Source organism: Amblyraja radiata, chromosome 14, assembly GCF_010909765.2.
Source record: "Amblyraja radiata isolate CabotCenter1 chromosome 14, sAmbRad1.1.pri, whole genome shotgun sequence".
Taxonomy (NCBI): domain Eukaryota; kingdom Metazoa; phylum Chordata; class Chondrichthyes; order Rajiformes; family Rajidae; genus Amblyraja; species Amblyraja radiata.
In genome coordinates, this window is record NC_045969.1 from 58,707,371 (window position 1) to 58,768,318 (window position 60,948).

General features: G+C 46.5%; 2 protein-coding genes across 10 annotated transcripts in view; both read left to right on the forward strand.

The window, feature by feature from the left end:
- hao2 (hydroxyacid oxidase 2) overlaps positions 1-9,135 on the forward strand; it is a 53,132-nt gene extending 43,997 nt beyond the window's left edge. For all 9 annotated transcript variants that reach the window (XM_033033459.1, XM_033033461.1, XM_033033453.1 and 6 more), the window contains 3 exons: positions 1,237-1,395; positions 6,637-6,706; positions 8,928-9,135. In XM_033033459.1, coding sequence (XP_032889350.1) covers positions 1,237-1,395; positions 6,637-6,706; positions 8,928-8,983 — 285 coding nt within the window. In that variant the 3' untranslated portion in view covers positions 8,984-9,135. The remainder of the gene's footprint in view (positions 1-1,236; positions 1,396-6,636; positions 6,707-8,927) is intronic.
- Positions 9,136-26,179: 17,044 nt separating this feature from the next.
- On the forward strand, positions 26,180-59,354 carry LOC116980846. The gene is made up of 13 exons (XM_033033462.1): positions 26,180-26,273; positions 31,304-31,777; positions 34,323-34,553; positions 36,240-36,311; positions 37,516-37,575; positions 39,820-40,086; positions 41,800-41,903; positions 44,146-45,127; positions 46,515-46,784; positions 52,418-52,789; positions 53,034-53,201; positions 58,263-58,510; positions 59,112-59,354. The coding sequence occupies exons 2-13, from the start codon at positions 31,378-31,380 to the stop codon at positions 59,181-59,183; spliced, it is 3,246 nt and encodes a 1,081-aa protein (XP_032889353.1). The 5' UTR covers positions 26,180-26,273; positions 31,304-31,377; the 3' UTR covers positions 59,184-59,354.
- The last annotated feature ends 1,594 nt before the right edge of the window (positions 59,355-60,948 follow it).

Genomic DNA, 60,948 nt, shown 5'->3' on the forward strand with positions numbered 1-60,948 from the left:
CTTTAGTAAGGCCTTTGACAAGGTTCCTCATGGAAGGTTGGTTAAGAAGGTTAAACTGTTGGGTATAAATGCAGGAATAGCAAGATGGATTCAGCAGTGGCTGAATGGGAGAAGCCAGAGGGTAATGGTGGATGGCTGTTTGTCGGGTTGGAGGCAGGTGACTAGTGGGGTGCCTCAGGGATCTGTGTTGGGTCCTTTGTTGTTTGTCATGTACATCAATGATCTGGATGAAGGGGTGGTAAATTTGATTAGTAAGTATGCAGATGATACCAAGATAGGGGGTGTTGTGGATAATGAAGAGGATTTCCAAAGTCTACAGAGTGATTTAGGCCATTTGGAAAAATGGGCTGAAAGATGGCAGATGGAGTTTAATGCTGATAAATGTGAGGTGTTACACCTTGGCTGGACAAATCAAAATAGGACGTACATGATAAATGGTAGGGAATTGAAGAATACAGTTGAACAGAGGGATCTGGGAATAACCGTGCATAGTTCCTTGAAAGTGGAATCTCATATAGATAGGGTGGTAAAGAAAGCTTTTGGTATGCTAGCCTTTATAAATCAGAGTATTGAGTATAGAAGCTGGGATGTAATGTTAAAATTGTACAAGGCATTGGTGAGACCAAATCTGGAGTATGGTGTACAATTTTGGTCACCCAATTATAGGAAGGATGTCAACAAAATAGAGAGAGTACAGAGGAGATTTACTAGAATGTTGCCTGGGTTTCAACAACTAAGTTACAGAGATAGGTTGAATAAGTTAGGTCTTTATTCTCTGGAGCGCAGAAGGTTAAGGGGGGACTTGATAGAGGTCTTTAAAATTATGAGAGGGATAGACAGAGTTGATGTGATCAAGCTTTTCCCTTTGAGAATAGGGAAGATTCAACAAGAGGACATGACTTCAGAATTAAGGGACAAAAGTTTAGGGGTAACATGAGGGGGAACTTCTTTACTCAGAGAGTGGTAGCGGTGTGGAATGAGCTTCCAGTGGAAGTGGTGGCGGCAGGTTCGTTGGTATCATTTAAGAATAAATTGGATAGGCATATGGATGAGAAGGGAATGGAGGGTTATGGTATGAGTGCAGGCAGGTGGGACTAAGGGAAAAAAGTTGTTCGGCGCGGACTTGTAGGGTCGAGATGGCCTGTTTCTGTGCTGTAATTGTTATATGGTTATATGGTTAAAGCAGGATCTGCGGTTCCTTGTGTCAGCAATTAATGCTGGTTTGAATGTTTACAGATAGATGCCCTATCAGAGATTGTGGAGACGGTACAAGGAAGAATTGAAGTTTACTTGGACGGTGGGATCCGAACTGGAAGTGACGTGCTGAAGGCTTTAGCCCTTGGTGCCAAGTGTGTCTTTATTGGTCGGCCTGTGGTTTGGGGCCTTGCCTACAAGGTAACTCCTTGCTGCTTCATTGAATGGCGGTGCTAGCTCGAAGGGCTGAATGGCCTACCCCTGCACCTATTGTCTATGTCTATTGATGTTCATGACTCTTGCCAACCTCCAACATCTCCACATGGTCCCAGCACGAGCAACGCTGGTTACCTGATGAAGAGCTTTGAAGACAGATGGACAATTGAGTTCAGGTCTCTCTGAAGAATCATGTTCCCTTGACCACTTCCTTCATGCATCACACAAATACCTAACAATCATAAATGATTCAATTCATTGGTTGAAAGATACAGCATGGAAACAAGCCTTCTGTCCCACCGAGTCCACGCCGACCATTGATCACATAGTTGGCTCGGGCACCCTAGTTTTATGTTATCCCATTCTTTCATCCACTCCCTACACACAACCCCACATGCGTTTCCTCAGGGTGTTCTGCTTTCCTCCCACATCCCAAAGATGTGCAGGTTTGTAGGTTAATTAGACTCTGTAAATTGCCCCTAATGTCCCGAAAGCACGATAACATAGAACTATTACATAGTGTCCACTCTCTACACACAATGTGCACAATACTGAGACCAATTAACCTAAAAACCTGCAGGTCGAGAGGAAACTGGAGCACCTCGTGGAAACTCGCGCGGTGACAGGGAAAACGTGCAAACTCCACACAGACAGCCCCCGAGCTTAGGATCGTGTGGCAGCAGCTCTACCAACTGCGTCACTGAGCTGACCAGAAAATGTTTCAAATAACAGGATTTTCAGTATTGAACTGAAATGGATACAGTGAACACTCACTGTCTGTTTCCCAGGACCGAAGATTCATAAACCAGAGGATTGAGCCTTAAGGTGAAGGGGGAGTTTTCAGAGGGACCTCAGGGTCAATGTTTACACTCAGAGGGTAATCCAAATCTGGAATGTGCTGTCAGAAGAAGCCATAGAAGTGGATAAAATTATGACGTTGAAAAGACATTTGTACAGAGATATGGATAGAAAGGGTTTAGAAGTCAAGGGCCAAATGCAGGCAATGGGAGCAGCCCAATGTGCCAACTTGGTCAGCATGGATAAGGTGGGCTGAAGGGCCCGCTTTGTGCTGTACATCTCCGTGGCTACTCTTTCCCATTCACCCTCACATATTGCTCTACTCCACTAGCCCTAAACTCATTGAATGTTCACCATCCCTCTGCCCTTTGGAACATAGAACAGTACAGCACAGGAACAGGTCCTTCAGCCCGAGTCAAACTGATCTCATCTGTGTGCACGTGATCCATATCCTTCCATTCCCTGCATATCCATGTACCTATCCAAAAGCCTCCTATCGTACTGCCTCCACCATTACTCCTGGCATCGAGTACAAGGCACCATCCACACTTTGTATCAAACTTGCCCCACACATCTCCTTTAAACTTTCCCACTCTCACCTTCAAATTATGCCCGGTGCTGTTAGACATTTCCATTGTGGGAAAAAGTTCAGACTGTCTATTCCTCTCATAATTTTATATACTTCAATTAAGTCACCACTCACCCTCAGATGTTACCAGTCTTCCTAAACTTTACTTTACTTTATACTTTAGAGATACAGTGCTGAAACAGCCATTTCGGCCCGAGTCTGCACCAATCAGCGATCACCAGTACACTAGCACCTTCTACACACTAGGGACAATTTACAATTTTTTAAATTAAAGCCAATTAACTTGCACATCCTTGGAATGTGGGAGGAAACCAGAGCACCTGGAGAAAACCAACTTGGTCATGGGGAGAACGTACAAACTCTGTACAGACAGCACCCATAGACAAGATGGAACCGGGACCCTAAAGGGGCTGTCCCACTGCGGCGTAATCCGCGAGTTCAGAAGAGTGTCTTCGACCTTCAAGCTCGAGGGCACTCGCCTGAAAAACCTCGAGCTGGATCGACCGTCAGCGATGAAACCGCGAGCGGGATCGACCGACTGCGCGCACACACGCACACACATGCACACACACACATACACGCACACACATGCACACACGCACACACACACGCACACACACACACACACACACACGCACACACACACACACACACACACATACACACACACACACACACACACACACACACACACACACACACACACACACACACACACACACACAAACACACCGCAAAGGCGGAGGCCAGGGAAAGCGGGGGAGCGCTGACAAATTCACACCCGTGAAGAAGAGGAAGGTAAAAGACGGCGGCACAGTGTGCGATAATGGCCCTGTCTCACGGTGCGAGTCCACCCACGAGTGATCCCGAGTTTAAAACAAATTAAACTCGTGGTAATCGCGTGGAATTAACGTTGTGGGAACGTCGGAACTCGTAACGCTAACGGCAGGTACTCGGGAAACTTGTTAACTCGTGAAAATCTATCAACATGATGAAAGATTTCCACGAGTCAAATTTACTCTTGAAGTAAAAAATGTAAACTTTTAAACTCGTTGTAAGAACGTAGCAGACCGTGAGTTTACCGTAGTGACTCGTGAGTCTACCGTGGGAACTCAGCGGGACAGGCAGCATCTCTGGAGAGAAGGAATGGGTGACGGGATGACGTTTCCAAAATTCTGCTGCGTCTTTGTGTTACTCCAGCACTGTGTGTTCACTTTTTGTCAACCAGCATCTGCCCTTTCTTGTGTATGACATTATTTGTATCCGTGGCAGCTGATTGTCGCTCCCTTCAGTTTCCCAGGGGGTCAGGACGGCACGGTCAAGCTGGGCCGAAGGACCTGTTTCCGTGTTGTACAGCACCATGACTAAGGCCTATCGATTGGGATTGACATGTTTTGTATTTTTCCTTTCTAAAGATGCAGTGTATTTTGGTGACTATTGAACACTGCAGACCAGAAGCGCCTTCAATGCCCAGATGTACCAGACCCACATAAAATCTTTTTTTGCGGCAACTGTTTATAATGCTCTCTGCATTATGAAGTCCTCGACAGTGAGCCCCATGGGTGTGCCCACACAGTCAGTACACCTCTCCTACACGTGTCTCCCGTACTAAGTCACCCCAACCTCCCCCACTCCCCCCCCCTCCCCTCCCCCCCCTCCTTTCCCTCCCAACTCCAGTCCCGTCCCGACCCCCTGGGAAACTGAAGGGAGCGACAATTAACTGCCACGGATACAAATAATGTCATACACAAGAAAGGGCAGATGCTGGTTGACAAAAAGTGAACACACAGTGCTGGAGTAACACAAAGACGCAGCAGAATTTTGGAAACGTCATCCCGTCACCCATTCCTTCTCTCCAGAGATGCTGCCTGTCCCGCTGAGTTCCCACGGTAGACTCACGAGTCACTACGGTAAACGCACGGTCTACTACGTTCTTACAACGAGTTTAAAAGTTTACATTTTTTACTTCAAGAGTAAATTTGACTCGTGGAAATCTTTCATCATGTTGATAGATTTCACGAGTTAACAGGTTTCCCGAGTACCTGCCGTTAGCGTTACGAGTTCCGACGTTCCCGCAACGTTAATTCCACGTGATTACCACGAGTTTAATTTGTTTTAAAATCGGGATCACTCGTGGGTGGACTCGCACCGTGAGACAGGGGTTTAAGTCCTTTAGAAAGCGCGGAGGATGGGGGGGGGAAGACGGGGAGAGAAGGAGGGAGGAGTGAAGACACTTTTATGAAGTCAGACAACGTTTAATAAAGTTTAGCGGGCATTTTACCTACTGGTCGGTTTTCCTGGGTCCTGAAAACTCCAATGAGCCAATTAAAATGCCCGGTCAGCGAAGGAGATTGCCTACGGCTGCCCTCGACTGCCTATAACTACATAGCGACCCCACTCCACAACACTACGCGTTCAAAAGAAACATGCCGACCAATTTTTACTCGCGGAAAATTTTTCAACATGCTGAAAATGTTTCCTCGACCTAGTTGTGGCCGCTAGTGTGCGGGAATTTCCCTTGAGCATGAAGGAGAGTTCCAGTGACCTCATAGGATCTCCTAGGACCACGTGTCGACCATGCTGCAAGTTTGAGTGGAGGGTAAACTCGTCTAAACTCACAGATTAGGTCGCCGCAGTGGGACAGCCCCTTAGCGCTGCGCCACTCTGCCACACTTCTGAACTTCTGATTAGTCCCCACTGCCCCATTCTCAACTTACAAGTGGCACTCTAACCATTCAACTACTCCCTCTCTGTTACTGTGTAGGTGGGAGAGTGAGCCAGATGTGGATTATTGTAGCTAACTCCAGAAATACATCTGGATTACAACATATTCTGCAAAGTAACGGCTGTATAAATTCTTCCATTCCTACTGGAAGTAGTTGTATTAATTTGGGACATTAAAGAATAACGATTGTAGAAACATAGAATCATAGACAATCGGTGCAGGAGTAGAGGCCATTCAGCCCTTCAAGCCTGCACCGCCATTCAATATGATCATGGCTGATCATCATAGAAACATAGAAAACAGGTGCAGGAGTAGGCCATTCGGCCCTTCGACCCTGCACCGCCATTCAATATGATCATGGCTGATCATCCAACTCAGTATCCCATCCCTGCCTTCTCTCCATTCCCCCTGATCCCTTTAGCCACAAGGGCCACATCTAACTCCCTCTTAAATATAGCCAATGAACTGGCCTCAACTACCTTCTGTGGCAGAGAATTCCACAGATTCACCACTCTCTGTGTAAAAAATGATTTTCTCATCTCGGTCCTAAAAGACTTCCTTCTTATCCTTAAACTGTGACCCCTAGTTCTGGACTTCCCCAACATCGGGAATAATCTTCCTGCATCTAGCCTGTCCAATCCCTTAAGAATTTTGTAAGTTTCTATAAGATCCCCCCTCAATCTTCTAAATTCTAGCGTGTACAAGCCGAGTCTATCCAGTCTTTCTTCATATGAAAGTCCTGCCATCCCAGGAATCAGTCTGGTGAACCTTCTCTGTACTCCCTCTATGGCAAGAATGTCTTTCCTCAGATTAGGAGACCAAAACTGTATGCAATACTCCAGATGTGGTCTCACCAAGACCCTGTACAACTGCAATAGAACCTCCCTGCTCCAATACTCAAATCCTTTTGATCATCCACAATCAGTACCCTGTTCCTGCTTATAGGACAATATCAATGACATTTGCATGTACTAAATCAGTCATTCTTTCTATGAGAAACAGAAATAAATTGTACAATTTTTATGTAGAAAATGGAAAATATATTCGTGGCCGATCTGATATTTGAAAAACACCAAGACTTGACAAAAATGATACGTGTTTTTTTTTTCTCGAGGGTGAAGAGGGCGTCAAGGAGATTTTGCAGATACTGAACGATGAATTCCGTTTATCAATGGCTCTGTCTGGTAAGAGATACAGCATGGACACAGGCCCTTCAGCCCACCGAGTCCATGTTGACCATCAATCACCCGTTTACACTAGTTCTATATTATCCAACTTTCTCATCCACTCCCTACACATTAGGGGCAATTTACAGAGGGCCAATTAACCTACAAACCCGCTTGTCTTTGGGATGTGGAAGGAAACCGGAGCACCCGTAGGAAACCCACGTGGTCACCTGGAGAACGTGCAAACTCCATACTGACAGAATCCAAGGACAAGACTGAACTTGGGTCTCTGGTGCTGTGAGGCAGTGGCTCTACCAGCTCCGCCACTATGCCACCCATAATGTTTCAAAATAAAGGATTTACAGTATTGAATTGTGAAATAAATAAGGTGAATGCAGTAGGATTTTTCCCACCATAGGCAGCGTTTTGGGTCAGGACACTTCTTCAGACTTTTTTTCCTTCCGCTCTCCCTATTGCAATCAGTCTGAAGCGGGGTCTCGACCCTAAACATCGCCTATCCATATTCTCCAGAGATGCATTTTGTGTCAATCTTTGGATTAAACCACGATCTACAGTACCTTTTCAATACAGGTATAAAATTGAGCTTTAAAACTTGAAATGATTATCACACCAGCCACATGGGTACAAACCACTTAATTGTCCCCATAACACCAATTGTAAACCAGCACTGTGGCCCATGTGGTAAGATTTTATTTTGGAGAAGTCTGGTCTTACTTCAGACAGAACCTTGTGATGGTGTCTGGTTCTCATAGAATCATAGTCATACAGCTTGGAAACAGGCCCTTTGGCCCAACTTGTCCATGCCAACCAACACATCCCATCTATACTAGTCCCTGTGTTCGTTTGGCCCATATCCTGCAAGCCTATCCTATCCATATACTTGTTTAAATGTTTCTTAAACATTGTGATAGTCCCTGACTCAACTACCTCCTCCGGCAGCTCGTTCCATACACCCACCACCCTTTGTGTAAAACAACTGTATTCACTTGAGTTTAGAAGGATGATGGGGAGATCTTATAGAAACATATAAAATTATAAAAGGACTGTTCAAGTTCAAGTGAGTTTATTGTCATGTATCCCTGATAGGACAATGAAATTCTTGCTTTGCTTCAGCACACAGAACATAGTAGGCATTGACTACAACACAGATCAGTGTGTCCATATACCATAATATAAATATATACACACATTGATAAATAAACTGATAAAGTGCAAATAACAGATAATGGGTTATTAATGTTCAGAGTTTTGTCTGAGCCAGGTTTAATAGCCTGATGGCTGTGGGGAAGTAGCTATTGCTGAACCTGGTCGTTGCAGTCTTCAGGCTCCTGTACCTTCTACCTGAAGGTAGCAGGGCGATGAGTGTGTGACCAGGATGGTATGGGTCTTTGATGATACTGCCAGCCTTTTTGAGGCAGCGACAGCTACTGGACAAGCCAGATGCAGGAAAAATGTTCCCAATGTTGGGCGAGTCCAGAACCAGGGGCCACAGTCTTAGAATAAAGGGGAGGTCATTTTAGACAGAGGTGAGAAAAAAGCTTTTTCACCCAGAGAGTTGTGAATTTATGGAATTCCCTGCCACAGAGGGCAGTGGAGGACAAATCACTGGATGGATTTAAGAGAGAGTTAGATAGAGCTCTAGGGGCTAGTGGAATCAAGGGATATGGGGAGATACCCCTCGAGATACCCCAAGGGATACCCCTCGGGTTACTTGCCTTAGTTTAGCTTAGCTTAGAGATATCGCACAGAAGCAGGCCCTTCAGCCCACTGACATTTCAAATGTTGTTATAGTACCTGGGTCAAATATCTTCTCTGGCAGCTTGCTCCATATACCCACCACCCTTTGTGTAAAAAAGGTTGCCTCTCAGATTCCTATGAAATCTTTCCCCTCTTGCCTTATGTCATCTAGTTCTCGATAACCCACCCTGGGTAATAGACTCTGTGTATTCACACTATCTATTCTCCTCATGATCTTATACACCTCTATAGGGTCACACCTCATCTTCCTGCGCTCCATGGAATAAAGTCCTCGTCTGCCCAACCTCTCCCAATAGCTCAGGGCCTGAAGTCCTGCCAACACCCTGGTAAACCTTTACTGCACCCGATTCAGTTCTCATAGGAAACAACGATCTTTCCTTCCATTTTCAGGATCTTTGCTGTCGGTTTTACATGCAGTTTGGTTTCATCTTATATCCCCAATGTCCTGTCTCCAATACAGGTTGCAGAAATATCTCCGAGATCAACAGGAACCTCATTCAGTTCTCCAAGCTTTAGAAAGATTCCTCAAGTGATATGGAACAGCACAATTGGAAGGGGCCAACATTGCTGGGAGATTAATCCATCTCGAAGGAGAAGACTATATTGGACAAATGTGATCTAAATTGGAAAAACACTGTAGCAAGGCAAATAAACAAATCAGAATATATTGCTTACGTTGGTGTTGCATTGCAGTAGCTATTGAGTTGTAAATGTGTGAGAAATCATTCGTATTTTGTTCACGTATAAGATCATAAGGAATAGGAATAGAATGAGGCCATTCGGCCCATCAAGTCTACTCCACCATTCAATCGTGACTCATCTATCTCTCCCTCCTAACCCCATTTTTCTGCCTTCTCCCCATAACGTCTGACACCTGTACTAATCAGAATCTATCTCTGCCTTAAAAATATCCACTGACTTGGCCTCCACAGCCTTCTGTTGCAAAGAATACCATAGATTCACCACCCTCTGACAAAATAAATTTCTCCTCAACTCCTTCTTAAAAGAACGTCCTTTAATTCCGAGGTGATGACCTCTAGTCCTAGACTCTCTCACAAGTGGAAACATCCTCCCCACAACCATTCTATCCAAGCCTTTCACTATTCTGTATGTTTCAATGAGGTCCCTCCTCATTCTTCTAAACTCCAGCAAGTACAGGCCCAGTGCCGACAAACGCTCATCATAGGTTAACCTACTAATTCCAGGGATCATTCTAGTAAACCTCCTCTGGACCCTCTCCAGAGCCAGCAAATCCTTCCTCAGATATGGTGCCCAAAATTGCTCACGCTATTCCAAATGTGGTCTTACCAGCACCTTGTAGAACCTCAGCATTACATCCCTTGTGTAAACATTCCTTATCTGGATTCTTCGAGCTGCAGCCCACATGAATATCCTTTCTCCCTGCAAATCACCCATTCTTCCCTGGAAAATCTGTCTTCCCAACCATCCTGACCCACCCATTCTTTACCTCAATATGCCCCGTCACCCCTGCTCCTTGGATGATTTATAATTGTGATTTATGATTGGGCACTGTTGTGTGAAAGCATAGGGACATTTTCACAAACTAAATTTTGTTCAACTACTGTTACTGAGAGTAACGTTCTCTTTCGATCAAGCACTTTTCAAAAGAGCATGACTGCCACTTGCTGGCCACATGCAGTACTGCGAGGTCGAACATTTTGCAGACATTGGATAACTGAATTGTGTCAAAAGTGTTTAATTGCCATTTGTACCGGCAACGGAACAATGAAATTCTTACTTGCTGCAGCTTGACAGGCTCGTTAACAAAATAACACACAGATGAATATAGATATTAATCAATAATGCAATCAATTAATAACAGTAACACCAGATAATCATAATGCTAGCTAGGTAACCACGTTAGAGTAACCAACAACATTCATAAGTGATAGGAGCAGAATGAGGCCATTCAGCCATCAAGTCTTCTCCATTCAATTGTGGCTGATCTATCTTTCCCTCTCAACTACATTTTCCTGCCTTCTCCCCATAACCCCTGACATCTGCACTCATCACGAATCTGTCAATCTCTACCTTAAAAATATCCATTGACATTGAAGTCCACAGATTCACCACCCTCTGACTAAAGAAGTCTGTAGTGCAACCAAAGATATAGAATATCAGAGTTGCTGTGGCATCATTCTGCACCTTCTTCAAAGCTTCCACATCTTTCCTGTACCAGGCGACCTGAACTGTGCATGATCCTCCAAATGTGTCCTAACCAAACATATAACATTTGACAGTGGACAGCTTCTGAAGAAGGGCGTTGGCCCGAAACGTTGCCTATTTCCTTCGCTCCATAGATGTTGCCGCACCCGCTGAGTTTCTCCAGCACTTTTTGTCTATCTTCGTTTTCCAGCATCTGCAGTTCCTTCTTAAACATAAAACATTTGACTCAAGGACCATCATGTGGGTTTGGAATCTTGAGCAAAACACAAAGAAGAACTCAGCGGATCAGGCAGCATCTGTGGAGGGAATGGACAGATGAAGTTTCAGGTCAGGACCCTTCTTCAGATTGCTGGAGTAGGGGGGAGAAAGCTGGAGGAGAGGTGGTGGTGGGACGAGGCCTGACGAGTGATAGGTGGATATAAGAGAAGGGGGCATGAACAGGAGACAAAGGGGTGTCAGGTAAGGAGAGAATAGGTGGAGTAAATTGTAAAGCTGGAGGGTGGGATAGAGGTGCAAAAGTCTCAGGGAAAAGGGAAAAGAAAGGAGGGGGAATGAAAGCGAAATTGTGGATTCAGTATGTCTACAGATGAGGGGAAAAGGAGCAGGGTGATGGGGCATGTGTATATATATGTTTGTGTGTGTTTTATATATATACTAGCACAAGTGGGACCCGTTGGGCCCCGTTCCGCCAATGCAATAATCCACCACTCGCCCATAGCCCACAACTGCGCAGGAGCGGCTGATGTTTTTAAATTTTAAAATAGCAATCTTGTAAAATAGAAGATCAATGTAAACGCCTCACTCTCCCTCTTCCATCCCCTATTCCCCTCTTCCATTATACTCCCTCTCTCCACCCTCCACCAACCCTCCTCTGCTTCCTCCCCTCGCCCTGTCCCTCCCCTCCTCCCTCTTCCCCTCCCTTCCTCCATTATCTTGCCATCCCTCTTCCTACCCCTATCCTTCTCAAATCTCCCTCATCCCCCAGCACTCCCTCCCCCTCCACTTCACCCACCCTGTATCTCTCTATCTCTCTTTCTCTCTGTCTCTATGTCTGTCTCTCTCACTCTGTCTCTCTCTTTATGTCTGTCTCTCTCTATGTCTGTCTCTTGTCTCTATCTGTATCTGTCTGTCTATTTCTCTCTCTCTGTCTCCCTCTCTCTGTCTGTCTCTCTCTCTGTCTCTCTCTCTCTCTCTCTGTCTCTCTCTCCCCAGTAGAGGGGGAGGGAGAGGCCGAGATCCGGCCCTGTCCATCTCCGCGGGACTGCAACGCTGCCGCCCCAGACCTCGCTGCAGCCTCAGCGCCGCGGTCATTTGAAATCCCTCACGCCAGGGAGAATTGAAGTTATGCGCACGTGCGTCCATCAGTTACTTTTTGAGGCTGCGTTCTGAGGCCTCCCCCTCGCCATCAGCTGAGATCCCATTGTGATGTCATTGTCGGGTGGCGGAATGTTCACGGCAGCATATGTAAATAAGATCCCATTGTGATTGGTGGACTGTGAGATGCCATTGTGACGTCAGAGCTGGAAAATGCCAGCAAACTCTGACAGCACGATCATAGTTATTCTTCTCAAAGTGGGGTTTATACAACTTTTCATTGTCAATAGCTTGTGAAATATATCATCAATCTGAACAAAACTTGATAAAAAAAGACCACGGGCCAAAGATGGTGCAAATATTTTAGCGCTATTGTGTTCCGTTTTGGCGTAGTTCCAGGAACACATAAGGATAGATAGATAGACAGACAGATAGACAGACAGATAGATAGATAGACAGACAGATAGACAGACAGATAGATAGATCCCTCCTGTTGAGTCCCTGTCACATGGAGGCCTGGTCCCCCAATGCAACCCGTTCCCCAACACAATATTCCACCACTCACCCATTCCCCAACAAGGGAGGTCTTGTCCCCCAATGCAACCCATTCTTCCATCGCAATATTCGACCACTCACCCATAGCCCCCACTGGAGGCCTGGTCTCCCAACGCAACCCGTTCCCCAACGCAATATTCCACTACTCACACATTCCCCCAACGCCCGCCAGTCCCCCAACGCGGGGAGGAGGGGGGGTGTCACACGGCATCAGCGTTCCGGAGCCAATCATCCCCATCACCTGTTCCCCCAACGTAAACCCGTTCGCCTGAAGCAATATTCCACCACTCACCCATAGCCCCAACTGCACAGGCACGGATCATTTCCCCTCATCCCCCACCTCTCCCTCACCCTCCTCTTCACCCTCCCACTTCTCTCCCTTCACCTCCTTCTTCCTCCTTTACCTCTCCATCCCTCTCCTTTCCCCTATCCTCAGTCACTTCCTACTCTCAGTCACTCCATTCCACCCTCCATAACCCCTCTCCCCTCCCTACCCCCTTGACCCGTCGGGTCCCGTTTCCCCAACACAACCTGTTTCCGCAACTCACCCGTTCCCCCAACGCAACCCATTCCCCCAATGCAATCAATCCTTCCCAAGTGGGGGGGGGGCAGTCGCTGCTTCCCAGAGCCAATGAATGGTCTTGACTTTTGGTTCTGCGTTGGCGCTCCCTTGAGCCAATCAATCTTTCCCACGTGGGGAAAATCTCACTCTTAGGCTGTGGGCCAAGGAGCTTTATTCCAGTGTTTCGTGACCCAAGTCACAGAACGACATGAAATTTTCACATATTGTGTAAAAATATTATATAAATCACCCCTGAAACTCGTCATGAACAAGACTTGCACATTTTTATTAAATTAGAGAAAAACCGATTTCGGGTATTTTTAATCCAATCAAAGCACGTTTAACATTGAGTTGTCTGCAGGTTCGTTTTTATCATTTAAAAATAAATTGGATAGTTATATGGATGGGAAAGGAATGGAGGGTTATGGTCTGAGCGCAGGTATATGGGACTAGGGGAGATTATGTGTTCGGCACGGACTAGAGGGGTCGAGATGGCCTGTTTCCGTGCTGTAATTGTTATATGGTTATATGGTTATATATATATTTATAGGTATAATAATATATAGTTTAAATGGACTGCCCATCGTGTAATATGGGCATTGGCCACTAGATGGCGCTTACTTTCCCTATCTCATTTTCTAATTAGTTTAATTAATTAATGTGCAACTTTCGGCAATGACGAGTTATGACTTCCTTCTCAATTATATTTAATCTAAATCTGTGGAAAATCTCATGTAATTCTGTGACTTGGGTCACGAAAACTGATTTCTAGACACATTTTTGATGCTCGGCCCACAGCCCATCTCTCCTTACTCCCCTTGAAGCTGCTGATCACATTGTCTCTGTCACCTCTCCATCCCTCTCCTTTTTCCTACCCTTAGTCACTCAATCCCTCACCTCTCCCCTTTCGCACTCCCCCACTAAAGACAATGTTTAAATAACATTTCTTCGCCGATCCCCCACTCCGTCAACTCTCAGAGTTTCTGTATTGGCAGCAGAAATCACATTGTGATGACATTTTCTGTTGTCGGAATCTTCACGGCAGCTAGTGTAAATGAGATCCCATTGTGATTGACCGACTGTGAGATGTCATTGTGACATCATCACTGGAAGCTGTCAGAAAAGTCTCACTCTTACAGTCAGTTATTATTCTCAAAGTTGGCTTTTCTTAAACTTTAAATATCAATAACGTGAAATATAACATCAAATGTGCAGAAACATGAGAAGAACTACCACGGGAAAATGTAGAGTAGTGGGCCTGTCCCACGTAGGTGATTTTTCAGGTGACTGCCGGCGATTGTCAAGTTGGCGGCAGTCGCCTGAAAAACTGGCTACTGGAACGGCGACTGTCAGAGTGGAACACGCACACATCGCTTCCTTCACTAGCCCGGTATACAGGCGGGGGACAGGGGTGGTGTGGGGGAGGGGAGGAGTGGGGTTTGGGGGAGGGGGGTGTGCACTCCGCTCACCCTGCACCTTCAGCTTTCGGCCTTACACAGCAGATGCCGGTCCCACTCCGACTTCACTCAGAGGCTTCCGGTTCAACTCAGCTGCTTCCGGCTGGTCGTGCTGGTCACCGCACAAGCAGCCTGCGAGCCGCTGACTCTCCGTAAGCCATTGACTCTCCGCAAACTGCTCTACACACTGCGCCCCTTCAGCTTTTTGTTCTCCTCGCTGCGTTATTGACAGCGGGTTCCAGAAGGGGCGGTTTTTAAGATATTTAAACCTTCATAACTTCTGGACTATTTCACCAATCGGAACAAAACTTATTTGACTTGCAGCAGAAAAATCGTAGCGTTATGAGGGATCGTTTTTGCACAGATTTATTAACAACACAAGCCGGAAGTGGTCAAGATGAGAGTTTTAGTAATAGTACTAGACTAAGTGGGACCCGTTGGGTCCCATGTTCACACAGGAGGGCTGGTCCCCCAAGGCAATATTCCACCTCTCCACAAATTCCAATATTGGTGGTCAGTGGGGAGGAGGGGGGCTTCTGGAGTGCTGGCATGGGTGTTGTGGGCTGAAGGGCTGGTCTCCAGAGGGCTAGTAAGGACATTGTGGGCCAAATGGATTCTTGGGGTGGCAGCTCAGTCCCTCAAGCCTGATGTGCTGGCAGGCAGTTGACTCACGGCTATTCCTTGAAATTCCATCTCAAGCAGGGTGCAAGGCCACCAAATTCAAATCAATTTTCCTACCCACAAACCCCTCTAGCCATTTGCAGTGCTTTTTACTTCAACCCAAAAACCCCACCAGCCATTTGCAGTGCTTTTTACTTCAACCCAACCACATTTTCATTTTCAAACCACATTAAGGGCACTCAAGGTCAGTAAAACCACACTCCCTGTTTAATAAACATGTGTTCAGTGTTATTCACAGCTCAGACTGAGAGATGTGGCCCTCTAACTTCCCCCATTTTGCAAAGACTGACTGAGGCACAACACTTCTGGGTTTTATAGTCCCTCCCCCTCCCACCAGCAGGGGCAGCAGAGAGAATGTCAACATTTTTCAAACATTAATAACTCTATTATGTTTCATTGATGGAAACAATCCTCTTGACCTGCGCAGCGGAGGGGGTCTCTGAGTAAGCTGGCCAAAAATCACAGCCGTAAGTGGCAGCGTTTTTTCTATAATCATGAAACAGAAAAACAGGAAGTGGTCAAGATCTTACTTTTAGTAATATAGATAGATATAGATAGTTGATACGGTAGAACTTTATCCCAGTGGGGAAATTGATCTGCCAACGGTCATAAAAGACAAAATGCGTAAATACATACACACACACACACACACACACACACACACACACACACACACACACACACACACACACACACACACACACACACACACACACACACACACATATATAAATAAATACAAGTTTTTAAAATATATATATACTAGACTAAGTGGGACCCGTTGGGTCCCTGCATCACACGGAAGGGCTGGTCACCCAACGCAATATTCCACCTCTCCACCAACTCCAATATTGCTGGCCAGTGGGGGGGGCGGGGGCTTTCTGTAGCGCAAGTAGTCCCTTCAGCTGTGGGCCAAAGGGACTGGTTTCCAGAGGGCTTATATGGACATTGTGGGCCGAATGGATTCTTGGGCTGGCAGCTCAGTCACTGAGGCCTGGCAGTACAGTCACTCAGACCTGACAGGCTGGCAGCTGAGAAACTGCCAGAAATTCTGCCCAAAACAGGTGACTGTGAGAGAGAGAAGGGGGAGAGGGTGGACTGAATGGACACACACACTCACACACACAGCACCAATACTAAAATGCCAAGTAACTTCAGAGTGTGGTAAGCATACTGAATCCTGTTACTAACCATATACTCTATGTAAGAAGTTTGAAAATAAGAACACAGGTGTGTCTAAACCAAATGATTCAAACGTCTAAAGCCATTTTTATTCTGAAACACTCCTCTACAGTTGCTGCTGCAGCAAAAACGTGCTTTAAATAACTTTCAACAAACACACTCTCCATATACATGCCAGTAAGCTGACTTGAATTACTCAAACGGTTCAGGGTGGCGTCTCCACTTTGCGCCATCCGCACTCAGCCCCACCTCTCCACTAAGTGGAAGTCACGGAATGAACGGCAATTTTGGATTAAACACAGTCCTGATCTAATAAAACGTTTATTCACGATTTTTCCTTCCAAAAACTGTTGCACATTTTTCAATAAGGCACAGTTAAAAGGCGCATTTTCAAAACAAACCTGTTGCATTTGGCAAGGCGACTTTAATTATGCAAGACAACTTTAATTAAGCAAGGCAATTTTAATTAGGCAAGGCAACTTTAGCATTCTGAAACCAACTTATCAATTAGGCAAGGCAACTTTAGCATTCTCAAACCAAAACACACTTTTACCAAGCATTTTCAAACCATATTAAGGGCACTCACAGTTTAGTAGACATGTGTTTAGTGTTATTCACAGCTCAGACTGAGAGACATGACCCTCTCGTTACCCCATCTTGCAGAGACTGACTCAACACTTCTGGGTTTAATAGTCCCTCCAGAAGAGTCATGGCCTTCAGGAGAGAGAAGCTCAACATTTTTTAAACACTAATAACTCTTTTATTTTTCATCAATGGGAAAAATCCTTTTTGTCATGCGCAGCTACTTACTCAAAGATGGCCAAAAATCATAGCTGTAAGTGGCAGCGTTTTTTCTAAAATCAATATACAGGACAACAGGAAGTGGTCAAGATCAGACTTTTAGTAATATAGATATATAGATATATATATAAGATATAAGATATATATATCTTACCTATATTTACATCCTTTATTTATATTATATGCATCTATATTTACATCTACATACATATACACATACATAGTGTTCCTTGGTATGTTTTATGTGGGGCGTGGGGCGTGGGGGGGGGGGGAGGGGGATGGTGTTGGGGGAAACTTTTTTCCAATCACTTACTTCAACGGAGGTGTGATTTTTTTACTTATCGTATCTCCGTCCCCACTGTGGCCTAACATTGTGGATTTGGTGACCTTTCCTGGAGACCGACCCGGCGCTCCAAGCCGCGGGAGTCTGTGGGACTTTAACATCGTAAAGCTCGCTGTCTCTGGTAAGAAGATTCCGACTCGGGAGCTCCATGCCGCGGAGAGTTTCAACCGCCCCGATGTGGGAGTTTCGATCACCTCGACGGGGGCTTTGATTGCCCCAATTGCGGATGGTTTGACTGCCCCAATCATTGCCTTCCATTACAGTGTGGAACGTGGAATCCACTGTGGTGGATGTTTATGTTAACTTTTGTGTGGTTGTGTGTCTTGGTGCTTTTTTTTAGTATGGCTGTATGGTAACTCAAATTTCACTGTACCTTAATTGGTACATGTGACAATAAACTGATGTTGAAACCATAAAAGCTTGACCTTGAAACACACATATATATCGGCAACCATTGCATTGAGAAACAGAAATATTTTAGTGAACTGGACATGCATGACGTTCTAAATTATTACAGAATCTTCAGTCTCATCCTTGCTGACAAGACAGGTCCAGGCCATTGCACTTCATGTGGACCCAGCGTGGAAATGTCAAACAATAGAAGGCATAGCTTTAAGATGAGAGGAGAAAAGTTTAAAGGAGATACGTGGGGAAAGTTTGGTTTTACATAAAGGAGAGGCCGGTGAGCAACAGGCCTCATTCCTGCTGATCAGGGACACAGTTTAAGAATAAGGAGTAAGCCATTTAGAACGGAGATGAGGAAACACTTCTTCGCACAGAGAGTTGTGAGTCTGTGGAATTCTCTGCCTCAGAGGGCAGTGGAGGCCAGTTCTCTGGATACTTTCAAGAGAGAGCTAGATAGGGCTCTTAAAGAAAGTGGAGTCAGGGGATATGGGGAGAAGGCAGGAACGGGACACTGATTGTGGATGATCAGCCATGATCACATTGAATGGCGGTGCTGGTTCGATGGGCCGAATGGCCTACTCCTGCACCTATTGTCTATTGTCACTCCTGGTGAGCAGGAACACTCCTGGTAAGCAACAGGCACCTCCCTCTTGACATTGGTAAGGAGGGGGAAAGGTCAGTAGGGAGGGGAGGTCTCCCTGTCAGTTTGCTCCTGGGCCTGGTCAAGATGGCCATTGGTGGGTCCAGGCAGCGGGCAGTCAAGTGTTCTGCCCCAGAAGACTGCCTGCCCCTCTTCTGGGGCTACGTTTGTGCCTGCGTGTACCTGGAGAGGGAGCATTCCCGGTGTGCAGTGGGACACCCCCGGTGAAATGGCCCGAATTGCCTACCGTGGTCCGAGGATAGGTGGCATTTACGTTCAGGGCCCTTCATCAGACTGAAGAAGGGTCCCGACCCGAAATGTCACCTATCTATGTTCTCCAGAGATGCTGCCTGACCCGCTGTGTTACTCCACAACTCTGTTATTATGTGCTGTGTGTAGATTTGTTGAATTACTCCCATGTGGAGTGCAGCACGGTGGCGCAGCGCTAGACTTACCGCTTTACCGCGCCAGAGATCCGCGTTCCATCCTGACTGTGGGTGCTGTATGTACGTAGCTTGTACTTTCTTCCTGTGGCCGTGTGAGGTTTCTCCAGGTTCTCCGGCTTCCTCCCACACTACAGCGTTGAAAATAGTGTCTGTGCAACTCATCAATGAGCAGATGCTGAATCATTAGAGATACTTGATTAACCAAACCTGATCACTGACCCTGACCCTGTCGTGTGTTCAGCAAAAGCTGTCATTTCAAAAGGTCCATTTGAGGTCAGGAAGGGAGTGAACGTGCAGTATGTGACCTCTGTGATAGTGTGAATTCATCAGATATGTGTGTATCTGTGTATGTGCATGTGTGTGTGTCTATGTGTGTATGTGTGCCTGTGTGGCATGTCCTTGCGTGCCTGTGTGTGTGTATGCGTGTATCTGCATGCAGCGAGTCTGTGTGTGTGCGGGTGTGTGTGTATGCGTGTGCGTATGTGCATGTGTGTGACTGCATGTAGCAATTCTGTGTGTGTGCGTATGTATGTGTGCATTGTGTGCGTGTCTGCATGCAGCGAGTCTGCGTGTGTATGTGTGTGTGCGCGTATATGTGTGCGTGCCTGTGTGTGTGCGTGCATGTGTGTGTGCGTAAGTGTGTGTGCGTATGTGTGTGTATGCCTGTGTGTGTGTGTGTGTGTGTGTGTGTGTGTGTGTGCGCGTATGTGTGTGTGTGTGGGTGTCTGTATGTGTGTGCATGTGTGTGTGTGTATGCGTATGTGTGTGTGTGTGCGTATGTGTGTGTGTGCGTGTGTGCGTATGTGTGTGTGTGTGCGTATGTGCGTGTGTGTGTGTGTGTGTCTGTGTGTGTGTATGTGCGCATGTGTGTGCGTATGTGTGTGCGTTGTGTGTGTGTGCGCGTATGTGTGTGCATGTGTGTGTGCGTATGTGTGTGCATGTGTGTGTATGTGCGTATGTGTGTGCGTTGTGTGTGTGTGCGCGTATGTGTGTGCATGTGTGTGTGTGTGTGTGTGTGCGAGTGTGTGTGCGTATGTGTGCGCGTGTGTGCCTGCGTGCGGTGAGTCTGTATGTGTGTGAGACTGTGTATGTGCTCATGTGTGAGTGTGTGTGTTTGAGTGTCTGTGCACATGTGTACGTGTGTGTGTGCGTGTCTGCGTGTGTGTGTATGTGTACATATGTGTGTGCCGAACCGAAACATAGAACTTCAGAAAAATCATATCCCCAGCCCACTCCCTCCCCCAGCCGCCATGTTTAGTCTAGTTGAGAGATACAGCGTCACCCACTGAGTTCGCACTGACCAGCGATCCCCACACATTAACACTACCCTCTACACACTAGGGACAATTGTACATTCGTACCAAGCCAATGAACCTACATACCTGGACGTCTTTGGAGTGTGGGAAGAAACCGAAGATCTCAGAGAAAACCCATGTGGTCACGGGGAGAAGGTGCAAACTCCATCCAGACAGCACCCGTAGTCAGGATACAAGCGGGGTCTCTGGTACTGTGAGGCAGCAACTCCACCACAACGCTACCGTCCCACCCGTTGTCTGACCTTTCTTATTGGCTCACTTTAATCCCTTGTGCCAAAGTCATTCAACGCAAACATTTCAGGTCGAAATGTCACCTATCCATGTTCTCCAGAGATGCTGCCTGACCCGTTGAGTTACTCCAGCACTCTGTGAAACGTCACCTATCCATGTTCTCCAGAGATGCTGCCTGACCCGTTGAGTTACTCCAGCACTCTGTGAAACGTCACCTATCCATGTTCTCCACAGATGCTGCCTGACCCACTGAGTTACTCCAGAATTTTGTGTCCATGTTCAACCACTCGCATAAATCAAGGAGTAAAACACAAAGTGCTGCAGGAACTCAGCAGGTCAGGCAGCATCTGTGGAGGGAATGGACAGGCCATGTTTGCTCAAGATTCAAGAGTGTTTTATTGTCAAATGTCCTGAAATGGAACAATGAAACTCTTACTTGCAGCAGCACAACCATGTCATCATAGTACTCTGTAAACACCATAATAAATACCAATAAAAAGGTTCAGTATGTACACACATATATATATATATACACACACACACAAATTTTTATATATATACACAAAATTCTGGAGTGACTCAGCAGGACAGGCAGAATCTCTGGTGAGAAGGAATGGGTGACGTTTCGAGTCGAGACCCTTCTTATATGTGTGTGTGTGTGTGTGTGTGTGTGTGTGTGTGTGTGTGTGTGTGTGTGTGTGTGTGTGTGTGTGTGTGTGTGTGTATATATATATATATATATGTATATATAATGCAAATACAAAAACAATGCCCCCAAGTCTATGTAGTTGGGAGCTTATTTGGAAGTTGTGGAGTTCCAGCATTTATTGTAGGTTGCAGCATTTGCAGTTCCGTGTGTCCATTCCCTCCACAGATGCAGCCTGACCTGCTGAGATCTTACACCACATTGTGTTTCACTGAAGAATCCAGCATTTGCAGTTCCTTGTGTCCTCATTAATGAATGTGTGTGTAGGGGGCGCTGCACTGGCAGCAGCCTGTCGGCAGCGTGTCCGTCTTTTTTCAATTTTTTTATTTTTTTAGTATGTTTAAAAGTCTGTTTTTAATGTTTCTTTGTGTGTTATGTGTGGGGGGTGGTGTGGGGGGGTAAGGGGGAAACCGTTTCGGCCGCCTCTTCCATGGAGAGGCGACTTTTTCAGGTCGCCTCCCCCGTGGCCTAACAGCAAGGATCGGCGCGGACTTTCCCGGAGACGCGCCCGGAGCTTCAGCGGCGGGCACAGCGTGGACTCTCGGCGCGGAGCGGGTGAGACCTCGCTGGAGGGGAGCGCTCCGTTACGCTGGCCCGCGGCAGCCGGCAGCCTGAAGCCGCGGTCTGCAGAACTCCAGCTGGTGCGGCGTCTACAGCCCGGGATCTCACGTTGGGGACCCGGGGGGAAGAAGAAGCTTTCACTGCCGGCCCGCGGCCATCTTCTACCGCGGGCGCGGTATGGACTTAACATCACCCCAGGAGGGGAGCTTCGACCGCCGGCCCTGCAGACTGCGGTGCTTCCGGCTGCGGCACGGCAGGTACTTTAAAACTTTGACCGCCGGCCTGTGGCCTACACCAGCCTGAAGCCGCGGTCTCTGGTTGGGAAGAGCCGATCCTGGACTCACCTGACTTTGACTTTGTCCCTTACCATCTGGACGCCCGCAGCAACGGCTGTGGAGGGTGGTGGTCCCGACCACGGGGGAAAATGGAGGAGGACTGGCCAAGCTCTGTGCCTTCCACCACAGTGATGAATGCTGTGGTGGATGTTTGTGTAAAAATGTAATTGTGGTTGTGTTCTTTATTATTGTACCGCTGCTGGCAACCGAAATACCACCGACCTTGGTTGTGTGGCAATTAAATTATTTCAATTTCAATTCAATTTCAATTCAGTTTTTCTTTCGTGTCTCAGCTCGTTCTTCCTACCAGGATGTATTTCTGACCCTGATTTCTTTGGCTGTAGGAATTTGTATTGATTAATTGATGAATCTCACCACTATTGCATCTGCCTCCACCACCATCCCTGTCAGCAGGTTCCACTGATGTTACAAACTCTATTCCAGCTAGCCATACTAACCAGAGTACTTGGGAGATCTGTGCCACCTCCTCTGAACATAAACAAGAATTCTGGAAATCTGAAATAAAAACAGACAATAAAAACAGTCCTTAAAACTCAGCAGATCTGGTGAAGATACCACCATGTTGTGTATTTATCTGTGCGCTTCGCAGTCCGACTCTCATTTACACCTTCTCATGACGCCAAGATCAACTAGCCTCCTCTACCTGTGCCTGATCCATATCCCTCCATTCCTTGCATATCCATGTGCCTGTCTAAAAGCCTCTTAAACACCACCACCCCTGTCAGCGCGTTCCAGGCACTGTGTAAAAAACTTGCCCCACACATCTCCTTTAAACTTTGCTCCTGTCACTGTAAAGCTGCGCTCTCTAGAGTTTGATCGTTTCATCCAGTGTTCACTAGAACATATTTTCACCCTGGGAAAAGGCTTCTGAGTGTCTACCTGACCGTCTGAAGAAGGGTCCCGATCCAAAACATCACTCATGCGTCATCTCCAGAGATGCTGCCTGACCCGCTGAGTTACTCCAGCACTCTGTGTCTATCTTTTGCTGGATTATAAATCTCCTTAAACCCGTCTGGTCCAACCCCTGGCCACCTATCTTATAATTTTCTTTCAGTTCAAGCAAATGTCCAATTGCCCTTCAACACATTGCACCAAAAGTTCAATATAAACAGAAAATGTTGGAAATACTCAGCAGATCAGGCAGCATCTGTGGGAAGAGAAATAGTTCCATTCCAGGTTCGAACTGAAATATAAGCAGTTTCCCTTCACACAGATGCCAAGTTTTTTCTTGCATTTACTGTTTTTATATTTTGATATTGATTATCTTCTGACATTGACACTGCCCAGTCCATCATGGGTACTGACCTCCCCACCATCGATGGGATCTACAGGAGGCAGTATCTCTAAAAGGCAGCCAGTATTATCAAAGACACACACCACCCTGACCAAAGATTATAGAGCAGAGCAAGATGCGCCACTCTACAAAAAAAGCGTAGTATGCCATGGGTATGACATGACGCCATTTTATTGAGCAGCAATTTACAATAATATTAACTAAATATGTGAAGTGATGGATGCTATATAAAACACTGTTCCCTACAACACTGATTACACCAAAGATGATAGGGCGGATCAATCTTTGTAACGGATTACACCAAAGATACTAGAGGAGCATTGCCCGCTGCCTCCCTCGGGAACGCCGACCACGGGCAGACGCTTGAGGCTCTCCCGCCGGCCGCCTTCATCTGGTATCGGGGGGACCGAGAATCAGCCCTGGAGGAAACGTCCTCTTACCCCAAAGATACTAGAGGAGCCTCTAGTATCTCTGCTTGTCCCTGTGACCTGATGTAAGAGCAGATTGTATAACTGTGGAGTCCATCCCCGCTACCAAAGATGTGGCGTTCGGCATAAACAAATGGCGGCCGTGACGTTCCGTTACGTATTACACGTCAGCCCATTGGATTTCGGAGGAGTGGTCTATCTTGCTCTCCTCTATAATCTTTGACCCTGACCACACTCTCATTTCACTCCTGCCATCAAGATGGTGGCACTGGAGTCTGTAAACTGTGACCTCCAGGTTCAGGAACAGCTTTTTCCCAACAACCATCAGGCTATTGAACACTGCACAACACTGACCTCAGCAACTATGACCTATCTTGGTTGCTGTCGGCTATCAAGGACTTTTAGTTCTATAGGCTATCAAGGACTTTTAGTGGGTTCTTTTGCACTAGTATTGTGGTTATTGATTTATTAAATGTTTGTTTGTTATTCAACATTATCTATGTGTGCTGTGTTTACAGGCCTGTTATACTGTAAGGATTTAATTATTGTGTTGTTGGAATTTTATTGTCCCATATTGCAGTTATGTAAGACGTTGGCGAGGTGACATTTAGAGTATTGTGTTTAGTTTTGGGAACTTTGTTAGAGGAAAACTCTTGTCAAGCTGGAAAGGGTGCAGAGAAGTTTTACAAGAATGGGCTCGGGGGCCTGAGATATAGGGAGAGGTTGAGCAGGCTGGGACTCTCTTCCTTGGAGGGCAGGAGGACGAGGGGTGATCTTATAGCGAGCGGTTTAAAATCATGAAGAATAGATCGGTTTCTTGCCCAGAGTAGGAGAATCGAGAATCAGAGAACATAGGTTTAAGGTGGGGGGGTGGGGGAGATTTAACAAGGCACCAATGTGGCACAGCGGTATTGTTGCAGCTTTACAGTGACAGAGACCCAGGTTCGATGCTGACCATGGGTGCTGTCTGGACGGAGTTTGTACGTACTTGTGACTGCGTGTATTTTATGGGGTGAATCGGTTTCCTTCCACATTACAAAGTTGTACAGGTTAAATTTCTTAGGTTAATTAACCATAGGTTAATTTTCTTCGGTAAAGATTGCAAATTGTCCAGAGTGTGTAGGATAGTGCTGGTGTACGGGGATCGCTAGTCGGCGCGGACTCGGTAGGCCGAAGGGCCTGTTTCTGCACCGTATCTCTAAGCTAAGCTAAGTAACCCGAGGGATAACTTGTTTTACACAAAGGGTGGTGGATGTATAGAACGAGCTGCCGGAGGAGGTATTTGAGGCAGGTACTATCACATTGTTTAAGAAACATTTGGATAGGTTCATGGACAGGACAGGTGTAGAGGGATATGGGCCAAAAGCAGGCAGGTGGGACTAGTGTAGATGGGACATGTTGGTCGTTGTGGGAAAGTTAGGCCAAGGGGCCTGTTTCCATGCTGTATGATGCTATGATTCTGATACATTTAAACACTCTTGACTCTCTCTTGATTTTCATTTGCCCAAAGTGCACTGTGATTGGGAGTTTCACATTTCAGTCACCCCCCCCCCCCCCATATTCACACTTAGCGGCTACCACTCTCAAGTTCAAGTGACTTTATTGTCATGTGTCCCTGATAGGACGATGACATTCTTGCTTTGCTTCAGCACACAGAACATATACTACTGGAGTTTTAAAACTCTTCAAATATAACAACAATTTAAACGTTAAAGATGAGATTCATTCAGTCGATTCTTTTTTGTTGCGTCTCTTGGTGTGTTCTGCAGCAGGGGGAGGGGGACAGCTTCAGGCGGGGGTCTGTTGTGGGCCGGTGGGGAGGGAGCGCTGCCCTGGTTCACTGCTGTTTACCGCTGTGTGGCGGGGTGGGTGTAACAGGTTAGTGCTAGTGAGCGGGCATTTCTGGCCGGCGCGGACTCAGTGGGCCGAAGGGCCTGCTTCCACGCTGTATTTCTAAACTAAACTCATCCATCCCTTTGCATGAAATGAAAGATGTCTTGCGGTCGTCATCGGGACAAATAAACAGTGCAGCAAGGACACGTGATGGGAAGTTCCCCAGCAGCAGATGTTTCCATAAGCAGCTGAAAGGGGATGGATGTGGTGGGAAGGGGCAGGACCAAAGATCTTGTCTTTAGGCAGGACGTGCAACTTGCAATCTGACTCACATTACACAGCCCGCCGTCAATCAATCATGCTGGCCGGGCTGCCAAGCATTATAGCTCCTCTATAATCTTTGCTGCCAGGTTATTAGGGGTGGGTTGGTTTAGCTGGGAAGGAAGTGTGGCCGTGCAGCAGTTCATTCTGCTCTGTACTGTGTCGAGATACGAACGTGTCTGTACTGGTGAGTACAACAAGGGTGTTGCAATACAGATTGTGCCACGGGACGTTACTAACAAGAGGATTTAATAACAATGTCCCTGTGCTCTACTCTTCTCAGTTCCATGTACAACAGGGGGGTGTGGCACTACAGAGAGAACTTAAGGGCCTGTCCCACCTGGTGATTTTTTTACGGCGACTGTGCAGCGTCGGTGAAGGTTTTACAGTCACTGACGCTCCGCAGTCGCCGAACAAAAATAATCGCAAAGTGGGACAGGCCCTTTAAGGGAACAACAGCAACAGAACAAGTTGCAGCGGTGTCGAGCGCCTGAGATGCTTCTTCCCCCTCTTCCTCCCTTCTCCCCGCTTCCTCCCTTCTCCCCCTTCTCCACCCTCCCCCCCCCCACTCCCCTCATATCTCCATCTCCCCATCTTCCTCCCTTCTCCCCGCTTCCTCCCTTCTCCCCGCTCCACTCTTCTTCCCCTTCTCCACCCCCCCCCACTCCCCTCACATCCCCATCTCCCCCTCTCCCTCCCTTCTCCACTCCCCCCACTCCCCTCACATCCCCATCTCCCCCTCTCCCTCTCCCTCCCTTCTCCACTCCCCCCACTCCCCTCACATCCCCATCTCCCCCTCTCCCTCCCTTCTCCACTCCCCTCACATCCCCATCTCCCCCTCTCCCTCCCTTCTCCACTCCCCCCACTTTCCCCGACGCCCCCCATTTGTGGACCCAGCCTGCGACTATCCCACTCACGCTGGGGACAATTTATACAAACCTTTGGAGTGCGGGAGGTAACCCCAAGCCTAACTCTAGGTTGATAGGTTTAGTATTTATAAATTGTCCCTATTAGTGTGTGGGATAATGTTCGGGGGATCGCTGGTAGTTGCAGACTCGGTGGGCCGAAGGGCACTGTATCTGAACTAAATGTGCCCCAGGGGTTGGACTCCAACCCCCAATGTTCTGCATGGTCCCAGAGCCAGATCTCTCGTCCAATGGTCTCTCCAAACCCCCAGAGGCAACGGGCTTTTCAACTGGGGACAGGCAATGTTGTCAATGTTCCATCTGCTCTGGCCACTGAGTCTAAATACCCGCCACCCATTTTGAAGCAGGGTGGATGTGATGTGAGGGGAGGGAAGAAGTGGGGAGAGGGGAAGGGAGAAGGGTAGGGGGGGAGTGGAGAAGGAGGGATGGGGGCAGGAGGTGAGAAGGGAGTTCAGTCTACACTCACTGAATCCATCCCTGTGAAAAGTTAGAGATGGTGATTTGTATCTGGAAGCGGACCAATACAAAATAAAACTGAACGATTCAGACATCTTTTCATTTGCACAAGTGATTTTATTGTATTAATTTCAATATATTAATGTTTAAAATCCATGCTTTGAAGGAGGAATATTTTTCAGCCCATCTGTGGTCCCTAACCGGGTGTCACCCGCAGGGCAGCATACGTCAGCGTGTAACAGGGCGCACGACACGATGAGACGCCCAAATGTCGCCACTGGATTTTGAACATTCCAAAATCCTGGGGCGACAGGGAACCACTGCACGTCTGGGGTGGAAACCCCCCCCAACCCCCCCCCCCCCCCCCCCCCCCCCATTTTTTGTAATCCGGATTTTAAAACCCGGCGAAATCTCCGCTTTCCGTGAGACAGTGGAGGTGGGACTGATGATCGAGGGTGCTGTTTGGACGAGAGAGACGTCGGTCAGCAGGCAATGGGGGGGGGGGGGGATCTATATGCGTCTTCATGCGTCACGACCCGACCACGACGCAACACCTCTTTTCAGGCTATCACCAAAAATATCGCCCAAGTGGGACGGGCCCTTTACACAAAGCACATCGTAATTAAACCAGCATCTACAATTCCTGTAGAAACAAGGAACTGCAGATGCTGATTTACAAAACAAAACATGTAAACTACTGGAGTAACTCAGCTGGTCAGGCATCATCTCTGGAGAAAGTGGACAGCTAATGTTTCAGGTCTGGAGCCTATTGTGCCTCCTGTTTGCAATTTCTATGACTTATTCATTCAGTCAGGGCGGGTTCAGCCCTGAATCTGTGATGCCAGACAGACTGAGCAGAGTGACGGGCACTGCCCAGTCCTTCACGGGTACTGACCTCCCCACCATCGCAGGTATCTACAGGTGTCGCTGCCTCAAAAAGACATCAAGGATCCACACCATCCTGGCCACACACTCATTTCACTCCTGCCATCGGGAAGAAGGTACAGGAGCCTGAAAACCATGACCTCCAGGTTCAAGAACAGCTTCTTCACGGCAACCATCAGGCTTCTGAACACTGCACAGTCCTATCTCAGCAACGATTTATGATGTTCTTTGTATAGGCTGCACTGTGGATTTAGAACATAGAACTACATCTGCATTCCCATATTTCACAACCCGTGGAACTCCCCTTCCCTGCACGTCAAGCACAGTAGGCAGGGACAGGCAACGAGGTTACCCAGAGCACAGTGTGTCCAGCTTCACAGAACTTTATTCCTTAGAGCAGTGATTCCCAACCTGGAGCCATGGCAAATTTCAGGGGGGCCACAGAAAAAAAAATTGGGATTTAGGGGGCCACAGGTTCAATGAAGGGGGCCACAGAGCTACCACCCTGTTGCCTCCTAAATTTCAGTTCTAATAAATTTAAATCTATGTAGTTGAAATATTTTTGATGTTTGTGGAATAGAATAAAAGAGAATATATGTGCAATTAATAGACACTGATATTTTTATGGAAGGTATTATAACATTGAAGTACTTTTTTTCCGCTAATAATGTCGGGGGGGGGGGGGCACAGAAAAATTAAAAGATTTCAAGGGGGCCATGAGCTATAAAAAGGTTGGGAACCACTGCCTTAGAGCACAGGAAGCTGAGGGGTGTGGATCTTATAGCGGTGTGTAAAATCATGAAGGGAACACTTTGTTTTCGTTCCCGTTTTTTCACATCGCTATAATCTGAATCTGGACACCTACTCCTGCCTTTCAATTTGTATTCACTAAATTTGTCTCTAATTTCCTGAAGACAGGTTTTCAGAGACTCAGGAAGATTCATGGCAACAAGTGTGTTCACATCCTCAGACTGCAGGACCTTACTTGTTCTGTTCACTCTTTCAAGAATGTCATTCCAAAGAATTGTGAGAAAGATTGTTTTCAGGTTCTCCATTTTCTCGCTGAAAACTTCTGCTTCTCGTCTTGTGTTCACTCCTGTTCAGTGTCAGCTAATACAGAATCCAGTGCATGTTTAATTCTCCAAACCCCCCTACAGAGCATGAACAGCATCAAAATGTGACGATCATCTCGTGTCAGACAGACGCTTGACCAAAACATTTTTTCCTAATGTTAGAAATATTTTTCCCAACAAACGACAGCAACAGTAATTAAGATATAACTTGAATGTTTAATGAGAGAAATTCACACAGAGTGCAGAGGTCTGCGGGAGTCTCTCCATGCTCAAATAAATCAAAGTCAGAAATCTCTGTAAATAGCTTTTACTAAGTCACCAAGGTGAGAGAGGGAACAGACAGTGATGTGCAGAGAGCGTCCACACCAAAGGCTGGCGCTATTCAGACTGACGATACAAAGGAATTACACATATCTTTATACTCATAAACAGCCGTAAACCACATGGTCAGTAATTTTCCATAACATGAACAAAGGAACACAGTTTACAAGATACAGAATGAAGTTCCTTAGTTAGGTTAGGGAGGCAAGGGAGTGAGTAGGGAGGAAGACACCTGCCAAAGCCAAAATAAGACTTTATGTTTAGGATGATAGCATGAGAATGGAATATCACAAGGACGAGAACGGCTCTTATCTTATCTCAAAATGGAGGTTATAGCTAAAATAATACTAATATAAGCTAAATAAGATGGAGAATAACTGCACTAACTTTAACAATGAGGTCAAGCATTTTTAAAGGTACAGTTCCCGATAGCTATAGGAATGAATTTTTCTATCACCTAAAGATGATGCCAGAACATTCCATCCATGTGTAGAAGCAGAGAAAAAGGAATACAGACACTGAACAAAGTCAAAGAATGTTACAGTCTGTAGACAACTCTGCCGCTTTTACACCCACCAAGTTCAGGCTGTGTCCAGCACAGGGGACATAGATGGCGAACTCATTCAGTTGATGAATCCATGCTTGCAATCCAGTATAGCATCCAGACATATTCGAGGCATTGTCATACGACTGCCCACGGCAGTTTGATAGTGGAATTTTGTTCTCATTAAGAAAATCCACAACAGTGTCTGCTAGATTCTTTGCTCCATGAGAAAAGATGGGGCTGAACTTAATGAAACTTTCCACAGGCTCACATCCTCGAATGTACCGGACAGTAAATGTCAGTTGATCAGTGTGTGAGATGTCTGGAGAGGAATCCTCACTTATTGAATAATACTTTTACTCTTTTATTTCTTCAAGATTAGCATAAAGAACATGTTGTCCCATTAATTCAATAATAAATACGATAGGTTCCCTTTTCCAGGATTTCCAGTTCTGTGGCGCGTGAGATACGTACACATACATGCTTTAAGACCCTCCTGGTGGGGGATGGTGTAGAGTGAGGAGACATCCATGGTGAAGATGAGGGAGAGAGGGTAGGAAAACAGAAGTCATGAAGGAGACGAAGAGCGTGTGAGATGTCTTGGACATGGGTGGGGAGGGATTGGACCAGGGGGGATAAGGTGGAGTCGAGGTATGTGGAAATTAATTTGGTGGGACACGAACAAGCAGAAACAACGGGTCTGCTAAGTCAGTTCTGTTTGTGGATAAGATAAAATTGGGCCGTGCGGGACTGGGGAACGATAAGGTTGGAGGCTTTAGAGGGCAGAGAGCTGAAAGTGATTAAATCTCTGATCTATTCCTGGAAAGGCAAGAGTGTTTCATTGTCATATGTGCCAGGATGGTTCAATATGTTTCGTGTATTCCTCCAGCACGTTGTATTTTGATCAGGATTCCAGCATCTGTTGTTCCTTGTGTCTCCCCTATTATTTAGATTGCATTCAGAGTTTCCTTATCTAATGGGCTTCTTCTATTCCTCTTTCTTTTCCCTTTAGTCCGTCAGTCTATTTCACGAAGCAGACAACAGATCACCTTGAACTCTTGCTGAGACCAGAAGTTGTTTTTAAAAATGGACAGATTTTTTAAGCAAGCGGGTAAAGAACTGGAGAAAGTTGCAAGAGACAACCAGGGTCTTTTACTCAGTATTGCTAATCATAGCAAGCTGACAGAAAGCGTTGAAAACATATTGGAGATAGCCAGAAAAGAACCAACCGAAATCTCCAAGGCAATCAGTGATGTGAAAGAACATTCAGATATTGCCAAACCAGTGAGTGATGCCAATGACATGATTAAGCCAAAAAGTTTAAATAGACAACTGGAGATAATCGGAAAGCAATATATAGTAGACGTGGTTAGAGGGGCTTTGGATAAATCAACAAAGACCAATTGTGCTGACGAGGTTAGTCAGCAGGTTGGTGAATCACCAGACACAGGCCAAGGTGAACCTATCGCAACCAACACACTGCCTGGTGAGTACCCAGCTTCTTCCCCTCACTATGTTCACAACGTGCCTCAGTCGAGAGTGTCTTTAGATCAAACTGTGTATGGACGAAACTATGAAGAAATCATTACATGGATTTAAAATAAACTTGCCTTAATTGATGAGCAAATTCACAGCAATAACTGACAAAGTATTTGTTCAGGAAAGAACTGCAGATGCTGGTTGAAATCGAAGGTAGACACAAAATGCTGGAGTAACTCAGCGGGACGGGCAGCATCTCTGGAGAGAAGGAATGGGTGATGCTTCGGGTCGAGACCCTTCGTCAGACTTAAACTTAAACGAAAGTATTTGTTCACTTTATTTTAAATAGTTTTCATGAGAAATGTTGATTCCTGGGTTCCTGTTTGACCAGGGTTATCCTGACCCAGTTTGGTGTGGCCCTTTCGAGCCCTTTTTAAAATAATTTCCTTAAACCTCAAAATTCTGGTCATGTCGATCCCTGTTGTGTGATCCAGGATCAATGTCTGACATTCTGTGGCAAAGTTGCCCAGATTGGGGCTGGCGCTGTGGTCTTGATTATCAAATCGATATCATCATTCATAAGCCTTTGAGGCTCCTTTACCTCTGCTAACCTATCCCCAAATGTTTCAAAATTCATTCCAAATCATCTGCTTCTCTGAGGCTGCCAACGGTTCCTCATTGTCTATCATTCTGACTACTGTTCGAATCGGAGCTAGTGGGACTGCAGCTCATTTCTTTACATCCATGCCATCAGGTGGAGACAGTCCATAATCCTCATCATGCCCATCTATACATCTCATTGTCTAAACATCCCCAGTCCATGTCAACTCCATCCATCGGGGGGCGCTAAGCGACACAGCCGTCACCATCCTCCCGCATAGTTTATTATGTTGCTCCTCCTACGTGGGCTCTAACCTCTGGGAGATTCGCCTGCATATCAGTGACAAAGACCAGCTGTAATATCATGGTTGCAACGGAAAAGAACCTAGACCTTCAGTCTGAAGAAGGGTCTCGACCCAAAACATCAGCCATTCCTTCTCCCCAGAGATGTTGCCTGTCCCGCTGAGTGACTCCAGCTTTTTGTGTCTATCTTCGGTTTAAACCAGCATCTGCAGTTCCTACCTACACAGAACCGAGACGGAACTGCGAACGACTATCCCTCTCAATAGGTAAGGAAGTCTGTTTTTCAGCATAATGTATTAGTTTAAGCTATTTTAATTAAGCTGTGCTGTGAAGGCTAAATACATTGACACATCTATATATTATTGTCCAAAATTGTAGGCCATTTTTCCCATCATGCTTCCCCCAGTATGTGAGCTCTAGAGTTAACCATATTGTAACCTACTTCTCTTTCTTATCATTTTCAAAATTCCCGACAACAAACAACCACTTGCAAAAGACACTTGGGCAGGTACATGGATAAGAATGGGTTAGATGGATATGGGCCAAACACGGTAAATGGGACTAGTGTAGGCATCTTGGTCAACACGGGCACGTTGGGCCGAATGTTCTGTTTCCATACTGCATGGCCTTATGACTCAATGATAAACAAGTGCCGTGTCAACAGAGGACAGACAGAGTGGGTGTTTTCCCAGCTTTTTCCACACTAAGGCAAAAATCTACGTCCTGTCAAACAGTCGCCGATTTGGGGAAAAAACAAATGGTGGCTCAGTATCCTGAGATGGATTCCACACACACTCTTCCGTGGGATGAATTCATCTCCATCTAGTACCACTATTCTGCCTAGGCAGTCAACGCAAGGACTAGAGCAATTTCCTACCCAGGCAATTCCGTCATCTTGCAATGTGGGAAATTTGTACTTCTGTGTTGATTGAATTATGCAGCACAGAAACATGGCTTTGTTCTTTAGCCCAACCTGTCCATGTTAAACAAGATTCCCCATCTACACTTCTCACTTGCCCACCTGCGTTTGGCCTATATCCCTCTAAACATGCCTCATCTAAGGTAAGGATTCCATTGTACCTTTTTTGGGACATATGACACACTTGACTCTGATATTGCCCTTAAATGGATTCCTTGGAGTCAATCTCATCGTATGTGCTGCGTGACGGGGCTAGGACAAGCAGGTACCATAAGGCATGCACTTGGCCAACCTGTTTTTTATTTAAACAGAGGCCCCCGCCTCTCTAGAGTCATAGAGCCAAAGAACACAAAGACAGGTCCTTCAGCCCAACTTGCCTATGCTGACCAAGACACCCCATCTGCCTGCCCCACTAACCAGCGTTTGGCCCATTTCCCTCTAAACATTTTCTATCTGTGAACCATGACTTGGCCTCCACCGCCATCTGTGGCAATGAATTTCGCAGATTCACCTCATCTCCACTCTAAATGTACCATCGTTGGGACAAATGATAATTAAACACTCATTAATCTCTCTTGACACTTGAATAAGCATGTGAATGTCAACAATACATTTACTGTTTCAAAGGTACCACATCTCCAACATCACATCTTTGTAATATGAAGTTGTATCAACTATACCTGCGACCCTGTTGTTTAGTGCCTTTAACATTTATATTTTGCTCTGGCAGACGCTGGAAACGCAGGAGAGATGGATGAACTGAAAGGGAAGCTTCACAACCTATTTCAGCAGGGGAGGGTGCCATTCAATGTCAGGACGTTGGCCGTCTGTGGCTACAGGAGTGCAGGGAAAACCACCCTGCTCCGCAGGTTGCTGAATGAACCATTTCGGGAGGATGAGCCCATTACAGACGGAATACGGATCGGACAGATTGATGTCCAAAACTGGAAAGAAAAGATAGGTAAACCCATTATATGTAGAACACATCACAGCACAGACAGGCCCTTCAGCCCACAATATACCATATTGAACATGATGTCAAGATAATCTCATCTGCGTTGACGTGAACCATATCCCTCCATTCCCTGCATATCCATGTGCCTATCTAAACCGCCTTAAACACCACTATCGTATCTGCGTCTACCACCACCCATGGCAGTGGTGCAGCCCGTAGAGCCACTACCTCACAGCGCCAGAGACCCGGGTTCAATTCTGACCTTGGGTACTGTCTGTGTGTGGCGTATGCATGTTCTCCCTGTGACCACGTGAGTTTCCTCCGGGTGCTCCGGTTTCCTCCCACATTAAAAAAAAACACATGCGGGTTTGTAGGTTAAATGTTTCTCTGTAAATTACCGCTTAATATCAGATTTCATACAGCTGAAGTCTCTTTCTTCAGTTTCACTTCCTTTTTTGAAAATGACTCATTTTGATGTATTCTAGACAGTCATGAAGTGCTGTTGCAACTCAGAAAACATTGGGCCAGAGCCATTTGTCAGACTCATACTGTGTTAAAATTCCACACTCAGTGTCTGAAGTTTGGGGTGGTTTGAACGGGGAACCACTGATGCAGATTGCGAGCTGATAGTATGATCTTCTATGAGTAAATAAACATAGAATTAATGATAATAATTATATAGCAATTAAACAAAAGTCAGGACATTATGTTACAGTTGTACAAGATGTTAGTGAGGCCACATTTGGAGTATTTGGTCACCCTGCTCGAAGAAGGATGCCATTAAGCTGGGAAGACTGCAGAGATGATTTAGAGAGAGTTTAAAGTTAGAGATACAGGTCCTCTGGCCTTCCAAGCCCACGCCGACCATTGATCACCCGCTCACACCAGTTCTAGGTTATCCCACTTTCTCATTCTTGATGCGAATTGTCCCCCATAAAGTGTTGGTGAGCGACCTTCTTGAAGCATCAAAATCCTTCTGGTAATTTACATTCAGTGATGAAGGATGAGAGTATATTTTCTTGTCACGATGCTACACTATACCACCGGCTTCATCCCACACACAGCCACACACATAGCCCTATTTTTAAAATAGGTTTACCAACTGTTCCTAAAATAAGCATTGTGAACTCTTTTCAATAACACCTAGAAAACAATTGCAATTATGAGCTTAAGCAGGAAAGAGTGCAGAGAAGATTAACCATGGTGTTGCCAGGACTTGAGGGCCTCAGCTACAGGGAAAGGTTGGGCAGGCTAGGTCTTTATTCCTTGGAGCGCAGGAGGCTGAGGGGTGATCTTACAGAGGTGTATAAGATCATGAGGGGGATAGGGGAGATACAGAGTCATATGCCCAGGGTAGGGGAATGAAGAGCTGGAGGGCATACGTTTAAGTGAAATGGGAAAGATTAAATGGAAACCTGAGTGGCAATTGTATTCGCACAGAAGGTGGTGGGCATATGGAACAAGCTGCCAGAGGAGGTAGTTGAGGCAGGTACTATAACAATATTTAAAATATATGTGGACAGGTACATGAATAGAAAAGGTTTAGGGGGAAATGGGCCAAACACAGACAAACAGGACTGGCTGAGATGGGGCAACTTGTTCAGCATGGACCAGTTGGGCCGAAGGGCCTGTTTCCACGCTGTATGATTCTGATTACATTCAGGATTCACCGATGCCTTTTCTTGTCAACAGATAATCCAAGTGATGATCTGACAACCGCGATTGCAACCTGTGTTTTAAACACCAACAAACAATCTCTCAATGGTAAGTCATTGGAGAGTTTTTTTAAATATGGCAGGATTACTTACAATAAATTTTAATATTAATAGAATTTTTGTTTAGTTAAACCACATTTTAAATTGTTCCAAGTAGTGTTGTCCTTCCAGTTTTCTTCCTGATGTTTCCAGGACTGGAGGACTTATGTTAAGGAGTCATTCTTTAGTTGATGTTCCCATCTCGCTATGGTGCTGAAAAATTATATCTGCACTCTAGCATTTTTCTCTTTGCTCTATCTATTATACTTATGTTTGGCTTGATTGTATTCATGTATAGTATTATCTGATTTGATTGATTTGCAGGCAAACAAAATATTTCTGCTGTACCTCAGTACATGTGATGATAATAAACCTAAACAAGCTAATCATCAATAATAAGAAGATAGACACAAAGAGCTGGAGTAACTCAGCGGGACAGGCAGCATCTCTGGAGAGAAGGGATGGGTGAAGTTTCGGGTCGAGACCCTTCTTCAGACCAAGAGTCAGGGGAGTGGGAGACAGATATGGAAGGGTAAGGTGTGAAAGCAAGAGATCAAAGGGGACGATCATGAAGGAAAAGATAGAATGGATATTTGTTAGCTGAGAGGAAGGTGACGATGAGGCAAACAATCAGTATCATTTAATCAGACAGTGAAACTAGTCGGAGAATGAGGTTGGGGTAAACTGCAGATGATGGTTTATATTAAAGATGGACACAAAATGCCAGAGTAACTCAGCAGTCAGGCAGCATCTCTGGAGAAAAGGAATAGATGATGTTTAGTGTCGAGACCCTTAGTACAGCACAGGAACAGGCCCTTCTGCCCACAATGTCTGTGCCGAACATGATGGCAAGGCAATTCTTATCTGCTTGCATGTGATTTAGATCCCTGCATATCCAAGTTCCTATCTACAAGTCCCTTAAACCCAACTATTGTATCTGCCTCCACCACCACCTCTGGCAGTGCGTTCTCTTTGTAAAAAAACATCTGCTCTGCACATCTCCTTTAAACTTGACCCCTCTCACCTTAAAGCTGCGCGCTCTGTGCATCGGATGTATGAAATACTTCCACCCTGTGAAAACGGTTCTGAATGTCCACTCTATCTATGGTTCTCTTTATTTAGCTTGCACCATTATAACCTCAATTGCAAAATGAAATTTCACCCTTTCATTGTTGTGCAATACTGTGGATCATCAGCTGTTTATTAACTTCCAGGAACAAATACAGATCAAAGCACCACTCCCTCAAATGAAGAACCGAAGACCATCGGTGAAGGTACAAATGTCAGCTTATTTCTAAATAACGTGTATTACTCAAACGGCTTTATTAAAGTCATAGTCACACAATGTGGAAACAGGTCCTTCCGCCCAACTTGCCCACAGACCAATATGCCCGATCTACACTTGTCCCACTTGCCTGAGTTTGGCCCATATCCCTCCAAACCTGTCCTATCCATGTACCTGCCTAATTGTTTCTTAAACGTGATGTAAACATAAACAGCTTCTTAATTTTACTCTTGACTGTCATAAATATATTTGTAAAGTTAGTTACATGACTGTAATCCTTGTTTTAGTAAAGTGGTATCTCCTCGACTGAGTTTATTTAATATATTAGTCATAGCACGGAAACAGGCCCTTCTGCCCATATTGCCCATGCCGACCGCGTTGACATGCTGGGCTAGTACAATTTTGCCTGCATTGGGCCAATAGCCCTCTAAACCCTGCCTATCCATATATTGTCCAAATGTACCCACATATTCCCCAGCCATCAGGAAGTAGGTACATCATCATCATCATAGTTGAAAACATCAACGGGCACGGTGCCTTACAATGCCGTGTACGACAGTGATCGCAACTTCTACTGAAGTGTGGATGGCCGTTGGCTTGCTAGGAGCTCATCCGCCCTTTGACAGGTCTTGTTTTTAGTCCTGCTGGGGGTCCACAGACCCCTCCTCACCTGGAAAACCAGGTGGGGGAGACGGTTTAGTTATTGACTATCTCACCATGGAGCAGGTAGCACAGGATTACATGGTACCCGTGGTGGAAGAAACTCCTCCCGACCTGACAGATCACAGAAGGTACAGGAGCCTGAAAACCATGACCACAGATTCAAGAACAGCTTCTTCCCAGCAAATATCAGGCTCTTGAACACTGCACAACACTAACCTCAGCCTTGCCTCAGCAACGAGTTACTATGGACTTTGTTTTGATTTCAGTGCACTTGCACTATGGTGATCTGATTGTCAAATACTACTGATCATGAATATATTGTATTATTAATCATTGTATATTTATTGTCTATTGGTGCGTTAACAGGCCAGTAATGTTACAGCAAGTAAGAATTTCACTGTTCTCCGGTACATACCACAATAAAACCCTCTGGACTCTTGATATGTTATTATCTTTAATAATAATATAAGAGTCTAAAGAAGGGTCCTTACCCAAAACGTTGCCTGTCCATTCCCTCCATGGATGCTATCTGACCTAGGTTGCGCCAGTATTTTGTGTTTTGCTCAGAATTCAAACCTCTGCAGTTCCTTCAGCGTCCAAGTACGGATTTGGGTGCTTTCCATAAGACATGAGCAGAATTAGGCCATTTGGCCCATCGAGTCTGCTCTGCCATTCGGTCATGGCTGCTATTCGATCCCTTACTAATCAAGAACCTATCAATCTCGCTTTAAAAATGCCCAATAGCTTGGCCTCCACAGCCGTCTGGCAAGAATTCCAGATTCACCACCCTCTGACTAAAGAAATCCCTTCTCATCTCCTTTCTAAAGGTACGGCCTTTTATTTAGAGATCCTCTCACCTTAGACTTCCCTCTAGTGGAAACATCCTCTCTACATCCATTCTCTCTCGGCCAACATTTATTTTTAATATCAGATTTTGATTTTCTGCCTAGTCTTGTTTTGCATTCAACACATTGTGAGAAAACATTGGTGCAGAAAGTACCCTTTATCCCCCCCCCCCACAATCAGTCTCAAGAAGGATCCCGAACAGAAACCTCACTATCCATGTTCTCCAGGAATGCTTTCAGTTGTGGGATACAGCATGGAAACAGGCCCTTCGGCCCACCAAGTCCGCCAATTAGTTCTTTCTTATTACACTCGGGACAATTTACAGAATCCAATTAACCTACAAACCTGCACTGATTTGGAATGTGGGATGAAACTGGAGTACCTGGAGGAAACACACGCGGCCACAGGGAGAACGTGCAAATCCGTAGTGACAGTAACCATGGTCCGGATCAAACCCAGATCTCTGGTGCTGTAAAGCAGCAACTCTACTGCCACTGTGCTGCCATTCATTTACTTCACCTTATTTGTCATCTCTGGCAACATATTCCTCAGTATGCATTGTGTCTGAGCCTCTTTCTTTCACATCTGTTTCACTGGAAAAGTAGTGCTGCCAGACCCGCTGAGTTGCTCCAGTACGTTGTGTCCTTTGGTGCAGATCCTCCAGTGCAGAAAGGAATGTGTTCAGAGAAATATCACACTGACAGCTTTTGTTTCTTTGTGACAGATGCCGTACTGAGTGAATCTTTTGCCAATGAGATCCTGATGAAGATGAAAGGCTCCAGTGAAGACACGGAAGGTTTCTCCGTGTTCAGATACTATGACTTTGGAGGCCATGTTGAATATCAACAGATGCATATGCCATTTCTACCACACAATGCAGTCTACATCCTGGTTGTCAACCTAAACTTGGCGATGAATGACTCATTGCCGGCAAAGGAAAGACCGCTTCGAGGACAGAAAGTAATGGACACCTGTGGATATACTGTGAAAGGTTTGTTAAGGGCATATTTTCCTTAAATCCATTAGGCCAGCGCAGTGATAGAGTCCGCTCACAGTGCCAGACACCCAGGTTCGATCCTGACTATGGGGTTGTCTGTATAGAGTTTGAACATTCTCCCCGGATTTTCCCAGGGATCTTCCTTCTTCCTTCCATGTAGGGGGCGCTGTCCTGTGCATGGCTGCCCAGCCAGCAGCTGTCTGTCTTTTCATCTTTTTATTTTTATTTTAAGTTAGTTAAAGTGTTTTGTTTGGAGGTCTAGACTTTTTTATGTGGGGGGGGGGGGGGGGGGGGGGGGGAGGGGGAAACTACCTTTCAGGGTCCCTACCTGGTCAGAGAGGCAGCTTTTCTCCGGGCTGCAGCTTCGACCCGTCCTCGCGGCCTACCAGCGGGCCTGGAGCGGCGTTTCCTGTCGGGGACCGCCCAGAACCTCGGCTTCGGCGGTGGCACAGCGCTGGAGCGCTATCGCGGAGCGGGCGATGCCTTGCCCGGGTCGCCGCGCTGGAGCTCCGGTGTGCTGAAGATCACTGAGGAAAACATCGCGGAGCAGCGGGACTGTGGAGCGACCAGCTGCGGGCGGCGGCGCTGACTTTACACCGGGAGCCTGGGATCTCTAGATGAGATCACCAGTTGTGGAGCTCTAACCGGCGCGGCCTTGTTGGCTTCAGAAGCCGCAGCCTCCAGTTCGGAAGCGGCCGTTCCAGGGTTCCCATGCCGCGGAGAGGATTCTCCCGACGCCGGAGCAACATCACCCGGCGAGAACGGCCTGGAACATCGGGCCTCCGTAGGGGCAACTGTGGAGGCCTCAATAGGCCCGACTATGGGTGAACTGGGGTTGGGGACTGGACTTTGTGCCTTCCCTCATGGTGGGAGCCATTGTGGGGGGATGTTCTTTATGTTTAAAACTCTTATTAATGTTATGTCTGTATTTCTTCTTTATGTGCTGCAAAATGGCAAGAAGCATTTCACTTCACTACACCTAGGTGTATGTGAATGTGACCATAAAATACCTTTGATACCTTTGAAGATGTATAGGTTTGTAGGCTAATTGGCTTGGTAAAATTGTAAATGATTCCTGGTGTATGTAGGATAGTCAGCGCTGGGGATCACTAGTTGGAGCGGATTCAGTGGACCCAAGGGCCTGTTTCTGTACTGTATCTCTAAACTAAACTCTATTAAGTAGTTGGTTTGAATTGTAATAAACTAAATTAAAAAGACAGTGTCATACAACAGGGAAACAATCTCTTTGGCCCAACTTGTCCATGTCGACTGAGGTGCCCATGCTGTATTTCTAAACTAAAGATTCAGATTTACAAATAAAGGCACACAGTTCTGGAGTAACTCAGCAGGTCAGGCAGCATCTCTGGAGAACATGGATAGGTGGTGTTTCAATGTGTGAAGTGGAATCCTGACCCAAAACGTCGCCTATCCATGTTCTTCAGTGATGCTGCCTGACTCGCTGAGTTACTCCAACACTTTGTGTCGTAACTTGTCCAAAAATATTCCAAATAAGATTTACCAGAATAAAAGGTATTTCTGAATCACTTAAGGCTAGATATCATCTGCAAGATCTAAGCCTATTGTTGGTATCACAGCCTGTGTCCACATGATAGCTCCGATTGAAGTTATTTTTCTATGTGTGTGATGGTCTTCACTGTACCAATAAAGGTCTCTGTAAATTCAAATATACCATGCTTCTCACTATAGATTATCTGGACTACTGGATTGGGTGCATTTCCTCACTCTCTAAAGGTCACAAGACCACCTACCGTGTAATGCTGGTTGGGACTTTTGCCAAAAGCTGCAGCAACGTAAGTCCCAATGTTCATTAAATCTCTCAACCTTTCAACATCCCAGTCCCCTCCATTGTGCACATTCTGAACAGATGCGCTACAATGATAAGAGATATATTCTGTACTCTTGTTATATAACTTTTTGTTTGACTCCTCCCATTTCCTCCAAATGCAAGGTGTAGCTATGGGCCCTAGCTATGCCTGCCTCTTTGTAGGGTACGTTGAACAATCCTTGTTCGAGGCGTACCGTGGCCCTATCCCCAAACTCTACCTCCGCTACATCTACGACTGCATTGGTGCTACCTCCTGCACCCGCACACAACTCACTGACTTCATCCATTTCACCACTAACTTCCATCCGGCACTCAAATACACCTGGACCATTTCCGACATTTCCCTACCATTTCTAGACCTCACTATCTCCATCGCAGGTGATAGACTACTGACCGACATCCACTATAATCCCACTGACTCCCATGGCTATCTAGACTACACTTCTTCCCACCCTGCTTCCTGTAAGGACTCTTATCACCTACTCCCAATTCCTCCGTCTACGCCGCATCTGCGTCCAGGATGAGGTGTTCCTCATCCAGGGCATCGGAGATGTCCTCATTCTTCAGGGAACGGGGGTTCCCCTCTTCTACTATAGATGAGGCTCTCACCAGGGTCTCCTCTATACCCTGTAACTCTGCTATCACTCCCCATCCCCCCACTCGTAACAAGGGCAGAGTCCCCCTAGTCCTCACCTTCCACCCTACCAGCCGTCACATACAACAAATAATCCTCCGACATTTTCGCCACCTCCAACGGGATCCCACCACTGGCCACATCTTCCCATCTCCTCCCCTGTCTGCTTTCCACAGAGACCGCTCCCTCCGTAACTCCCTGGTCAATTTGTCCCTTCCCACCCAAACCACCCCTTCTCCTTGCACTTTCCCTTGCAACCGCAGGAAATGCTACACTTGTCGCTTTACCTCCCCCCTTGACTCCATTCAAGGACCCAAGCAGTATTCCCAGGTGCGGCAGAGGTTCACCTGCACCTCCTCCAACCTCATCTATTGCATCCGCTGCTCTAGATGTCAGCTGCTCTACATCGGTGAGACCAAGCGCAGGCTTGGCGATCGCTTTGCCCAACACATCCGCTCGGTGCGCATTAACCAACCTGATCTCCCGGTGGCTCAGCACTTCAACTCCCCCTCCCATTCCGAATCTGACCTTTCTGGCCTGGGCCTCCTCCATGGCCAGAGTGAGCACCACCCTAAATTGGAAGAGCAGCACCTCATATTTCGCTTGTGCAGTTTGCACCCCAGCGGTATGAACATTGACTTCTCTAATTTCAGGTAGTCCTTACTCTCTCCTCCCCTTCTCAGCTCTCCCTCAGCCCACTGGCTCCACCTCATCCTTTCTTCTTCCCGTCCCCACACCCTCACATCAGTCTGAAGAAGAGTCTCGACCCGAAAAGTTGCCTATTTCCTTCGTTCCATAGATGCTGCCTCCCCCGCTGAGTTTCTCCAGCATTTTTGTCCACCTAAGTATAGCATTATCTGATTTGACTGGGCAGCACGCTAAGCAAAGCTTTTCACTGTACCTTGGTACACTTGACAGTAATAAACTAAATTAAACCTAATGGTCCTTCAACAGTACATAAGCATACCTATTTTTTTTAAGAGCTTAAGTATACCTGGCCTGTTTTTCTTGCTACTCCTCTCACACATGGTATCTACCGGAAAACACAGTTTTAGCATTGGATCCAAAATCCAATCCCTCTCAATAAATTTTGACTGAAATGCTCGCATGTTTAATATGACACAGCAGATATGTGTGCCATATTAAACAGGCAAAATTGCAGAGAATTGTGGATGTAGCCCAGACCATCACACAGACCAGAATCCTCCCCATTGACTCCATCTTCGCTTCACGCTGCCTTGGAAAAGCAGCCGACATAATCAAAGACTTGTCCCACCCTGGCCATTCCCAGGTAGAGATGAATCGGACAGTACCCTAGCTTATGGAAGGATTGTTCAGGAGCCTGATAACAGAGGGGAACAAGCTGTTCCTGAGTCTGGTGGTGCGCACTTTCAACCTTCTGCTGGATGGGGAGTAGGGAGAGGAAAGAATGACCGAGGTGGGAAAGGTCTTTGATTTTGTAAATCTGCGCCCCATTTTAAACAAACATCCTTCAATTGTAATTAATGCAAATTTCTGTTTCAGTGTCTTTCTTGCCTTATGCAATTTACATGTTCCAATCTTTTCTCCTTAGGCTGATGAGGCTTTGAGCAATATTTACAGTTACCTGCAAGAGAATTTCCCACCTGCCGCACTTTATGCTGAGAAATTTGCTGTTGACAACTCAGTTGATAGTGACGAGGGAACAGGATACACCGAGCTGCGATCTGCCGTGGACAAGCTCTCCATGCAAGTTGCGTTTGAAGACAACGTTGTTGTGGGTCATGCCAAACTGTACTATCACATCCTGCAGAGTACGGAAAAGTACCTGCTGTGTATGGAGAAGTACTTGCCATGGTATGAGATCATGGGCAGGTCGCAAGGTTCAGAGGGGAGCGACACTGACAGGAAGCTCCAAGTGCAGGCTGCACTCCAGGTTTTAAACTGCATGAAGTTTGCCTACTTTTCTGACCCAATCTTGATCTTGGATCCTCAGTGGCTCATTGACCTCATGGCCGCTCTGATCCCAATCAGTTGCGCACCACCATTAAAGATCCAAACGGCACCCTTTCCCATCCAACATCAGTGGATGAAACTGGTCAATACCGGACAATTTTCAGAAAGCCTGCTGGAATATATTTGGCCCAGTGAAATATTGAAACTCAAGGACGAGCTGCTTGATATTATGAAGAACCTGAATCTGGTGGTGTTGGCTGATCCCGTGTCCAACTGTTACCACCTGTGGTTCAAGCGGAAACAGAGGGAGGTCTTCTTGGGTCTCCATGAAAACCAAGCCATGGCTGCCTTCCGCAAAGACATTTTTACAGAACTGATACCACTGTTCCTGAAGGAATGGCCCTACATCGAAACCCTGGACACCACATTTGTTCGACTCCAAAAGAAAAAGAATACTGATTACAAAGTATGTCTGGAATTAAAGAACGATCGGGTGCTCCTCTTGAATAACAACGAGTTTGAACACGACGACTTTGTGTACAAAGTTGGTTCTATTGTGAAGAGTATGCAGAAGGACTATCCCACCCTTTGTCTGTTTGTGGACGGAAAGCCCTATAAAGGTGAGAATGATATGATTAAATTGTTGCATAAACAAGGAACTGCAGATACGGGTTGATATACAAAAGGACACAAAGTATTGGTCTAACTAAGTGGGCCTGACATGATCTCTGGAGAACGTGGATAGGTGACGTTTCAGGTCAGGACTCTTCAGACTGAAACGTCACCTATCCATGTTCTCCAGAGATGCTGCCTGACCCGATGAGTTACTCCAGCACTCTGTGTCCTTTTGAGAAAATTTATATTGGTTTATTATTGCCAAGTGTATTGAGATAGTCCCAAGCGTTTGCTTGTATGCTAACCATTCAAATCATACTAACCATGAGTACAATCAAGGCACACACAAGTACAACAGGTAGTGCAAAGAGAAAAATATCAGAGTGCAGAATATAGAGTTACAGCATTGTAGCATTACACTTACAGAGACAAAGTCCACGGTCTGCAGTGAGATAGGTTGGAAGATCAGGACTTCACCCTTGCTTGGGGAAGGACCATTCAGTGGTCTGACATCAGCTGCAATGACGTTGTTTCTGAATCTGGTGGTGTGCGCTTGCAAGCTTTTGTATCTGCTGCCTGAGAAGAGAGTGGAGAAGAGGGAATGACCATGGTAAAAATGGTCCTTGACTATGGTGGCTGCTTTTCCAAGGCAGTGTGAAATGTAAAGAGAATCCATGGTGGGGACTCTGGTCTGTGTGATGGACTGGGCTACATCTACGTCTCTCTGTGATTTCTTGCTGTCTTGGGGAGAGCTGTACTTAAACCATCCTGTGATGCATCAGTGACACAGTGAACTGCAGATGCTGGAGGGGGATGGATATTCTCCTTCAGTCTGATCCCGATCCACAACATCGCCTATGCATTCCCTCCAGAGATGCTGCCTCACCTGCTGAGTTCATCCAGCACTTTGTGTTTTGCTCAAGGTCCCAGCATCTGCAGTTCCCTGTGTCTCCAGAAATAGGCAGGACCTGGGACAAATTCATATATATTGAAGAAAAAATATGTGCTGTTGCAAATTTATTTTTAACAGAGAAGTTAGATGAAAATCACAACTCAACTTGCATGCTACACAATTAACCAATTTATCGAATCGAGGACAGCACAGTGGCACAATGGTAAAGTTGCTGCCTTACAACCAGGTTCGACCCTGATCACGTGTGTGGAGTTTGCACGTTCTCCCTGTGACCGCGTGGGTGTTCTCCGGGTGCTCCGGTTTCCTCCCACATCCCAAACAAGCAGGTTTTTGGGTTAATTGTTTTCTGTATATTGTCCCCAGGGGGCAGGATAAAACCAGCAAACAGGGCAATTGCTAGTTAGCATGGAGTCAGTGGGCTGAAGGGCCTGTTCCCATGCTACATCTCTAAAAAATGATTATTCTATTTCCATTTCTAGCCGTTGAACTGTTCCTTCAGATCAGAAATAACATAAAACAAAAAACAGAGATGGTGTGTGTGGTTAAGATCTTTATGGAAGACCAGCCTGAAAAACAAAAGGATATTTTCTTCAGAGATCAATCAATTGACATCAGATTTGACACAGCCACGGAACATATGGTGGAAAAGATTGAAGAAAGAATGCTGATAAAAACTCTCGCAGAATTCAACTGGTTCCATGGGCCGACTGCGGAAGAAATCTGTAAGAAAAGGCTTGAATTTCTATCAGGTAAACATTTTGTATTTTAATGTAAAAATTTATTTCTGGGGAATGTTATAGTGCGGAGTAGGGCCCACCAAGTCCACACCGACCATTGATCACACTCCCTCCATATGAGCGGCAATTTACAGAGACCAATTAATCCACAAATTCCCATATCTTTGTGTTGTGGGTGGGAACCAGAGCACCTGGAAGAAACCCATGTGGTTACAGGGAGAGTGTGCAAACTACACACAGACAGCATTAGAGGTCAGGATCGAACTGGGTCTCCAGCAATGTAAAGCAGCAGCTCTAACTGCCCTTCATCAGTCAGGGAAATGAGCAGAGATTGGGACGCTATATTACACTTGTACTAGACTTTGTGGATGCTGCACTTGGAATATTGTGTTCAGTTTTGGTTACCCTGCCACAGAAAAGATGCCATCAAAGTGCAAAGAGTAGAGAAGCTTTGTGAGAATGTTGCCAGCACTCAAGGCACTGAGCTATAGGGAGCGGCTGGGCTGGCAAGGATTATATGACTTGGAGTGCAGGAGGCTGACTTATAGAAGTAGAAAGAGTGGTAAAGAGGCCATATGGTATACTTGCCTTCATCGGTCGAAGTATTGAGTATAAAAATAGAAATCTCGCAGACCAGCAAGTGAGTGGATTGGCTGAAACATCCTATTTAGTTGGGTGGATAGTTGACTTGATTAGATAAAATTAAGTTCAGGTCTAGGGTAGCAGCTTTGGTGAGGTAAAGTGCAAGTCTTTTGCGAGGAGGCTGACTCTTGAAAGCACTCAGGCACGGAAATCGCTATCAAAACGTGGAGGGGACCGGGGGGACACACAATTTCTTGGAGGCCACATGCGCGCGCGCGCATATATATATATACACACACACACACACACACACACGCATGCGCGAGGCTTCGTACGCTTCAGCCATGGGCCTTGTGGACAGTAATTATGGGATCGACGGCCCAGGCTTACGGCCAGCACGGAGAAGCAGCGCTAAATCCAGCTCAACTCCACCTGCCTTGCCGGGTTAACCTACAGCCCTGCCTGGACTGACGGGACACCAGTCCGGAGCCGTGGAGCTAGTGCTGCTTCTCTGCGCTGGCCTAAAGCCTGGGCCGTCGTTCCCGTAAGTCCAGGTAGGGCTGTAGGTTAACCTGGCGGGACAGGCAGAGTTGAGCTGGGTTTAGTGCTGCTTCTCTGTGCTGGCTGGGTGCACCGCTCCTGTCTGACTCCCAACCACCCCCCGGGCGTGTGTGTGGGGGCACTCGGGTGGGGACGCGGATGGTCCAGTGGCGATTCGGCTGTGGATGAGGCACAGGTCTGTGTCCAGGGCTGCCGAGAGTGTTTTTCACTTGTGACCCTATGACCTGGGCATGCAATTCAAGCTCTGCTCTATGATCTTTGCTCCACCAGGGTCTATCCTCAGTCCCACCCACCCTACCGCCTCTGACGGACACCTCCGTCCTCCAATCATCACGCTGAATCATCATGGTCTCCCCCCCCCCCCCCCATTGCCTGCTGACCGACATCTCTCTCGTCCAATCGACGCCCTCCCTCGATCAGCAGTCCCACCCTCACTGTCTCGCGGAAAGCAGAGATTTCACCGGGTTTTAAAACCCCCCCGGCCCCCCCCCCCCCCCCCCCCCGGGATTTCTGCCCCTGAATCCACTGAAGTAATGGCAGGCAAGTTGTTACAGTGTGACTCTTGCAGGGTGTGGGAAGTCAGGGACACTGGTGCCTCTAACAACTGCACCAGGTGCAGCTCCTGAAGGACCGTGTTAGGGAACTGGAGCAGCAGCTGGATGACCTCAGGACCATCCATAAAACCGAGATTCCTGGACAAGATCTGCAGTGAAGTTGTCACACCCAGGATACAGGAAGAGCGAAGGTGGGTGGCAACGAGGAAGAGAAGTAAACATGGAATGCAGGAGGACCTGGTGGCTGTACCTATTGAAACCAGGTACACCCTCTTGGGACCTGTCGGAGCGAACGACACGTGGGGCAGTAAGTAAGTGTCACCAAAGAACGCAGCCGAAAGCTGGAAGCCTAGCCAGCAGGACAGCGACGGTGTCAACTTACCAGGAACGCTTTCCAGGGCCGTGCAGCCACGGGAAAGGGGCAGAAGAGGCCCAGCAGCCGCCACCGACTTCGGGTGAGTTCCAGGACCGTGTACCGTGTAGGCCACGGACAGGTCCGGTGACCGCCACCGACTTCGAAAGTTTTCCAGGGCTGTGTAGCTCAGTCAGCCCCAGGAGCCGCCACCAATGTCGGGTGAGGGCCTAGTACTGGGTAGGCCAGGGACAGGTCCAGAGAAGCCACTGACGAAAGCCGAGTCTTCAGCCCGGTCGGGAGCAGAGTCAGCCCGACCGTGAGGAGAAAAGAGGGTTCGGCCGTGCAAGAGAAGCGGACCGGCCGAGTGAGGAAGCCGACCGCGAGAGAGAAGCGGTCCCGGCCTTGCGAGAGAAGCGGGACACATCGCTTACCCAGCCCCCAATGGCGAGGCACAGCCATGGAACCAGCGACGAGCCGAACAGCGGGTCTAGCAGCAGCCAGGCGGGCCAGGGAGCCAGGGACGAGCCGAGCAGCGGGGCCAGCAGCGGGAGCCAGCAGAATGAGGCCGCGCCGTGGAGGCAGTGGGCAGACAGCGAAGGCAACAGAAACGGCTGAGCCAGCGGCAGCAGCGGAGGTCCGGAGTAGCCAGCAACAACAAGCCGAGGAGCGGGAGTCGGCGACAGCCAGAACAGCAGTGAAGCTAGCGGCGGCCGGTGAGGGGCAACGGAAGCAACGGCGAGGTCCGGTGAGGCCAGCAGCAAAAATTAACGGTGGGGACAGTCCGAGAGGTCGAGGATGCACCAGAGTCCATAGGCCGACAAGCCTGACCGGTGAATTCTTTCACAGTAAAAGCACTGTTTGAATGTAATGCATTATTCACTATTCCCTTACAGTAAAAGCGGGACTGGTTGAATATAATGCATTGTTCACTGTTATTAATAGTAAATCTGTGTGCATAGAAGGAATATGGTTTAAAATGTTCTAGTTGGCTATTAACATGAAATGTTGGTTATTAGTATAAATATTATTATAAGAATTAGTAATCAGTGGGCTGGATCACTTCTTAGTGTGTAAAAGGATTAAGTCCAGTGCAGAAAACACAGTGAGAGAACAGAAGATAGTGCACCTGAATAGCAACAGGTAGCATGGCTTTTCAAATTGTACGAAAGGTGCCCCAGTTAGATTCTGGGTGTAATTTTGAGAAATGGACCGAAGTCTTGGAGGCTTGTTTCCAATGATATCACTGCAGCAGAGAAGAAGAGAGCATGATTCATATTAGGCTTAGGAAGAGAGGGTTATCACACCTTGCGTACATTGCTGCAGCCAGCAAAGCCCACGGACAAAACGTACGAGGAGTGTAAGGAGGCATTAATGGCTCATTTCTCGCCAAAACCTCCAATGGCATCCAGAGGCAAGGAGCATGAACTAAACATAGAAACATAGAAAATAGGTGCAGGAGTAGGCCATTCGGCCCTTCGAGCCTGCACCGCCATTCATGGCTGATCATCCAACTCAGTATCCTGTACCCTGCCTTCTCTCCATACCCCCTGATACCTTTTGCCACAAGGGCCACATCTAACTCCCTCTGTGGCAGAGAATTCCAGAGATTCATCACTCTCTGTGTGAAAAATGTTTTTCTCATCTCGGTCCTAAAAGATGTCCCCCTTATCCTTAAAGTGTGACCCCTTGTTCTGGACTTCCCCAACATCGGGAACAATCTTCCTGCATCTAGCCTGTCCAACCCCTTAAGAATGTTGTAAGTTTCTATAAGATCCCCCCTCAATCTTCTAAATTCTAGCGAGTGCAAGCCGAGTCTATCCAGTCTTTCTTCATATGAAAGTCCTGACATCCCAGGAATCAGTCTGGTGAACCTTCTCTGTACTCCCTCTCTGGCAAGAATGTCTTTCCTCAGATTAGGAGACGAAAACTGTACGCAATACTCCAGATGTGGCCTCACCAAGACCCTGTACAACTGCAGTAGAACCTCCCTGCTCCTTTACTCAAATCCTTTTGATATGAATGCTAACATACCATTTGCTTTCTTCACTGCCTGCTGCACCTGCATGCCTACTTTCAATGACTGGTGTACCATGACACCCAGGTCTCGTTGCATCTCCCCTTTTCCTAATCGGCCACCATTCAGAGGGCAGGGAGTCCCTCAAAGGACAAAAGTCAAGTGCAAAGGACAAAGGTCAAGTGAAAAAGGACAAAGGTCAAGTGAAAAAGGACAAAGGTCAAGTGCAAAGGACAAACGTCAAATGAAAAGGGAAATTGCCATCCAGAGAGCAACCCTAACTATTCAAGCTGCATTCAGGGGTATGAAGGTACGGAGAGAGAACCGGAACAAACAGAAGGCAGCAACGGTAATACAAGCAGCATTTAGAATGCACAGAGTATACCGTCCATACAGGGCAATGATATTGGCAGCTATAATAGTACAAACCCATTATAGGGCACACCTTCAAATGGAAAGTGATCGGCTGCCTACCGAAGAATGGTTGCTCGAAAGCAATTGCGGTGCATGCACAAATCTGCCAAGGTCATACAGACTTATTATCAGATGCATAAACAGCGTCAGTATTTCGAGAAACTATGCTGGTTTGCCACTGCTGTACAGCAATGATACCGAGCTTGCCAGATAAGAGATGTCCACGTGAGGCATTATAATAGTTTGCGAAAAGCAGTGGTTTGTATTCAGGCCTTCTACCGCGGGATTAAAGCCAGAGAATTGGTTGAGAGAATCAAGGCAGCACATCATATTAAGTAATTCTTAATGATGTGCATTCCAAGAAAACATTTCTTGATGCAAAAAGCGGCTATAGTCAATCTGCAAGCTTCATTCCATGGTTACCGAGCAAGGGTACACTACAGAGCTATGCGACATGCAGTTATTTTGATCCAGAGATGGTACAAAGCATGCAAACAAGGTAATTCCCAGTTTGTGCAATATCAGTCAATGAGGTATGCAACCATTACCATTCAGGCTGCCTACAAGGGTATGGTGGTTAGGCAGTGGATTATGCAAAAGAGGGCTATTGTAATGCGGCAAGCGCGACCTAACGTGGTCGCTTGAGCCTTACGGCCTTGCGGGGCCGGTCCCACTTCGATCACTGGAGTTGTGTGGAGCTGATCCCGACATCGCGCGGGGCTCCGAAAAATTGACACTGTTCAAAAATTCTGCGCGGCAACGGCCTGCCGGCCCGCAGCCGCATAGAGGCCGCACGCACCGCCTCGACGGGTGTACGCACTGTCTCGACACCGTACACAGCGTCTTGACGGCTAGCGCGAACTTCCCGCGGACTTCGCGCGAACTTCATGTCAACTCGTACATGGGATCACTCGACCTCCGCGCGGCCCCCGCTTCCGGTTTGGTCGTGCTTGCCGCATGCAGTTGCATGCTGGTGGGACAGGCCCTTTACAGGGATCACTCGACCTCCGCGCGGCCCCCGCTTCCGGTTTGGTCGTGCTTGCCGCATGCAGTCGCATGCTCGTGGGACAGGCCCTTTAATGTTTAATTGATGCTTCAGGTCAGAGACCTGTGATTGGAGTTGTTCTTTATCAGAGTTTCAGCACTTCTTCCTATTCTCTTCCAGCGGCACGTTGCTTTGCTAAAGGGAAGCAGCTGGTGAACGAGCTTTGTGAACTGCTGAGGAAGTTACACAGCAATGACGTTGAGGCCAGAACAGTTGGCGAGAAGGTGGGAGAGATCCTGCAGTGCTGCGTCATCCAGTGCATGTTAGACACGGCAGCCCAGCCCATAGACCACAGGGACATCCAAACTCTGGACACTTACCAACTGTTTCAGCAAGCTCAGCCCACTGTCCCAGAAAGTGCCATACGTGACGTTCAGAATCTTCAACGCCTGTCCGATGACTCCACCATGTCCGAGGATTTAATAGAGAAATTCACAATTAGCATTCACCGTCTCTTCTGGATCGTCATGCTGGTCTTTGTCAAGTGCATCGGTAGGTCATCAAATTGAGGTAACTCCATACCCTGTGTGTATTTAGTTCAGAAATACAGCATGGAAATAGGCCCTTCGGCCCACCAAGTCCATGCTGACGCGCGATCACAGGACTTATCAAAAGCCTTACTAAAATCCATGTATACATTTTTCATGGACTTCAGTTTAAACCAGTCTCTCCAATTATATAAAACATTTCAAATTATTTGCAGTATCAAATTAATTCTTTAGTTTTTGTCTTACAGATGAAAAAACCTCCCAGGAAAAGTCCTTGGAGGAGAGAATTAGTAACCTGTACTTTAAGACATACCACCAGTTTATCGAACATGAGAAGGCGCTAGATGCGCTGAGGAATGAGGTTCACAACTTGACCACAGCAATAAACTCAACCTCGAAAAACAAATCCTGCAAAGGTAAGAAGTTAGACAACTTTCTTTTGATGGATTGATATTTGTCTCATTTCAAAATAAACTTCATTCATAATAAGAGAATTGTACAAAATGAAAAAACCATGCAAAGCTCTTCACCTTGCACCAAACATTATTTCTTTTATCCTGCATCTACACACTATGGACGGCATGATTGTAATCATACACAGTCTTTCTGCTGATTGGATAGCAGCAACAAAAACGCTTTTCACTGTGCCTTGGTACATAGAAACATAGAAACATAGAAAATAGGTGCAGGAGTAGGCCATTCGGCCCTTCGAGCCTGCACCGCCATTCAATATGATCATGGCTGATCATCCAACTCAGTATCCTGTATCTGCCTTCTCTCCATACCCCCTGATCCCTTTAGCCACAAGGGCCACATCTAACTCCCTCTTAAATATAGCCAATGAACTGGCCTCAACTACCTTCTGCGGGAGAGAATTCCACAGATTCACCACTCTCTGTGTGAAAAATGTTTTCCTCATCTCGGTCCTAAAAGATTTCCCCTTTATCCTTAAACTGTGACCCCTTGTTCTGGACTTCCCCAACATCGGGAACAATCTTCCTGCATCTAGCCTGTCCAACCCCTTAAGAATTTTGTGCGTTTCTATAAGATCCCCCCTCAATCTTCTAAATTCTAGCGAGTACAAACCAAGTCTATCCAGTCTTTCTTCATATGAAAGTCCTGACATCCCAGGAATCAGTCTGGTGAACCTTCTCTGTACTCCCTCTATGGCAAGAATGTCCTTCCTCAGATTAGGAGACCAAAACTGTACGCAATACTCCAGGTGTGGTCTCACCAAGACCCTGTACAACTGCAGTAGAACCTCCCTGCTCCTATACTCAAATCCTTTTGCTATGAATGCTAACATACCATTCGCCTTCTTCACTGCCTGCGGCACCTGCATGCCTACTTTCAATGACTGGTGTACCATGACACCCAGGTCTCGTTGCATCTTCCCTTTTCTTAATCGGCCACCATTCAGATAATAATCTACTTTCCTGTTTTTGCCACCAAAGTGGATAACCTCACATTTATCCACATTATACTGCATCTGCCATGCATTTGCCCACTCACCCAGCCTATCCAAGTCACCTTGCAGCCTCCTAGCATCCTCCTCACAGCTAACACTGCCCCCCAGCTTCGTGTCATCCGCAAACTTGGAGATGTTGCATTCAATTCCCTCGTCCAAATCATTAATATATATCGTAAATAGCTGGGGTCCCAGAACTGAGCCTTGTGGTACTCCACTAGTCACTGCCTGCCATTGTGAAAAGGACCCGTTTACTCCTACTCTTTGCTTCCTGTCTGCCAGCCAGTTCTCTATCCACATCAATACTGAAGCCCCAATACCGTGTGCTTTAAGTTTGTATACTAATCTCTTATGTGGAACCTTGTCGAAAGCCTTCTGAAAGTCCAGATATGACACATCCACTGGTTCTCCCTTATCCACTCTGCTAGTTACATCCTCGAAAAATTCTATAAGATTCGTCAGACATGATTTACCCTTCATAAATCCATGCTGACTTTGTCCAATGATTTCACCACTTTCCAAATGTGCTGCTATCCCATCTTTAATAACTGATTCTAGCAGTTTCCACACTACCGACGTTAGACTAACTGGTCTGTAATTCCCCGTTTTCTCTCTCCATCCCTTTTTAAAAAGTGGGGTTACATTAGCTACCCTCCAATCCTCAGGAACTACTCCAGAATCTAAAGAGTTTTGAAAAATTATCACTAATGCATCCACTATTTCTGGGGCTACTTCCTTAAGTACTCTAGGATGCAGCCTATCTGGCCCTGGGGATTTATCGGCCTTTAATCCATTCAATTTACCTAACACCACTTCCCGGCTAACCTGGATTTCACTCAGTTCCTCCATCTCATTTGACCCCCGGTCCCCTGCTATTTGCGGCAGATTATTTATGTCTTCCTTAGTGAAGACAGAACCAAAGTAGTTATTCAATTGGTCTGCCATGTCCTTGTACCCCATGATCAATTCACCCGTTTTTTTTACTGCAAGGGACCTACATGTACACATGACAATACTAAACTAAACTTCGGTGGGTACAGTGGTGCAATGGTAGAGTTGTTGCCTCACAGCGCCAGAGACCTAGGTTCAATCCTGACTACAGGTGCCGTCTGTATAGAGTTTGTATGTTCTCCCTGTGACCACCTGGGTTTTCTCCAGATGCTCGTTTTCTCCCACAGGTTTGGAGGTTTAATTAGATTCGGTAAAACACAAAAAATCCTGTTGTTTAGGATAGAGCTATGGAAGGGGATTATTGGTCGGCACAGTCTCACTGGGCCAAAGGGCCTATTTCCATGCTGTATCTATAAAGTCTAAATTACTTCCATTGTCAAGGTGCCCTCAGCTGTGCTGAGAAGTTTCTGTCAGGGGCAGTGACATTAGAGATGACTTTAATCCTGGCACTGTGCAGTGTGTAACAGTGAGAGGGCTTGGTGTATGACTTGGTAGGTTTTATATATTGTGCTTTATGCAGTTAATCACACAGCGCCTCGTTGGACAGCAGATATTCAAAAATAGCTCATAGGCGGAGATTTAAGAATGGAGTCATTTAATAATAAATATATGCAATATATATAAGCAATTTAATCAAAATAAAAAATGTCTCAAAGTGCTAGAGTAACTCAGCACGTCAGGCAGCAGCTTTGGAGAACATTGAACGCTGATGTTTCAGGTAACATTGCGTATCCATGTTCTCCAGAGTTGTTGCCTGGTCCACTAAGTTACTAGAGCACTTTGTGTATATTCTTGTAAACCGGCATCTGCAGTTCCTTGCTGCTACATATTAATGAAAGTAAACTTTGCTGTACTAGTTGATCTCCTAGCATAACTCCACACATGGAGTATTGTGGTCAGTTTTGATTACCCTGCTACAGGAAAGATGCCATTGAGATGGTCTACGTTGAGGTTTCTTATTGTTACATGTAATGAGGAAGAGTGAAAAGCTTTGTTTTGCATGTTGTCCAAACAAATGAGACAATACTATACATATACTATACAAATACAATCAAGACAAATTCAAGTACAATAGGTAGAGCAAAGGGGAAGATACAAAGTATATAGTTCACAGCATTGTAGCGCATCAGTTCCATAAACAAAGTCCAATGTCCGCAATGGGGTAGAGGTGAATCGGCCAGTACTCTAACATGGAAGGATCATTCAGAAGCCCGATAACAGAGGGGAAAAAGCTGTTCCTGAAGATCATAGAGGCTGAGGAAGTGGTGTTAGAGGCAGTGTTCAAGAACCTGATGATTGTTGAGAAGAAGCATAATAAATAGACATAGAAAATAAGAGCAGGAGGAGGCCATTCGGCCCTTCAAGCCAGCACCGCCATTCATTGTGATCATGACTGATCGTCCCCAATCAATAACCCGTGCCTGCCGTCTCCCCATATCCCTTGACTCCACTAGCCCCTAGAGCTCTATCTAACTCTCTCTTAAATCCATCCAGTGACTTGGCCTCCACTGCCCTCTGTGGCAGGGAATTCCATAAATTCACAACTCTCTTTTTTTGTTTTTCTCACCTCAGTCTTAAATGGTCTCCCCTTTATTCTAAGACTGTGGCTCCTGGTTCTGGACTCGTCCAACATTGGGATTTTTTTTCCTGCATCTAGCTTGTCCAGTCATATAACCATATAACCATATAACAATTACAGCACGGAAACAGGCCATCTCGGCCCTACAAGTCCGTGCCGAACAACTTTTTTCCCTTAGTCCCACCTGCATGCACTCATACCATAACCCTCCATTCCCTTCTCATCCATATGCCTATCCAATTTATTTTAAAATGATACCAACGAACCTGCCGCCACCACTTCCACTGGAAGCTCAGTCCTTTTATAATTTTATATGTTTCTATAAGATATCCCCTCATCCTTCTAAACTCCAGTGAATACAAGCCTAGTCTTTTCAATCTTTCCTTATATGACCGTCCCGCCATCCCAGGGATCAATCTCGTGAACCTACGCTGCACTGCCTCAATCACAAGGATGTCCTTCCGCAAATTAGGAGACCAAAACTGTATGCAATACTCCAGATGTGGTCTCACCAGAGTCCGATACAACTGCAGAAGAACCTCTCTACTCCTATACTGAAATCCTCTTGTTATGAAGGCCAACATTCCATTCGCTTTCTTCACTGCCTGCTGCACCTGCACGCCAACTTTCAGTGACCGGTGTACAAGGACACCCAGGTCTCGCTGTACCTCCCCCTTACCTAACCTAACCCCATTGTGGTAATAACCTGCCCCCTTGTTTTTGACACCAAAGTGGATAACCTCACATTTATCTATATTATACTGCATCTGCCCACTCACTCAACCTGTCCAGGTCACCCTGCAACCTCCTAACATCCTTTTCATAGTGCCACCCAGCTTTGTGTCATCCGCAAACTTGCTAGTGTTGCTCCTAATTCCCTCTTACAAATCAATAATATATATGGTAAACAGTTGCGGCCCCAACACCGAGCCTTGCGGCACTCCACTCGCCACTGCCTGCCATTCTGAAAAGGACCCGTTCACTCCTACTCTTTGCTTCCTGTCTGCCAACCAATTTTCTATCCACGTCAACACCCTACCCCCAATACCATGCGCTCTAAGTTTAGTCACCAGTCTCCCGTGCGGGACCTTATCAAAGGCTTTCTGAAAGTCTAGATACACTACATCCACTGGCTCCCCTTCATCCGTTTTACTTGTCACACCCTCAAAAAATTCCAGTAGATTAGTCAAGCATGATTTTCCTTTCATAAATCTATGCTGTTCTGGAACCTGGCGATCACGGTATTCAGGATCTTATTCCATCTTCCCGATAGTTTGAGCAAAATCAGAGTGTTGCCAGGGTGAATTGGGTCTCTGATGATGCTGGCTGCCTTTTGAGGCAGCACCTCGTGAAGATCCATCCATTCAATGGTGGGGAGGTCAGTACCTATGATGGACCAGGCAGTGTCCACCAGTCACTTACCTTCTGGAGCCACCATTTAATTTACCCACTTGCTTAATTTTTGTTGTTCTTCATTAGATTGGTTGCACAAAAACTTCAGCCAATTTGTACAGACAATGGGAGAAGGCGTTCACAATCCTGTAGTGGATAAGCTTTATGAGAAGCATCTGAATGAAGAGGAGGTGAACAATATCTCATCTCGGAGGACCAGCCAAGAGAAGAATCGAGAATTACTGAGAGTCATGCTTGACAAAGGAGAAGATACTTGCAGAATGTTCCTTCGCCTCTTCTGTTCCAAGGATCCTTTCAACGAAATAACTAGAAAGGTGAGTGAAGACACAAGAGCTGACTTTAAAGAAAAGTGTAGGTTTAGGTTTGGGTTTAGTTTTGTTTGGAGATATAGCATGGATCCAGGCCATTTGGCCCACCGAGCCCACGCTGACCAGTAATCACCCACACACTAGTTCTATCCTACACACTCGGGGCCAATACGTCTGTACGTCTTTGGAATGGGGGAGGAAACCGTAGAATGTGGAAAATTCTCAGTCACAGAGAGAAAGTACACACTCCGTACAGAAGGCACCCGTCCTCAGGATCAAACCAGGGTCTCAGGCACTGTAAGGTAGCAACTTTACCGCTGTGTCGTGTGTACAGTGAAAAGCTTTGATCCAATCAGTGAGTGCAGTATTGTAGAGCATCAGTTCCAGAGACAAAGTCCAATGTCCGCAATGGGGTAGAGGTGAATCGGTCAGTACCCCAGCTTAAGAAAGGACAGTTCAGAAGCCTGATAACAGAGGGGGGGAAAGCTGTTCCTGAGCGTGCTTTCATGCTTCTATATCTTCCACCCAACGGAAGTGGTTGATGGAGTTAATGACGCTAATACTTGGGAACTAACAGACTGCTAATTGTTTTTATTCTGTACCACAGATACAAGCTGAAGTGAATCTTGAACGGTCTGCAGAAGAAATGGATTATGCATATTATTCCATGAACAGTTAGAATACAGATTTGGTAATCTGAGGCAAGGCTCTCGCTTAACCTTCTCCCCCTGTTGCCAGCCGGGCAACCTCGGCAGCTTTTTAGGTTGCCAAATGACAGTTTAGGTGGTCATTTAAGATGGCTTGCATGACACGTGCGATAATGTGCTCGGACGAAGTGCGTAGTTACCAGTCGGAATTATGGTCAATGAAGCATTCACATATTATTTCTGCTTCAAATAAAGTCACAAACTAAACATATTCACCAAACAAGACATGATATACACCACAATGACATGCAGCAAAATTACAATACAGTATCTCATCTCCTTTTACACGTTGCAATGAATGCAATTTCTATTATTTCTTTCCACTTCCAAACAAAATTCTGGTTGGATTATTCAGCGTATGATCAACCTCGGTGAGACCAAGTGCAGGCTTGGCGAACGCTTCGCACAACACCTACACTCAGTTCGCAATAACCAACCTGATCTCCCGGTGGCTCAGCACTTCAACTCCCCCTCCCATTCCGAATCCGACCTTTCTGTCCTGGGCCTCCTCCATGGCCAGGGTGAGGCCCACCGCAAATTGGAGGAACAGCACCTCATATTTTGCTTGGGTAGTTTACACCCCAGCGGTATGAACATTGGCTTCTCCAATTTCAGGTAGTCCTTGCTTTCTCCCTCCTTCCCCTCCCATTCCCAGCTCTCCCACAGCCCACTGTCTCCGCCTCTTCCTTTCTTTTTCCCGACCCCCCCAACATCAGTTGGATGAAGGGTCTCGACCTGAAACGTCGCCTATTCCTTCGCTCCATAGATGCTGCCTCACCCGCTGATTTTCTCCAGCTTTGTCTACCAATGGGATCCCACCACTGGCCACATCTTCCCATCTCCTCCCCTGTCTGCTTTCCGCAGAGACCGCTCCTTCCGTAACTCCCTGGTCATTTCATCCCTTCCCATCCAAACCATCCCCTCTCCTGGCACTTTCCCTTGCAACCGCAGGAAATGCTACACTTGTCGCTTTACCTCCCCCCTTGACTCCATTCAAGGACCCAAGTCGTCTTTCCAGGTGCAGCAGAGGTTCATGTGCACCTCCTCCAACCTCATCTATTGCATCCGCTGCTCTAGGTGTCAGCTGCTCTACATCGGTGAGACCAGGCATAGGCTTGGCGATCGCTTTGCCCAACACCTCCGCTCGGTTTGCAATAACCAACCTGATCTCCCGGTGGCTCAGCACTTCAACTCCCCCTCCTATTCCGAATCAGACCTTTCTGTCCTGGGCCTCCTCCATGGCCAGAGTGAGGCCCACCGTAAATTGGAGGAGCAGCACCTCATATTTTGCTTAGGCAGTTTACACCCCAGCCGTATGAAAATTGACCTCCAATTTCAGGTAGTCCTTGCTTTCTCCTCCGTTTCCCAGCTCTCCCTCAGCCCACTGTCTCCACCTCTTCCTTTCTTCTTCCCACCCCCTGCACCCTCACATCAGTTTGAAGAAGGGTCTCGACCCGAAACGTCGCCTATTTCCTTCGCTCCATAGATGCTGCCTCACCCGCTGAGTTTCTCCAGCATTTTTGTCTCCCCATTCACACAAGTTCTGTTATCCCACTTTCCTCACCCACTCCCTACACATTAGGGGCAATTTTACAGAGACAAGTTAACCCACAAAGCCAATGCGTCTTTGGGATGTGGGAGGAAACCTCCATGCTTGCAGGGATAATGTGCAAATTCAACACAGACAGTGCCCGAGGACAGGATCGAACACAGATCTCTGGCAGGTGAGGCAGCAAG

Coding starts and splice junctions, on each gene's coding strand:
- LOC116980846 (XM_033033462.1), top strand. CDS start 31,378: ATGGACAGATTTTTTAAGCAAGCGGGTAAAGAACTGGAGAAAGTTGCA. Junction 40,087..41,799: donor CTGTGGATATACTGTGAAAG/GTTTGTTAAGGG, acceptor TTCTCACTATAG/ATTATCTGGACTACTGGATT. Junction 46,785..52,417: donor AAGGCTTGAATTTCTATCAG/GTAAACATTTTG, acceptor ATTCTCTTCCAG/CGGCACGTTGCTTTGCTAAA.